The sequence below is a fragment of the Mytilus galloprovincialis genome, chromosome 10, assembly GCF_965363235.1.
Source record: "Mytilus galloprovincialis chromosome 10, xbMytGall1.hap1.1, whole genome shotgun sequence".
Taxonomy (NCBI): Eukaryota; Metazoa; Mollusca; class Bivalvia; order Mytilida; family Mytilidae; genus Mytilus; species Mytilus galloprovincialis.
The window spans coordinates 24,676,799-24,735,342 of NC_134847.1; the positions used below are offsets into that span (position 1 = coordinate 24,676,799).

At 31.5% G+C, this 58,544-nt stretch overlaps 4 protein-coding genes across 6 annotated transcripts; 2 read left to right on the forward strand and 2 right to left on the reverse strand.

The window, feature by feature from the left end:
- Nucleotides 1-12,325: 12,325 nt before the first annotated feature.
- LOC143048899 (uncharacterized) lies at nt 12,326-20,978 on the reverse strand. The gene is made up of 3 exons (XM_076222765.1): nt 20,711-20,978; nt 19,169-19,232; nt 12,326-12,468 (listed from the first exon to the last, which is right to left on the reverse strand). The coding sequence occupies exons 1-3, from the start codon at nt 20,942-20,944 to the stop codon at nt 12,326-12,328; spliced, it is 441 nt and encodes a 146-aa protein (XP_076078880.1). The 5' UTR covers nt 20,945-20,978.
- Nucleotides 20,979-25,838: 4,860 nt separating this feature from the next.
- LOC143047233 (uncharacterized) lies at nt 25,839-33,398 on the reverse strand. 3 transcript variants are annotated; one of them, XM_076220241.1, is made up of 4 exons: nt 33,285-33,398; nt 30,723-30,994; nt 29,127-29,870; nt 25,839-28,076 (listed from the first exon to the last, which is right to left on the reverse strand). In XM_076220241.1, the coding sequence occupies exons 2-4, from the start codon at nt 30,862-30,864 to the stop codon at nt 26,662-26,664; spliced, it is 2,301 nt and encodes a 766-aa protein (XP_076076356.1). In that variant the 5' UTR covers nt 30,865-30,994; nt 33,285-33,398; the 3' UTR covers nt 25,839-26,661. The 3 variants fall into 3 exon arrangements, with proteins under 3 accessions (XP_076076356.1, XP_076076358.1, XP_076076359.1); XM_076220243.1 differs by having other exon boundaries at nt 33,219-33,362; XM_076220244.1 differs by lacking the exon at nt 25,839-28,076 and having other exon boundaries at nt 29,422-29,530.
- A 4,144-nt stretch (nt 33,399-37,542) lies between these two features.
- Nucleotides 37,543-42,260, forward strand: LOC143049050 (uncharacterized). Its single transcript, XM_076222847.1, has 7 exons — nt 37,543-38,086; nt 38,362-38,425; nt 39,662-39,761; nt 40,149-40,220; nt 41,124-41,372; nt 41,541-41,636; nt 42,192-42,260. Exons 1-7 carry the CDS (start codon nt 38,013-38,015, stop codon nt 42,197-42,199), a joined length of 663 nt encoding a protein of 220 aa, XP_076078962.1. The 5' UTR covers nt 37,543-38,012; the 3' UTR covers nt 42,200-42,260.
- Nucleotides 42,261-44,635: 2,375 nt separating this feature from the next.
- LOC143048900 (uncharacterized) lies at nt 44,636-57,483 on the forward strand. The gene is made up of 5 exons (XM_076222766.1): nt 44,636-45,079; nt 48,468-48,576; nt 51,057-51,171; nt 53,801-53,940; nt 57,135-57,483. Exons 1-5 carry the CDS (start codon nt 44,812-44,814, stop codon nt 57,481-57,483), a joined length of 981 nt encoding a protein of 326 aa, XP_076078881.1. The 5' UTR covers nt 44,636-44,811.
- Nucleotides 57,484-58,544: the final 1,061 nt, after the last annotated feature.

The window sequence follows — 58,544 nt, forward strand, 5'->3', positions numbered from 1 at the left end:
AAGAAGATGAAAGTCAAGTAAGTTCAACCTTATAGAATATTTATTTCAAATTTTATAAAACTTTTAAATTAATAGTTCTGGTAAACATCGCTGTACTTATTTGTTTTAATAGGTTTTTGCTATAAACCTGATAAAATCTTATATGACGAATGTTATTGAGAAGACATATAAAATGTGGACTTTTATCAATATGATTATTATGTTTATATATGTAAATTGTATCTTAAAAATCTGAGAATAAATACGTAGATGATTTATTTCAACACAATTTTATTTTTAGGCCATATCCAGATGCAGTTAAAAGACCGGATTCCGTGCAGAAACCCGTGTTAAGGCATGAGTTTGTTGACCCGGTTCCTAAAGGCAAACACTAATAATCTATTTAATCAAACCCTAACTTTACTATCATTTTTTAGAATAGCATATAAATAATCAGAGTTTGAAGGTTTATATTTAGTTCCTGACTGCATCTTGCTTTTCAAAACTATTTTGATGAATAAACAATGTATGTGAAGGAACATGATAACCGTTCAATGGAATACTGTTAAAGAGATTTATCTTGAAGGTTTTTATTTCATTTTCTTTTATCCTTTATGCATGTCATACTTTTCTTTGATAACATCTATTTGTTCTGTCGGTTAAAAAAGTTTGAGAAGCATGTGAAAGAATGAATCATTATATTTTATTTACATTACACCATATGTAGTATGTAAAATGTGTATGAATGTAAAAATAAATATCAATACATGTTCTTTGTAATTTCTGCAATTGGGAAGTTTGTAAATGAAAGCAATAAAAAAAAACGAAAACTTTCTGATTTGTTTTATTAGAACAATGTATATGTATGGATCTAATAAAAGTTTTAAGAAGCGGTAGTGTCTTGAAGACAAACTTCTTACCATGTTACACATCTAAAAATCTATCTAAAAATATATATAAAAAGACATCCTTAACAAAAATAAAAGAAACGTACAGAAGAATAATATTTCAGTAAGAGTACGCAATTTATTTTGATTTTTTGACGAGTTTTCAATAGTGTTTTTTTTTATAGATAAAACATTCAGACGTCGGTGATCCTTTTGTGCTTTAGTATGGCTTGTGTTGCTCAGTCTCAAGTTTTTTATGCAGTATGTGGACTTATTTGTCTTTTCGTCTTTTTGTCGTTTTCCGTTTGTTTTTTTGATAATTTTGTTTTAAGATTTTCTGCGACTTATGCATATGAATGTTCCCTTGGTATCTTTTTTGTGGGTCTATAAATAGGGAACATGTCCAGATGTACAAAATCACGCTGAAAGAATCTCAGGGTAATCAAATAGAATAAGCTGTGATACTGTGATATACAGTATATATTAAATAACTTTTTTGAAAATGTTCAATTCAAAATTAACCCAGAATGAAATAAAAGCAGGAACAATTGTTCTTATTTGAAAGAATTGCTTTAAACTACAATATAAATAGTTGCGTATAACAAAGTGATGTGGTTATTTGAATTTAATGTTTTTATAATAATTCTCATTTGTTAGATTATATATTATAAATATACAAATATATATATATATATATAGAAAAAATATCATTTCATCCAAAGAATTATGCAGGGTTGTATAACACATGTCTTAAATCTTTTAAGCAGAAAGTTCTCTCTTATATGCTCATTGATGTAATGGTTTCTTTTTATATTCCGTCCACTGTTTTAATACATGTTTTTACTTGAAGTATAGTTTTAGTTTGTAATGTTTAAATAAAATTTCAATTTGCTTTTACTTGCGTTTATATTTACTTTGAAGATGACTTTCAAAGAATAATGTGTGACATGTTTTTAACCGAGACAACTTGGAATCGTACATTTCTGCAAAACTATAGCTGTATTTTAAGATGACCTATAGAAATAAGAAGATGCGGTATGAGTGCCAATGAGACAACTCACCATCCAAGTCTCAATGTGTAAAAAGTAAACCATTATAGGTCAAAGTACGGCCTTCAACACGGAGCATTTGCTCACACCGAACAGCAAGCAATAAAGGGCCCAAAAATTACTAGTGAAAAACCATTCAAACAGGAAAACCTACAACTTAATCTATAAAAAAAAAGAAAAACGAGAAACACTTATGAACATAATCAACAAACGACAACCACTGAACAACAGGTTCTTGACTTAGAATCCTTATGCATGCATTACTTCTTTGTTATGGAGATCTATAATTGCATTTTTTATGCTAGAAAAAATTCTTTTATAGTGAAATTAACCATCCGTGTTGTGGTATTCACACGTATAAAGGATTTTAAGCTTACTCTTAAGTGATACATGCACGCATTTATTTTGTTCTAAAAGAAAGAAATGCATTATATATTTGGAATTTTAATGGATTAAACTTCATCAGAAAAGATCCAACTTAAAAGATAGAAGATAGAAACAGAAGGAGCTTATTGATCCCAAAAAATGATCTCAAATGAATAGCCAGTTTCATATATGATCAACTTTGCCCGAGGAAGGTATCAATGTAGAAATTCAAGATATTACACAACGATTCATCTGTATAGAAACACATTTTCATCAATATGTTATGTGTGTCCGTATGTTTCAAAAATAAGTTGGACTTTTTCTTAAATTTGACAATAAGACTTTTTTGTTGAATAAACCAAACGTGACTTTTTTCCTTTGTAATACTGGGAATTCCAAGCATTACTGTCAAGTTTTGTCATAATCAGTTCAATAGTTTGATAAAAAAAAAATCGTATTATATAAGACGACATCTACAGCGAGTAGAGCAAAATTTCTTTATAAAATCTAGTCAAGCCACAGCATGATAGAATATAGTGTGTACCAATAAATGATCAAATAATTATCTCAACTGCCTAAAAACAGTTGAATATGATACTAAAGACGACTTGAAGCTTTGGTTGTTTTTTGCTCTGTGGTCGGGTTGTCTCATTTGCACATCTCCTTATTTTATATCAAATGTATCTATGGTATCCTTTATGGAAATATATTTGGGTATACGTTAATGGCAGTAACCAAATTACGCATTATGCCAAACACATATACATTTTGTAAGTATGACAGCAGTGGCGTAGCTAACAGTGTTAATTACTCAGTTAATTAACTGTTAATTTTGAACTTGGCATATTGAATAATGGCAGCACACTGCAGATGAAAATAATTCCTTATACAGCAATGTTTAAAATTTCCAGATAAACTAATGAAGTTGAGAGTATATTATTTTTGACACAATATCTCGTGTTGCCTCTCAATGTTCGGTTGAAGGAGGATAAGTGCCAATAAGGATTGAAAGTGTGTTCTTTTCTTTCTTTTCAGCTGTGTATCGTCCATATCATGATTTAGGTGACCGTGACAGATCATTGTTGTTACAGATGTCAAGATCCTCATCTACTTTGTGTGTTCTTGTTCAAACCTTATTGTGAAGGAAAACGAAACAGATCTCTGTTCTTTTTTCCATAAAATTCTGACACAAAGTCAATTTTGATATGCGCTATTGGCACATGCAAAGAAAAATATACCATGATAACCTTCATTTCAAGATTTTCCAGTTTAAAATTTGCATCTTTCATATTCAGGGGCCGCTCCTTCAGTTTTTGTTTGATACATTGATGTGTATTCTAAATCGATTTATGAGATTTTATCATCGGTAAACTAGGGCAACAGTAGCCTTGTTATCCTGATTTTGATTTTTGCAGTTCATTTATGAAATTTGAACATCGCGGTAAACTATTGTTGGCTTAATGTGCTTTTTTTTTTAAAATTATAATGCGAAGTAATTACTTCTATCAAGTTTGAGCATTTGTAATGTCAATCAGTAACTCAAATTTAATATTTATACAGTTGAATGTTTATGCTGCAATAAAGAAAATATTATAGTGAGGAGTTATTTTATGACAAAAACCAAAAGTTCATCAAATTAGAGAAAAAATACAGTACGAAAGATTATAAAATAATAGTAAATATACAAAAATGAACATAATCAAACTAAAATGTTTTCAAAAAATATAAAAAGAATTAAAAAAAACCAACTAAGCACTGAGCTTAAATTAGAATGATAAGACCACAAGTAGAATCGATACATATCAAACATGTAGTGATATTTATGCTCTTATAGCTTGGGAAATGTCAATTATAACAACATTGTATTGCTATTACAGTTTTCATTAAGAAAGTTTAGCATAATATCGTGTAAAGGAGAAGAGAAAATAATCTTTGAAAGTACATTTCAACCCCCTTTCAATTGATATAATTTGGAAACTCCTTCAAATCTGAGTGATTAATAAAAGCAATAATTTTAATGCGGAATTAAGAAAAAAACATTGAACATATTTAAAGTAAATGAACGGTCAAAATTAGAATGGATAAAATTTTAAATAATTTGCCAAAACGTTGTTCATATTATGCTTTTTTTAAATGGCTCACATGCCTTTCTAAAGCTACGGATTGTTCAAAATTGTCAGATTGAAAAAATCTGATAATTTCACTAATCTGACGTCATACAATAATAAGTGTTTTCAAAACGGTGTCGTTGCATCAAAACAGTTGAGAATGGGTAGAAAAGTTACAGTTCCTTTTATTTTTTGCTTTATATTCATTCTTAAATAGTTCATGGTAAATCTAATAAAAAACATATCTATAGTTTAAGGATAAAAATATTCAACTCGTAATCGAACAACACTAATAATTAACTCATGAGCTATTGTATTTAAATTCTTTGCTTAGCTATTCTATTATTATTTTTTTAAATTGTACTGTATTGACGTTTCATTAAGAAATGTCGAATGTTAAAAGTAATATTCCATGGGTTAACAAAACCACCGCAATAAATAAAATACTCAAAAATGAAAACAATATAAAAAAAAGTTATCCATTATACTTATTGGATAATTTGAAAAAAGATGATACATTGTGATAGTCAATGAGCCAACTCAATAAACTGTGGATATGTATTGACAAGATTTGATTAAATAAAGCGTTTTAAGACTAGAAATTATACGAAATCATATATCAGTAATCGTAGTCGAGTTGTAATATGCAAAGGCACAGGACTATTGTGTTTATTGAATTATATAGGACGTGTTGTTTCCTATGAAGACATTTTTGTTTTATGTTTTCCTAGGAAAATTATTCATGGATAACTGTAGTTTTTACAAGGAACTGTTTTATTGTCCGTTATTGTATCATTATCAAAAAATAATATTAGTGTTTGTAATTTTTAACTGTTACACATATATGGCGTAGGAAAGTGAAGAGATTATATGCATAAATAATGCACGGAAAACCCATTTAGTGCGATAAAAAGATGACTACACTATAGAATATTAAGATACAAAATGAGAAGATAGCTCTAATAATATACTTCAAGATAAGAAAAAGAAAAAAAATGGGATCACCGGACTCGAGTTCTTGCTACATTATAAAATAGGTAAATTCACAACACATTCTATTATAAAAGTTGCTTTAAACTGAGTTCACTTCCCCTAATGTGGCAAAGCTGAAAAACTTAATCATACAAAAATATTCTATTTGTGGTAAAATACAGCCGTAAAATATGATAAAGCACATAATTTTCTATATCAACATGAAAAGTCTTACACAAAAATTACATACTACTCTAGAAATTTGCGAATTTCTTTAAAGAACTAGACCGATTGATATCTGCTATCTAAAAATCAAAGATGGAGGAAGACACACCTGCTACCTTTATTTTCCTTTGGAAACAATGGAAATGCCACTTTCCTCCATTTACGTACAATGTATGGATAATGCATATATTCCTAAAAATTAATTTAAACCTGTTACTATTATCACTCATCTTAATTCTATAAGTTCAATTTCAGAGGATTTCACAAATAATTAATAATATTTGGAAGTGATACAGAAAGAAAGAAATATTTCTAATGGCGTTAGCGTTATTTATATAAGATAAACAAAATAACAAATAAACGTATTTCTTGTTTCACCTATAAAATGACTTATTTCCATAAGGAACAGACCACAAAACGTGTCTTCATTTGAAATAATACATATTCAATTGTTATGCGTGAATAATTTCACGGGAAGCAAACAACAATGCATATGTTCCCCAGGGAAATATTCTTTCGGTTGTTTTTCTTTTCTTCGGGAAATATACTCGTGGAATGAAAATTTAGCGGGAGCACGTGCTTATATATGACCAAAGTCCACGAGGCGCTTCAAAGCATATTCTTTCGTAGGTTTAAATATATGGTTGTAATTATGTAAATGGCAAAACGTAAATAATGGACTGACGTACGTTTGAAACACAATAAACAACTAAGTGTAATTTTAATGCAATAAATCAATTCAATTATTAGATCATTAAATTTTAATATTATTTAAACAATAGATGATGGTGCCAAAAGAACGTACGTTGCCATCTAAAAATGAATAAGAAATGAAAAATCATCAACTATTTGTTTGTAAATATCCTCTTACAAACTGTTTTTTCTCTGACTGTTTATGGCGTCTTTACATCAAATCCCTTGGATGTTGGATGTGTACTGATTGATGTTTAGTCTTAGATACATGATTTTTATTATGACTTGTTATTTGCTTTGAACTAGCTGCCAGTAACTGTGAGTACTCTAAGATCTGTACTTTATGTAATTTTTCTTGTAAGGGATTAGAGATTGATACATGCCCTGACACGTCCTGTCTGTGTTTTTGTTTGATTATGTTTTTATCGATCTGATCCATATATTAGGAGCCGGGGTAGATACGAAGATGTACCAATATTACTTATCATCTTAACTTTACAAGTTTAATTTCAGAGGATGATTACACGAACAACCAATAAGATATGGAAGTGATACAAAAAGGAATATATCGATAGCATTATTTGTTATGAAAAAGGAACAGCCAAAAAGAATATTTCCACGGGAAACTTTACATATTCAATTGGTAGTCATGAAAAGTTTCCAAAGAAAATAGAAAGTAAAATGGTACATTTTTTCCCGGAAGTGTTTTCGATATGTTGCACCAGAAATCTCCAAGGAAAATTTATATGGTGTCCCTGGGAAATAAATTGACGACAACTTTAGTCAGCTGTTTGCCATTCAACAAAAAAGATTAAAGGAAACCTCCAGGATGATGGATACGAGAGAAATGTGATGCAGAAAAGTACAATTATTATAACAAATCACATTTACGACAAAAACGCAATACGAAATATAATGTTTTGTTTGATTTTTTTTATCTATCTGAATATATCACAAATGACGATCTGTTTCCTCTGTACCATTTGTCTATCTTATTTTACACCAAGATGTCGTTAAATGAAATTGGACTCCCTGCATTTATCATGCTCTTCACGTATGATCAAATCGCTGAAATACCCCCTCCTAGATTATTAAAATATATCATTCTGCGTTGACCATCATGTCTTGTTGTAACTTAGATACACCCTGTCTAAGCCCTTTATGTGAATCTAATACAAACAAACCGTTAGATTCACCCTGTCGGGCCAAAACCCTTAAGGTGAATCTAATACGAACAATCTGTAAACGATAAACCCGTAAATATTTTATTAAAAACTCACAACATTCGTTAACAAAAAACTATAACAACAATCAACATTATTAATGAAGCAATAATTTTGAAAAGTTTTAAAAACAACCTCACAAAGAATCTGTATTGATATTAGATCAAAAGAATTCCAAATATATTTTTCGGTGGACTTGATGCATAAGATATGTTTGCCACTTTGACATATATTTCATCTCCTGCTTCCAAATAAGTATCACCACTGATGTATGTATCATATCTCGAGAAAACAAGTTTCTCTGAACGTTCATACGGATGCTGTGTGCACATGATCTCGTCCTCTTTCTTTGAATTTTTAATGTTTGATTTGTATATTGCATGTTTCATGTTCGGGCTCTTAGAATGCACTTCAATTATGTTGTTCTCAGTGTCCCGTATTAAATGATAGTTAAACTCAATAGCGCTGTACACATGGTAAAATCCACTGACTGGGACACGAACTCGTCCTCTGTGTAGTTTGATACCGTTTAACAAAAGGCAGTTGTTTCCTCTGTACCATTTCTTTACCGGTAATATTTCCTTTTTTGCGTCATCTAAAAATAATTCTATATATGGTTAATTGATATCGTGCCTAACTAAATTTTTGTCTAAATTTGAACTTCATTTATTTATATTTTTTCAACAATGAAAACATAATGCGTATTATATAATGACAGCGCATCATAAGCCTAAAGTATTTGGCTGGCTGATAATCACTTGGCAATGCCTATTTGAATAAAATTGTTTGTTATAACTCATTTTGCACTTTTATATGTAGATAGTCATTCATTCATATAAATGAACAAATATTCGGAATGTATAGCGTTAAAAAATCCCTGTGCGATATATATTTGTTACACATTCCTATGTATAATTAACCATTGTACTGATCAAATTTAAATTGCCATATTTGACAGTAGTTTTACCACATAAATACACTCAGTTATTTCTTATACATGATTAGTTTCGACTTTAAAAAAAAAAACCACAAGCACTATCTATGCATGTACGAATTGGTCGACGAATTTGATTCTAAGTCCTTGAAAATTAAACTTTTATAATTAAGGAATAACTGCCATATTGTTTCTGTCTATGAAAAAAATAACCTCAAGAATGTGATGCACACTGAATAATCTGCGAAGTGGTTTATAGAAAAATGTGCAGAACATTTTTGAGGTTATTTCAAATAGACAGAAAAAATATTACAGTCATTCCATATAATTTAATAATAAATTCCATTTTAAGGGGTAGATCATGAGAAAACGTTGATTATACCACGGTCACATGACAAAATTATGTTTATGAACTGATAGACAAAAAACTTTAAGCCAATCAGAAGACAATCACGAAACGAGTTACATCCAAAATTAAATTGTAGATCTAATTGTATGTAAATTGTGCAACACAAAGCATAAAATTTCAAAATTATTTCACTGAAGATTTGGAAGTAAATGCTATTTGTTATTCATTTTTTCTGTGCAATTATTGAAGAAGTAAAGAATATATTTTATCATACTTCACGTTAAAATGCCATATTTGGTTGGCTAATACGAGGCTGTTAATTAACTCTCACATGGCTGAGCGGGTGACAATTTTTTTGAATGTCACCCTCTCGTCCAGACCAATCAAAAATCGATAATTTAAAGGACAATGAATTGAATTTACATCAAGTTATTAAAGACAATGCTTTTAAAAAGATCTACGTTTTGGCTCAGATTCTATTATTTGACTGTCAAAATAAAAAAAAATAAAACATCTTGCTTCACTTCTGTTGATTTTTCTCAGTAATACGTCATAGAAAATACTTTAGATAGAATTCATCTGTAAAAGACAATAATGATAGGACATTCAGTATAATAAATTAAATAACACATAGCTGAGAGGGTGATAGAGCCGATTGTAACTATCACCCTCTCAGCTATGTGTTATTTATATATCTATCACCTTGTCAGCTATGTGTTATTTATATATTATTATTATATAAATAACACATAGCTGAGAGGGTGATAGAGCAGATTGTTACTATCACCCTCTCAGCTATGTGTTATTTATATATTATTATTACCCCGAGAAATCATTGTCAACCGCGGCGAAGCCAAGGTTGACAATGCTTTTTCGAGGGGTACCAATCTGCTCTATTACCCTCTCAGCTATGTGTTATTTGATTTATTATACTGAATGTCCTATCATTATTGTCTTTTACAGATGAATTTTATTTAAAAGTATTTCTATGACGTCACGTAAATAACAACGTTACGGGTATTAGAAAAAAATCAACAGATTTTATTTTTTTTATTTTTAAAGTTAAATAATAGAATCTGAGCCAAAACGTAGATCTAAATATCAATTCTCTGTAAATATAAAAATGAGCTGGCCATCATCTGATACAGAATTTCACCAAATTTGACATTTTATGTCTTAATTTTCAAAAAAAAAAAAATTTGTCACTCCATAATCATAATATGTCACCCTGTTGTTGTCATAAAAACATGACTTTTCAGATAAAAATAAAAGTAATTTTAAAAAATCTTGTTTAATATTTGTTTGTAGACTGCAAAAATTTTCTTCAAACTTATTTTAATTTTTTCAAAAGATTTAATCGGCCAATATGCAGATTTATCAAGGTTTTCTACTTTTTAAAGAATTTAGTGGTTCCATATATCCTTTTAAAATGCATTGTCTTTAATAACTTGATGTGAATTCAATTCATTGTCCTTTAAATTATCGATTTTTGGTCTGGACGATCGAGAGGGTGACATTCAAAAAAATTGTCACCCACTCAGCCATGTGATAAAGTAAATTAACACCCTCGTATCAGCATCAAAATATGGCGTTTTAACGTGAAGTATAATAAAGTAATCTATTGCATAAGTAGATGTTACCTCCCACATCTATAAGAGTACAAAAATAAAGAAGACAAAATGTGGGAAAGTAATTTATTTACTAATTGATAACTATCAAAATATTACTAATAAATCACATTAGTCCATTAATATAAACTATGCATCTATGAATTTGAAATAAGCATAGAGAAAGGTGACAGTGACAGAAAATATTTTTCAAAACCATTAATTTTTTGTAGTTGCATTTAATCCCATATCAAGGGAGATAATTCATACCAAACTAAAACATTTCAGTTTTGAAATAATTCAATTTTACAAATAGAAAATGGAGTAAATATTAGCATATGTAAAATTCAGGTAAAGGAGTAGGTCCGGTAAGGACTCATTTTGGCCTCAAATTTCAGTTTCATCTGACGAAAGGTTTTGACTACTTTTTTAACACTTAAGTGTCTATTTCACTTGATTCAATTAGTTAATGTGAAAGATTTTAACTGATTTAGTCATTAAAAACGATCCGATTCAAGCTCAAATATGAAAAATCTACCAAATATGCTGAAAATTGTCACTTTACAGATGGTTTTTGTCAAAATTGAAAGTGGCCGCATCCGTGTTCATCCACAACCTTTATATATGTTATGCATTATCATAAAATATTAAGGATGAACACGAATGCGGCCACTTTCGTTTTACTCGGAAACCGTCTAAAATTTACCTAAAATGCTAGAATTTTGAAGATTTCAGTAATTTAGCATGACTTAATGGTGCTACAACCCGATATATGTGCATTGTATGGTCAAAACAGCCCATATTTATGTAGCAGAAGCATTCAACTGTCCAATAAATAACTAAAAGTTTACATTTTAACAATTTTGTAAAACGGTTATATTTTGGGGCCAAAAAGGGGTCTTACCGGACCTTCTCCTTTGTATTTCATGTTACAAAAATTTATCTTGAGAATGTTAAATTTCCACCATGAATTTATCATTAATTCAGAGTAATATAAATTTTTCAAATGAACTTTTATTCATGTTTAATTCAAAGTGAAAATGTTCACGAATTTAATGTGAAATTTTTCACGTGAATTTCACGTGAAAATATAATTTTTAAATTAGATTAAGATTTTCAATGGAATATATGATACTTGTAATACAAAGTATCAGTGGTTAACAAAAGTTTTAAGTTTGGGCTATTTTTTTTCAACTTGGACACCATTAATATTTCACGTAAAATTTAACGTGAATTCACATGAAGTTCATGTGAAATGAGATTCACGTGAATTTTACGTGAGCAAAATTTGGCTGTATATATATAATATTTAATATTTCTGATAATCATATAAATTATCCTCATTTATCCCATATGAGTTTTTTTCACAAAATATCTTTTAAATTTTTTTTATTGAAATGTTCATGACTTGCGAGTATATTTTTCGTACTAGATATTTTGTGAAATAGGTCGACGTTATACATGAACGTAAATCTACAATGTACAAGTCGTTTAACCCTTCTGTTTGTACTGGTCAAGCTATATTTTTCATGCGCTGTTGTTTGTGTATGTTTGTATGTACGAATAAAAGGAGACGTGACTTGTAAGTCATTGAGACAGAAGACAAACGACAAAAATAATCAAGACATCTAAATAAAGGTGACATAAAGTTTACATCAATGGAATTTTTCGGAGGCGCCGGGTTTTGGTTGTTGGCTGCACTGTACAAAATTGAGGGATTTATTGCTGTTATCCCTTTAACATTTTGAACTTTTCAATGGTGTATTCCTTTTTTTTACCGGAACTATTGACTTAAGTGAAGGTAGGTTGCTACAATATTTGTTCCTTTAACTTGAATGATCACATCTTTTTGAAATTAGCAAACATAAGATGAAGAAAACCAATATTAAAATTTTGTAGAATGGCATTTACAATTCATAGGGGTTGACCAATTCTATGGGTATTTGTTTTGTTGTATCTGTATCAAATGCTTTTGTTTGTCTATGGGCCGGTTACCTTTTGTTGGCACGTCTCTGTCTTCACCAATCAAATGGGCGACAGGTTTTACATCTCCTATGTAACCTCCATGCACTTTAACTGAAAATATACACACTTTTGAATTCAGTTAAAAGAGATAGTATCAATTTTCGGCTGCGTTTTATTGACGCTACATTTGCGAGAAGAAAAATACGAGTACATAAACAAAAGTAAGAAAATTGCTAAAATAAATTTCCGCGAAGTCGCATGAAAATAACCAAACACAAGTAAAGTACTTATCCGTGAAAATAAGTTAGCGTACAGTACTTCTAAGTAATCGCGTGAAATTATGGAAAAAAACATTGAAATTATTTGTCAAAGTAAAAAATTAAAAGTCTAATTTTTAATTTTAGCTTATGGTTTTCTTCTAACCTTAACTTCGTCGTTTTTTTCACATTGTGCGTTACAATTATGAATAATATGAACGTTTAAAATAAACTAAGGCTACTTAAATATGCCGGGAAAGTGGTTACTAAGTATTTGGTTCGTCCGTTAATCAGTACGTCCGGTCAATGTACCAACTTGTCCTCCATCAACGACTGGGTCGGCAATGACACTTCCAGAGACTCTTGCAGTATATGGGTCATTTAAAAAAAATGTCGAATTTCCAGTACACCTATGTTAAAAAAATGTATTTCTGAAGCAAACTGCAGTTGTACGTGTTTAAATGCAAGTTTATAGAATTTATGAGTCAGAACATTAATATTTTCTGATTGCCGTTATATCCGCAAAACGGACTTTTTTATAATGTTAATAATAACTCTAACGAAAAATCGCAGCTTTTTTATTATTCTATGTAACATTTTTCTACAAGCTAAATTCAATCAGCGTACATGAAGTTCGTGTCCATCATGTTACCACTCCTATGAATATTGAAACAGTAATCAATGTTGATGTCAAAAGCGCAAAGCAACCTAAAAAAACCCGTTTCTTGCATAACAGTGTAGAGAACAAAAAATTTCAAGACATTTAATGACAAAAATTAGTGGGTAAACTTTTGTCATGTCTATGCTGTTACCAAAATATTTATTAATTACACCAATATTTTTCTTGTAAAAAGTGCTGGATACAAACATCACACAAGTTTTAGCTTTCTAAAAAGCTATGGACTACTTCGCTCTACCCTCATTTAAGGTAATGTGTGTGCTTGTATTTCATATACCGACTCCAAATAAAGCTTTAGGTCTTATATGTCTTATTATGCATGTGGTTGTTAATTAGTATTGGAAATGTGGTATTTTTATATATTGATTGATAAAAAATGGATGTACTTTAAAAGTGTCTGTTTGCGTTATATACCCATGCTTTAAAAAAAAACCGAAATTTCTTGTTGAAAATTAAAACAAAATAAATAGACACGACTCTGGAGGTGTGCCTAGATTGCCAGAAGTTATAAACTACAGATAATGCATTTTTGTAAACATTGTATATGAACATTGTTTAGCAAAGCAAATCGTGAAAATTGCGGAGTAACAAAGCAAATAAACACGTATTAATAATAATTATTGATATTACAATATTGAATTTATATTTGAAATGTGTGCATAATAAAACGGACTGTGACATGAATTAGTAACAGTTGATCGGAACTGAAATACACATAGTCTAATTTGGTGTCTTATCCTGGACGAGAAAAGTCTGTAATTCTTTATCTCATTTAAGCCAATAGCTGTTGCTGTATCTCAGCTGCATCCAATCAGAATCTATACGTGATAAGTAATTTATTCAAAATGGCGTGTATTTCGATTGAAACTTATAGCTCCGCACCGTGATGAGAAGCAAAAAGAAAAAAATATTATCACTTCATCAAAGGGAGTAGTTATTTCACAACAGCATTCATAAATGAAGAAATTTGTCTATCCTGTTATGACTATCCTAGTGACAGGGTAGGCAATATTTGACAGAAACGTCTTTGAAAATATTAAATTTACATATAGTTGTACACATAATGAAAATTAATGTTTCGTTGTTTGAACTCATCTAAAGTTTATAACGTCTTAATCTTCACAATTTAGAATTTGCAGATGCAATACTGTTATCGGTAACAGGATAAATAATCAAAGTGCTGGATAGCACCTCTGGAAAGTTTGCAACTGTAGCTGTGTATTATTCCAAAAAGGTTATAGACGTGCATTATTTCAAAAATGTATTTCATCACAGCTTGGATGTTTTACACTAAACCATTGTCTTGTCAGTAATTATCAAAAATCACTTTTTTCATGTTTGTCATAAAAAGTTTTGATATTTTCTATTGCAACCTAAAACTGTAGATCTAAAATATTGAAATATACAGAAAGCTCTGATAATTTCTTTTTAAGTACCCATGCCATGTCAACATCAAGGGCCTGTGAATTAGTATTTTTCTATTGGTTTAGATCCTTCATATTTGTTTTTAGTAAATTAACACGTAAGTTTTTTTGTTTGAATTGCTCCACATGTTTCCTATCGGGGCCTTTTATAGCTTTCTGCATGTATATGGTACAGATATTTCTCATTATTGACGACCATATGGTGTCCTATAGTTATTAATACATTTTCCTCCTTTGAACTCTTTTGGATAGCATTGGTTCTTTGCAAAAAATACCACATCCTTTTTTATAAATAAGACAGTTACAGTAACTTAAATCAATACAAATGTAATGAAAGTGAATTTATATTAAAGGCTTTTATCTAAAATAGGGAACGTGTCCATGGGACACAAATGATGCCCCCGCTAGCATTAATGTTATAAAGGGTCACAACTCAAGAACTGTAAATGTGCATGACGCTACCAAAATGTGTACTTGATCTGAGTTATGGGGTAATAAGCATTGTGTATACATTCTAATTACACAGTATTGCACAATAGATTTGTTAGATCATGACATTTGTTTTGTGTCAGAAACCTATATATTATGTCAAATATTTGATCGCAATCCAAATTCAGAGCTATATCAAGCTTGAATGTTGTGTCCTTTCTTGCCCCAACTGTTCAGGGTTTCGACCTCTGTGGTCGTATAAAGATGTGCCCAGCGGAGCATCTGGTTTCATTTGTAACGAGGCACAACCCTAGAACAGTAAAAATTTCTCCACCAAAATTCAAGATTGATCTTTGTTTTATTGTTAAAAGTATTAACACTGTATTAATTTCATAACATTTGGTTAAGCGAACTGAAGTTAGATAACTGAAACGAAAATAGTCAGCAATTTTTTACATATGTAAAGGGGCATAACTCTAAAATGGTATAACTATCGCCACCAAAATTCAAACTTGATCAGTGTTTGTGGTAATGAGCATTGTGTATAAGATTCATAGCATTTGGTTAAGACAAACTAAAGTTAGAGAACAGAAACTAAAATTTCAAGCAACTTTCCTTTTTGTAAAGTAGCATAAAATGCTAGAATGGTAAAAGTGACGCAACTAAAATTCAAACTTGACTTGTGAATTGTGGTTATAAGCATTGCGTATAAGTTTCATACAATTTGGTTCGGGCAAACTAAAGTAAGAGAACAGAAACGAATTTTGGGATGTACGGAGGTACATGTACGTACAAGTAAGGGAAGGACATACATACTTACAGCAGAACAAGGATAAAACTCAATACGGTGGGAGCATAACAACAGCAGTATGACCACAGGAATAAAAAGTTTATATACACTAGATTCATAGAGGTGCTTATAACCTGTAACACATAAATTTAGTTGCTGTTGTGAAATTAAGCATTGTCTTATGAGTTAAGAACATTTGAGAATTTTTGTTTTAAGCCATTCATTTGATATATTACGGTAATCATTGCCTCTGTGTTTGGGTGACAAAGCAATTGAAATCTATTAATATAGGGCATGGTACGCCTTAAAACTTTTCCAGATGCACAGGCCGCTGTTTGTCTGTAATCTATCTAAATTTTGAGGTGAAAATGCAGCCATTTTAGCCAAAGGGTACACATCATGAACCTTATAATCATTTTTATCTTTACTCGTCCTTGGCGTGAGACGTTAGACATATAATATAATTATCGAGTATTTTATATTCTTTCACCTGTGTTTTGTTTAAACAAACCGCTATCACTTTTCAATTATCCGACGGCTTGGTCAAAATGTCAACTTGTTCTCGCATTTTAATCAGTCATTCCCGATTCTTTCGATACACTCGAGATTTTACCACGTTTACGTACGTACATATAGTAAACAGGTAAAAGTAGAGCGGGGAAATGTTCATTCATGAAATATTCATGAATGAATGAAAACGCAATCTCGCGTAGATTTCTTGTGATTTTCTCTACAGCGCATGGCAGATCCGCGAGGTAGTGTTTGTAATACTCATTTTTAAAATGAAGTTAAATTCATCTGAATCGTCGGTGAATATTCATTTCTTTTTATTCAAGCTGTAATCTTTTCAGTCAAAACAGTAGTTACTCAAAATTTTAAAAGAATCTTCCAAGAATCAGAACTTTTACACTAGTACTACACTATCTCGGAGCAGAATATATTGCGATAATCTGTCAACCGGAAGTTTGAGGCCAACGCCTAAGGAAAGTAGAATAGCAAGCTATAGCAAACTTTCCAAAAACGGTAACAGGATAGAACTTAATATGGTGATATATCCTTAACGTACGTTCCTGTTACCAATAAAATAAAGACAAAAGTAAACCAACATGTGAGGGAATTACTTGATGTTAGGTTTATTAGAAACAGAACAAAATGATGAACATTATGAATTGCTATCTTAGACTTGCATAACTGGTGGGTTTTTTTTATAACCTTTGAAAAACATGTTTTAAAGGCATTTGTTTAGTACAACATGGAAAATTGACAACTAATATATCATGTCACAGAATAAAAATATATAGAAGTTTTTATTTTATCGAAACCTTTTCTACATAACCCAAAATTTCTTTTGAACAAGGTAACAGGAGAGATAAAATATTGCACCACATTTAAAATAAAATGCTCCGCAGGGCGCAGCTTGATTCGACAGCAGAAGTGAACCCTGAACAGTTGGGGCAAGTATGGACACAACATTCAAGTTTGATATAGCTCTGAATTTGGATTGTGATTAAATATTTGACACAGCATAGGTTTCTGACACAGAATTAATGTGGTTTAAGAACTTAAAAATATTTAATCGGAGATTTACCTATTATGGTCCAATATCCAAAATCTAAATACATGGTTAGATTTAGCATATAGGTTTCTGACACAGAATTAATGTGGTTTAAGAACTTAAAAATATTTAATCGGAGATTTACCTATTATGGTCCAATATCCAAAATCTAAATACATGGTTAGATTTAGCATAGCAAAGAACCCCATATATTCATTTTTTGTTGAAATCAAACAAAGTTTATATTTGGACCCCGATTTGGACAAACTTGAAAACTGGGCCCATAATCAAAATACATGTTTAGATTCAGCATATCTAAGAACCCCAATAATTAAATATTTGTTAAAATCAAACTAAGTTTAATTTTGGACCCTTTGGACCTTAATGCAGACCAATTTGAAAACGGGACCAAAAATTAAAAATCTAAATACACGGTTAGATTCGGCATATCAAAGAACCAACTGAGTTTTATATGAAATCAAACAAAGTTTAATTTTGGACCCTTAGAACCTCAATGTGAACCAATTTAAAAACGGGGCCCAAAATACAAAAACTTAATACACGGTTAGATTCAGCAAATTAAAGAACCCCAAAAATTAAATTCTTGTTAAAATCGAACTAAGTTTAGTTTTGGACCCTTTGGACCTTAATGTAGACCAATTTGAAAACGGGACCAAAAATTTAAAATCTAAATACATAGTTAGACTCGGCATATCAAAGAACCCCAATAATTCAATTTTTGATGAAATCAAACAAAGTTTAATTTTGGACCCTTTGGACCTCAATATGCACCAATTTAAAAACGGGGCCCAAAATCCAAAAACTTAATACACGGTAGACTCTGCATTTTAAAGAACCCAGAGAATTTAAGAAAAAAAAATCATTGAAATTGGTCAAGAAATAAGCAATGTATACAAAGTATTAGAAAAGTATTGTTTTTGGCCCCTAATTCCTAAACAGTTAGGGCCATATCCCACAAAATCAATCCCAACCTACCTTTTTTGGTATAAAACCTTATGGTATAATTTCAAAAAGATCCATACACTTACACACAAGTTATTGTCTGGAAACTAGAAAAATGATTATTGGGACCCCTTTTTAGGCCAATAACTCCTTAACTGTTGGGAACTTAACCCCCAAAATCAATCCCTACCTTCCATTTGTGGTTTCAAACCTTGTGTTTAAATTTCATAGAGATCCATAAAACTTTGTTGCGGTCTTATAAAAATGTTTCAATATATTCTTGTATGACATTTAGATTAACAAGATTGCATCTGTTTATGTGTTGTTCCATAATTGTACTGTCTGTTTTGATTTGCTTATGACAAGGATTGTTTGAATTAGTAACTTTAAATCAATTTTGCAACTTCAAAATTCGACATTTTTTTTTAAATGACCCATATAATGGTATTGGTATTGCACATTTTTTGTCAAAATGTTTTTTTCTTGTCATCGGATTTTGTTGCATTTATACATTTCTTTAACTTCAGGGGATGATTTCTATATTCAACCACATACGAACTACTCAGTGCGCCCCCCCCCCCCCCCCTTCTAGTTGTACTGAAACTTACAAAATGAATGTTTTAGTGAGGGGAATCAACACATTATCCCTTTCATGCATTTGTGACAAGAACGTACTTAACAATTCTATATATGTTGCTATTATACGGTTATTACCTGAAGAACTCTTGAACATATCTCTGTATTCTTTTGATATAGTCATCAATTTCTCATCGAAAGTATGTATGAAATAAAATTAACTAGTACATAAATTTAGAAAAAAAATGTTACAAACATAAACAACGAGATCACGGAGCCTTGTTTGTCACATACAGATAAAGACTTGTTTATGTTATGAAAGTCCAGCGCTATAAATATTTAAAAAGTTTGCGCTGAAATTGAAGTCATGAGCTGTAGATTTGAAGTAAACTGCTGGAGAATTAAAAGTTAGCGCTGTAGATGCAAAGTCTAGCGCTGCCAATGTATTGTCAAGCATTGTAAATATAAAGTCCAGCACTAAAGATGTACACTCCAGCGCTGCCAATGTGAAGTATAGCAAGTGCTGGAGCCGTTTTACCTTAAATGCTGGAATTTAAATCTCAAGCGCTGAAATTAGCATACCCAGCCCTTTAATTTATATGTACAGTGCCATACTATAGATCTCAAGCGCTGGACTTTGCATCTCTAGCGCTGGACTTTGCATTTACAGCAAAGGAATTTAAATATCCCTCCCTTGACTTTAAATGTAAAGCGCTTTGCTTTATATTTACAGCGTTTGACTGTATATCTACAGCCGCTCGACTTTACCATGTTTACATCTCTAGCGAAATACTTTTACATAAATTTGCAGCGCTGAAGTTCATACCTACAGTGCTGGACTTAACATCTCCAGTGCCTGACTTTAGATCTACCGCCTTGGCTTTACAAAATATTGAAACTTTAAAAAACCACAAATATTTGTCTGTTAAAGATCAACATGGATCCGTAATTTTACACAGTGACTCTATATCGTATAATTAATCTAAAGATTTTCATAGTTGTTCAATTGTTCTTGCGAATTTAAAGTATGAACGGTATCCTTATGACATACTTGATAAAAAGATCTGAACTGTTCTTCAGAAATTTAATATGCTTAAATTATTTAGAATCATATTCAAAACAGTGTAGCTGTGGCCATTGATTGACAACCTTAAATTATCCCATTGACTGGGGCAGATTATGTGAACGTTCGCTGTAACAACCGCTGCTCACTATGTACTTGTTAAAGGCACTTAAACTGTGGGGTCACAAAAGGTTATCAACACCTAAATAAAGAAATTATAAAAACTAATCAGGAATAACACGATGTTTTGATTTATATCAATAATATAAATCAAAACATAAAGTTATTCCTGATTATGACCCCACAGTTTAAATTCTATAATAAGTAAGTAGTGAGCAGTTGTCGTTACAGACACACGTTCACCTAATCTGCCCCAATCAATGGGATAATTTAAGGTTGTCAATCAATGGCCACAGCTACACTGTTTTGAATATGATTCTAAATTATTTAAAAAAAATATTTCCACTCCTTTTGGTTTATATGTTAATATGATATATATGTCAAATAAATTATCTGCCGGGTATGTACATGTATATAATTTAAAAATAGGTCAAACACTATAAAGTTTAACACTTCCCGGTTAACAAACCAAAGATAAATATAAAAAAAATATTTACCTTTTCTGTGTATTCTTGTAATATTTCAGCTCTACAACCACATTTCACATAATCTGAATCCGTTTCCATTTCAAGGCGCATGTATCCACAGTTCTCTACAGGGGTAGATGATTCTGACATTCCCCATAAAATCCCCAAAACAATTATCAGAGTAAATACGTTAATAAGAAATACAGCAAGGGTGATAATTTTTACATGACTTTTAAAATACTTTCGAATATCTTGATACGGCATTTTTCATATTTCACAATCAAATTCTTCTACTTTCGCTTTCACAGCAATGCTAACAAGTTGTGTAATTTAAAAGATAAACGCCTAAATCCAATTATACACTATATATAGTGATTGGTGTAAATTAAATCCGTTTAAATGATTTATTTTAACACGATGCAGTCAAAATTCATTTTTAGAAACTGGATTTTCTATTTCATGTATATATAACTTTAAGATTTAAAAAAAAAACATGTAAAATTGACAAAGGGGGTCGGTTGAGAACAAAACTATTCGACGAAAGAGATGTTTTCAGCTTCCCAATTGTGAACTGTAATTTAGTGGTTGTCGTTTCTTTAATATGTGTTACAAATTTGTTTTTCGATCATTTTTTTTTTTACATAAATAAGGCCCTTAGTTTTCTCGTTTGAATTGTTTTACATTGTCTTATCGGGGCCTTTTATAGCTGACTATGCGGTATGGGCTTTGCTAATTGTTGAAGGCCGTACGGTGACCCATAGTTGTTAATGTCGGTGTCATTTTGGTCTTTTGTGGATAGTTGTCTCATTGGCAATCATACCACATCTTCTTTTTTATATTTCCATTTCTATGTAGCAACATTCCAGCAGCGCCTGCATATGGAGTATTTATCTCCCAGTTGATACACTAGTCTAGAGCTCGCATTTCCTATCATGATTTCTATGATAGAGAGTTGCTGCTCACAAAGAAGCTTTTAAACCAGGAGTCCAAAGCGATGAAGTTGAAATAATTCCTTCGAAAATAAAAGTTTACATCATCTTATTCCTGTATATTGTAATTTCATAGCAAGGTATCACAAGCAGGGCCGTAACTACATTGAGGCAAATGAGGCAAATGCCTCATGTTAGAAACTTAAAAAAAAAAAAACTTAAACAAAAAATTGTCTTAATATCAAATTGTTTTCACGGAAAGTCTATAGCAAGAAGCAAGTTCTCTTCACTCTCTGGTGTCGCCCCTGCATATTTTCCTTGATCCATGTTTCTATTTCACTTTTATAGTTTTCAGAGTTGATGGTCTATTGTTTGTACTTCTATGTGACTGTCCCGGTTTTGTGATGATTTTCATTTGTAAACGTGTGGTTTTGCAATGTTGCATGCCAACCGATGTCCAGATATTGTGCGAGAAAATATTTTAAGAATATACGATGCTACAAAACACAGAAAAAAATGGTCTTTTCTGCATGGAGAATTGAACTTGATATCAAAGAATACAAAACTGGCTTTTTTTTTTTGGGGGGGGGGGGGGGGGGTAGATAAGACTAGAAAGCTGACATGGTTTAAATTAAAGTATTGTCACCTATTTCCCGGATTCAAATAATTTGGAAAAAAAACAATAATGTATTGCCATATGACCTTTTCCATTGATGGGTTTAACTTGCATTAAGTCATTGAGTCAATGCATAGAAAAAATTCTAAAAGACAATGGTCAAAGTTGCTGGAGGGTCAACAACAATAAAAGAATCAATAATACCGTAAAACAGGGTCAAGATGGTCCCTATTGTCGACTGAAGCAGTACTAGTACTTAAAGTACAATCTGTCACTATATTTAAATCTAGTCATAAAAAAATAACCATAGTCTAAGCACAATACAATTAAGACAAAAACAGACAGACAGATCCTGTATTAATGATTATGAGAATTACGATTTTTGCTTTATCCTACATATCGGTCTTTTAATGTTTTCCATAAAACCTAAAAGTCTTAAATCACAATGAATCTATGTTCTTGCTTTGAGACCAGATTATTGTCGGAAAATAGCAAACAATTAATTGCGTTTAAATGTCAGAAAGAGTCCGGAAAACTCTCAGAATGCACGAGTATTCGTAATTGTTCTCAGAGCTTCTCGGGGCCTTGCACGGCCCCAAAATTCGCCTCGCTCCGCTCGGCGAATATATTTTGCCTCACTATTAGAAGAGGCTAGTTACGGCCCTGACAAGTGAGCAATTTGTTCTTCATCGATAGTGTGTAATGAAGTTTTCAGAGTATACCGGTATATTTCTTTTTAATTTTCAATTTCACTTTAAATCTTAATCAGTTCAACCAGCAATTATGAAGTTTGGTGGCCATATTTATCGGAACCAAATAGAAAATATTAATCGAAGACTTTTCATACACCATCCTTGCCAAGTGTTGTAAAAGTTTGACATGTAGTTAGCAAAAATAATTTGTTATAAAGTGTCAATGGGAACTATAGGCCACCAATGCCATAGTGTCTGTCCACTTTCAACATTAAATGAGGTTCGTTTGTAGAAGGTTTAAGTGCAAAAAAGTTTATTTCCATTGAAAGTTAGTTAGAAATACAAAATAAATCGTAGAGATATTTCATAGTTAATCAACTATTGAACCATTACTGTGAAAAATCTCAACCAAGAGTAGTTTTACCTGAATCCCTTCATATTGTACTAAAACCAGGTGCTCCGCAGGGCGCAGCTTTATACGACCGCAGAGGTCGATCCCTGAACAGTTGGGGCAGGTATGGACAAAACATTTAAGCGTGATACAGCTCCGAATTTGGATTGTGATCAAATTTTTGACATTATATGGGTTTTTTACACAAAACAAATGTCAAGTCACTCCATCATCATCATCATCATCATCTCAATTCAAATTTTAAATGGACTTTGCAACCATATACATTATCTAAAAACATTTTAAAAAAGATAAGGAAAAAAAGCTTCATCAGCAACATTTTATATTGACAAATTTCCAATGAAGTTATTTACATAAAGTTATTGGCAAATAAAAATAGAAAATGACATCATAGTCATGTCTGGCAAATTTCCAACATATATTATCTAAAAATATTTTAGATAAGATAAGGAAAAAAAAACTTCATCAGCAACATTTTATATTGGCAAATTTCCAATGAAGTTATTTACATAAAGTTATTGGCAAATAAAAATAGAAAATGACATCATAGTCATGTCTGGCAAATGTCCAACATACATTATCTAAAAATATTTTAGATAAGATAAGGAAAAAAAGCTTCATCAGCAACATTTTATATTGTAAAATTTCCAATGAAGTTATTTACATAAAGTTATTGGCAAATAAAAATAGAAAATGACATCATAGTCATGTCTGGCAAATTTCCAACATATATTATCTAAAAATATTTTAGATAAGATAAGGAAAAAAAAACTTCATCAGCAACATTTTATATTGGCAAATTTCCAATGAAGTTATTTACATAAAGTTATTGGCAAATAAAAATAGAAAATGACATCATAGTCATGTCTGGCAAATGTCCAACATACATTATCTAAAAATATTTTAGATAAGATAAGGAAAAAAAGCTTCATCAGCAACATTTTATATTGTCAAATTTCCAATGAAGTTATTTACATAAAGTTATTGGCAAATAAAAATAGAAAATGACATCATAGTCATGTCTGGCAAATTTCCAACATATATTATCAACTACTATTCTATACAAAGAAAGATAACTCGAATTGATAATTAATTGCTATTGCACAATATTGTGCAATTAGATATTTCTTGCTATTGTGCAATACTGTGCAATTGAAAATTTCTTGCTATTGCACAATACTTGATATGGAATCCTGATTTGGACCAACTTGAAAACTGGACCCATAATCAAAAATCAAAGTACAGGTTTAGATAAAGCATATCAAATAATCCCAAGAATTTAATTTTTGTTAAAATCAAACTTAGTTTCATTTTGGACCCTTTGGACCTTAATGTAGACCAATTTGAAAACTTGACCAAAAATTTAAGAATCTACATACACAGTTAGATTTGGCATATCAAAGAACCCATTTATTCAATTTTTGATGAAATCAAACAAAGTTTAATTTTGGACCCCCATTTGGACCAACTTGAAAACTAGGCCAATAATTAAAAATCTAAGTAATTTTTTTAATTCAGCATATCAAAGAACCCCAAGGATTCAATTTTTGTTAAAATCAAACTAAGTTTAATTTTGGACCCTTTGGACCTTAATGTAGACCAATTTGAAAACGGGACCAAAAATTAAGAATCTACATACATAGTTAGATTCGGCATATCAAAGAACCCCAATTATTCAATTTTTGATGAAATCACACACAGTTCAATTTTGGACCCTCTGGGCCCCTTATTCCTAAACTGTTGGGACCAAAACTCCTAAAATCAAACCCAACCTTCCTTTTATGGTCATAAACCTTGTGTTTAAATTTCATAGATTTCTATTTACTTATACTAAAGTTATGGTGCGAAAACCAAAAATACTGCTTATTTGGGCCCCTTTTTGGCCCCTAATTCATAAACTGTTGTGACCTCAACTCCAAAAATCTATCATAACCTTCCTTTTCTGGTCATAAACCTTGTGTTTAAATCTCATAGATTTCTATTTACTTGTACTAAAGTTATTGTGCAAAAACCAAGAATAATGCTTATTTGGGCCCTTTTTTGGCCCTTAATTCCTAAACTGTTGGAACCAAAACTCCCAAAGACAATCCCAACCGTCCCTTTGTGGTCATAAACCTTGTGTCAAATTTTCATAAATTTCTATTCACTTAAACTAAAGTTATAGTTCGAAAACCAAGAAAATGCTTATTTGGGCCCTTTTTGGCCCCTAATTCCTAAAATGTTGGGACCAAAACTCCCAAAATCAATCCCAACCTTCCTTTTGTGGTCATAAACCGTGTGTTAAAATTTCATTGATTTCTATTCACTTTTACTAAAGTTAGAGTGCGAAAACTAAAAGTATTCGGACGACAACGACGACGCAAGACGACGCCAACGTGATAGCAATATAAGACCAAAAAATTAAAATTTTTGCGGTCGTATAATAATGTTCGAGTTTGATTTGGTGTTTCATTAAAGTCATGTTGCATGGATGAAGCCATACACATAATACACAAGCCCTGAGACCAGATAAGTTTGAACAATTTTTTTATTTTCTCTAAATGTTAAACATTGGGTCAATATAAGAAATGTATACAAGTAATAAATAAAATAATTAACAAATTAACAAACAATGTTATTAAAAAATTGGAATAAAACAATAACAAAAATATGAAAAACAAAGTCAAATGTCTAATGTCTTTGGCTACATAATTATTTTAAAATTCCAAGCTGTATGCCTTTATAGGAATGATATCTGAACAACTGAATATTATATTAATATCAATATATCATAAATATATATAGCTTATGCAAAGATAAAATATGTTACAACACATCAATAAATAAAGAAGTCTTCCTATTAGCATACTCATATTAAAATACCAAATGTGAAAATGATGATTTTGACAGATAATTTAAAACACAGATATTATTTTTTCAATAACATCATATCTGATCACAATATATATGATATTTACATATCATTGCATGTATACAATTTTACTCCTCATCACAACATGCACAAAAAAATTTAGAACAGAAAACTGTCATTCTTAATTACTTCATCTTTATTTTCATCTGTTCTTATTTATCCTTTATGCTTAACATGCTTAACTTTAGTCAACTTTGTAAATAAATTTCTAATTAAATATATTTGAAATTTAAAATTTCTTAACTTTGGGTTTGCTGAACACATAATGACTGGTACCTATTGTGTGTAGGAAGATCAGTTTACAATTAATGTACTTCTTGAATGGACTTAAAGTCACCCAATTTTAAAGTCAGTATCATTGCCATGTGATTTTTCCTGGAAAGATTTTTTTTTACGCTATTGGACTTTCTCCTCAGAAATTTTATTTACGTGTGGAGTTAAAATAATCTTTATTATGGGTGTGCATGTGACATTGTAAAGCTTGTTTATTTCTGAACATTATACCACACGTTTCACATTCTTCTCCAGGGTCTTTGACCCTTGTGTGGGTCAGGGAATGTTTTCTTAAACCATGTTTAGTCCTAAATAATTTATCACATATTTCACAAGAAAACTTTTTCTCTCCTGTGTGTATTTTCAAATGGAGGTTCAAGCTACTTGTCTGTGTGAAGTGCTTGTTGCATATTTCACATTTATAAGGCTTTATACCTAAATGGGATCTCATATGTTGTTCCAACTGTTTCTCTTGTCTATAAACTTCAAGGCATTGAGTACAGTCAAATTTATATTCATCTGCATGGTCTTTTCTAAAGTGGATTAGTTTGTCATCTTTAGTACTGAAAATACCTCCACAAATTGTACACTTGTATGCACTTGAAGTTAAATGTTTCATTTCATGAGAGTCTAACTTACTTTTTGACACAAATCCTTGATCACATTTACTACATCTATAAGGGTAATCATTGGTATGAGTTCGTTCATGTTCCGTCAAGTGACCTTTCTGACTGTACCTACCACCGCAAATGTGACAAATGAATGGCTTTTGACCAGTATGTGTTAACATATGTCGTGTAACTTTTGACGAGGTGGAAAATGACTTGCCACATTCCTGGCACCTATGACGTTTTTCTTTGGTATGAACAGTAAGATGTTCATTAAGGTGGCAACTATTGGCAAATCTTTTAAAGCAGACGACACAACTGTAAGGTTTTTCGCCGCTATGAATTCTTTCATGTACTTTCAAATTAAAACTAGTTATGAAACCTTTTCCACATATTCTACACTTATATTGTCGATCATCATTGTGTATTCTGAGATGTTTTGTTAGTGTACTTTTAATCCCAAAACTTTTCCCGCAGAAGTTACAACAGAACTTTTTGACCCCAGTGTGTGTAATCATGTGCTCCGTCATGTGGTGTCGCTGTGTAAAACCCTGGTCACACACGCTACATTTAAATGGCTTCTCACCAGAATGTATTATTAGATGTCTTTTTAATCTACTTTTTAATGTGAAGCATTTTCCACACACATCACATTTATGTGGTGAGTAACCCGAATGTTGAATCATGTGTGTCTTGAGAAGGTCCGACCGTCTGTACGTTTTACCACATTGATCACATTTGTGAGGATTATCACCAGTGTGTATTTTTACATGACAGTTTAAACTGCCCTTTATCTTAAACCCCTTTCCGCAATAGGTACATATATACGTGTCATCTTTGTGTATTTTCCGATGAATGTAGATATATTTTGCACTGAATAATTTGTGGCAAACTCCACATTCCACGTTCTTCTTGCCATTTATCTGTGAACATTTTTTCTTCAAGGGACTATTATCTGAAGAAAAAAGAGAACTGGTAAACTTTTAAAATGTATACAAGCTGAAAAGTCTATTCACTGAATTGAGATTTATATGACCATGATGACAGAATAAAATAAAAGTGTTGATAGCTATAGTCAAGCTTACTTAAACATTTTAAGTTGGTAAACAAAATAAGAAAATATTGTCCAGTACACTATCATGACTATGGTCATGAAAACCTTTAAAAACTATAGATCACACTAGACATGCTAGATGGAAAAAAACAAAACACGATTAAAACATATTTTTAAACAGCATATAATAAGCATTATTATATGATTGGTACTGATTTTTGTAAGTTTTGAATTTTGAAGTTTCCTATTCCCCAGGTAACAGTCACACCCTACATGTACCTAGCCACATTAAACTGACTCAGTTTTGCTCTTACTCCCAGATGACTCATCCATGTATAATGGGTAGTTTAGAAGTAGACATGGTAGAGGGGAAAATAGACAAGAACTTTACCCACTGGAGTTAAAAGAAAAGTTGAAATTAATAATTGACCAATTAAACACATCAACAGAAATATCTCTATTGAAAAAGTTATGAATATCACATTCATCATTAAATTTGTTTATAAATCATGTAAATATCTAATAATTCACAATAAACACATGCATATCTAATGTACTGAGAGTTGTACAACCTGACCATGTACATTAAAGAGCAAAGTAACATAAATGCATCTACATTTATATCAAGGAAAGAAAACTTTAAAACAAAAACATGGAGACAGAAATGAGAAAACCCTGAAATGCATGAAGGCTCCTAGTATGCAGTATGGCTTTTGCTCATTGTTAAGGTTGTACAGTGACCTATAGGTATTAACTTATATATCATTTGATCTCTGGTGGAGAGTTGTCTCATTCTCTACCACATCTTCTTACTTTTATAGACATGGTGAAATGCAACTAAAAAGAAGGTGAAAATAAAATGTATGTTTGTTTAAATTATAGTTATTTGCATCCCAATATCCCTACAAAAGCATGAATATTTTTAAACATGATAATTTATCATGTTTATACCTTGAATGTACATATGGATTTGTCCTTCATCCCCATCATCAGCTACAGCATCATCTCCTGTCTGCCCATCCTTAAAGAAGGGTGTCTGCTCATTAAAACTCCTTATCACATCATGAACCTCCTGCTTGATTTCATGTATACTTATTGTCTTTTCTACTGTATGCCTGTCTACTTGTTTCCCTTCTGAAGTTGTTCCATCATCATTGACTTCCTGTTTAACTTTGTTTAAATTGATGGCAATGGCCTTTTCAAATGGATTTTGTAGGATAACATTATTTGTGATGTTCTCTACACTGTCTGTTTTATTATTGCTATCATCATGGGCATTTAAGGTCCAATCATTACACTCTATTTTTATCGCGAGTTCAGCTCTTGCACTGTAATTGTCAGAGTTGTTTTCAGAACTGCAATCAGATAATTTAGATTGATGTTCTTCATCTTTCTCAACTTTCACGTTTATGTCATATAGATGATCTAATTTACTTCCTGTTTCCATTGAGTTCCTTATTTTAACATTGTCTTTAGTGTTTTTGAATTTATCATTTAAATTGTTTTGATGAAAGGTAACCATGGTAACATTTGTTTCAATATTTGTGTCACAAAATTGTCTTTCATTTATCTTTGCAATCAGATTTTCAGCAACAGAACTACAGTCTGATGTCTGTTTTTTATTACTAGTGTCATTGGCTGAAAGTTTATTTAATCCATTTTTCTTCTCGCAAGTTAAAATCGGAATCAATTTGCCTGCAAAAAGATAACTCATCAAAAATGACAATGTTAAACAACATCAGAATGTAAAAATATTTTATCAAAACAAAATGGTTTGACAAAATTAAAAAACATGTGTGTTTAGGTGTGAATAAACATGCTAAATCATAAATGTGCTTTTTTCGTATATGTGTGAAAAAAAAAACTGTTCATCATAGGATTTATCAATTAAAATGTATAGAAAGACATTTTTAAGAACTGCAATAAAACATATTCCTGTTCTAGGTATTTCCATCACTAGTTGCCATTACATTTGTACTTTGAGAATCTGGGGTTAATAGCAAACCTTTTAATTATTTCTATTAATAAACATGATAAAGTGGAAAAACTGCAAAAAGAAAAACAGAGATGTTCATGAATTAACAAGTTCTGTTCACCTTTATTATAATACACATATTTGGATGTTTCTTCATCTGATATATAAAAAAGAAGATGTAGTATGATTGCCAATGAGACAACTCTCCACAAAAGATCAAATGAAACAGAAATTAACAACTATAGGTCACTTTATGCTCTTCAACAATGAGCAAAGCCCATAATGCATAGTCAGCTATAAAAAGGTCCAAAAAAGACAACTGTTAAACTATTCAAATGAGAAAACTAACAGCCTAATTTACATGATTTATGTACAAAAAATGAACGAAAAACAAATATGTAACAAATCAATAAACGACAACCACTAAATTAAAGGCTCCTGACTTGGGACAGGCACATGCATGTTCATGTATACAGAATGTGGCTGTTTTTAATACAATTTTTTCTTAAACATCAATAAACATCGTTAAATTCCTTTGACCCACACATGCTTAACATTTGCTAAATTCTTACCTGGATTATCTTTATCACATGATGAATCCAGTTCATACTTGGTTGTTTTTGTGGGTTTACTGCTATTCAAATCACAGCCTTCCTGGATACATAATGAATCAAGTTCATACTGGACTGATAATGGAGTTCCCCTTCTGTCCATGTTACAGAATCTGGATGATGATTTTCAAACATACATGTAAGCTGATTTTCAAATATTTTCTCTGTTACAATGTTTATGTACCAGTATATAAAGAATTTCATCCATTCTATTTATGGTTGTTATAAATGATCTGAAAATACAAATACTTCATGTACTTTCATGACTTTATATACAATGTAATAATTAAATATAAATTAGAGTCATATGAAACAAGTGATTGGTGAAAAATAAATTTAATCCAATTCTTGAACCAATATAAAAATGAAGATGTGGTATGATTGCCAATGAGACAACTGTCCTCAAAAGACCAAAATGATGCATATACCATAAACTTATATAATTAGTCTTCTGTGCACATGGTGCATAATTGATTTCATCATTTTTTACTCATCCATATCCTATAATCGTCAAAAAAATATTTCACTCGCTCAGTGTTGATGTGATAATATGGCAGCTAATTAATGGTCGTGTTTTGAAGCCCGAGATTACTTTTATGAGAAAGGTCACGTTAAGATAATAAAATTAACGGTACCAATTTTCTTGCACCAGATGCGCATTTCGACAATACATGTCTCTTCAGTGATGCTCGTGGCCAAAATATTTGAAATCCAAAGCTTATATAAAAGATGAAGAGCTATAATCCAAAAGGTCCAAAAAGTATAGCCAAATCCGTGAAAGGAATCAGAGATACTGTATACAGAAAACATGTCGGCGAATTGTTGTCTGGAAGCCAGTAATTAAAAACAAAATTCTTCTAAATCTCGACACAGTAAAGAATTTTCTGCAGAAAATCATGAAAATAGTATATATGTACATAAGTTTTATAATAAATCCATATCAAAAGCCATTCAATTAATAATATTTAATGGTCTTTTAAAAAGTTTATAACTTTGAAAGAGAGGAGTATACCCTTAATTTGTTGTTTGTCTACAACATGTATAATGAATAAACAACCAGAGTTCATGTGCGTTTGTAGCTCATAAAGCAATTGAGCTGTGCAAACTACCACCCTTTCATACATTTTTAAATGAAATTTCAATTTCTGATTACCAACTTGTAACATTGTTTAAGGACAATATCGAATAAACCTTCATAATTCTGAGGTATGACCATGATGACCATGGTTAAGTTGACTCATTTTGATTTTTCACCATGTTCAAATGTATCACATGTATTAAATTTACATGTACAAACATGACAAATGTAGGTTTTGTCACAAGTTCTTTTGTTGAGCTTTTTTTAATACATTGTATAATTTTAAAGTAGTTATATAAATTTAACTTATTCTATTTGGCAAAAGACAGCATGGACAGATACAGAAATTAATGTGCTTGACATAAATAAATATGTAGTAGGTTATAAATGTAAAACATTAGTCTTAAACATGTTAAAAGAATTCTATTAAATGGGTAACTAAACAAAAAAAATCAAATCAAATATTTCATCGATAGATAACATACATGTACACGACATATATACATGCATATGATATACATCACAGTCGCCTGAAGATTTCATATAGCGAAAAAATGGGGGAAATAAAATATTTTTAGTAGTATTATATAGAATAAAAGAGCAACTGTGTATACATGTACCTACATGTAACAAATCATTGACATGAGTCCTTAATGCGAAAGTGCAAGAGCATGAAGAGACCAAACATTACCAAAGGCAAAGGAACATTCAAACTCATAAGTGGAGAATAAACTGACAATGCCATGGCTAAAATAGAAACAAACACAACAGCATAGAAGTATAACATAGAAAACTAGAGACTGAGCATCACAAAGTGAAACCCCACAAAAATCACGTGATTTTAGTCCAAATAATTATTAAATGAATTATGACGTCTTGATAAACTATTCAAATTTTATTCTGTAGTTTTATGCAGAACTTTAAATCTTTGAGACCCAATTTTAGAATGAAATCTTTATTGACAGTGTTTTTTATTTGACGCCACCCCCTTTACTCCATAAATTATGACGCCTTTTGACGCCTGTGTAGTACCTCAGTTGTAATGCTTCGACTACAAAGTGTCTGCAGTAGACTTAATAAAATTTGTATCCAATGTGAAAAGGAATATCATAGGATATCCGACTTAAATTTATTTTTGTTTTTTGCAAAATTATGCATTAATACTTGAAACTGAAAGCATATTTTCAGAATATTTTTCCTATGTGAATCAAGTATCATGCAGAAAAAAAACAATGGAGGAAAGGGTTAAGTGAGCTTAATACTGCAAAATATATCCAAAAGAAATGATTCCAGGACCCATTTCTCTTGGTGTTTTTTAAATTGGGTAGTTTTCAGGCTCAAAGACAACATTTTCTAAAAAAAGATTAAAAAAAAAACACTTATAATCAAGAGAGATCAGGGAAATGCCAAGGTTTTATTTCAGGTGGGCAGGGCCAATACTTCACCATTAAAGGTTTTGTAAACATCGGACTGTTTGAGCTTTCTCCAAGGTACAAAGGTAGTAGTCGCATCAAAGGTCTTTGGATAGACCGGAACTGTGGATTCGAGACAGAGGACAGCAGCATACAAGTTCTGGCCAGAATAAGCCCATATTGTAAGTAAAAAAAGTACAGCTAATACCAATCAACGAATTCAACCATAAAGAAACAACGATGTACATAAAATACATTCGAATTATGCTTGTCCAAATAATGACGACGGACGTCTTGCAAGGCTATTTTAATTTTTCATGGGACGCCTTCCAGAAAAAAACATTAAAATAGCCTTGCAAGACGCAGTGGCGGATCCAGAAGGGGGGTGTTCCGGGGGTTGGAAGCCTCCTTTTTTTTGGCCGATCAATGCATTTGAATGGGGACATATAGTTGCAACCCCCCCCCCCCCTTTATCCTGGGTTGGGACCCCCCCTTTTAGAATGGCTGGATCCGTCCCTGCAAGACGTCATAATTATTTGGACTAGGATTATGCCAATCATGCCGCAAAGCACAACTAATTGACATATTAGACCGAAACAGAAAATTTAGTCAGGTATGACTTAATCTCAAAAGATCAGTTAAAAAAACCCGATTGTAAGCCCCCCTTGAGGAAGGGGGAGACAATTGACAAACTGGTTTCAAAAGTGTGCAAAATTATATAAAAAAAGACTTTTTTAAATAAACTTATCATAGCTAGATAACAGGATTGAAATTTTGTATAAATTTGCGCCAGAATAGCGTGCGTTTCGTCTACAAAAGACTCATCAGTGACGATCGAATCAAAAAAGGTAAAATGGCCAAATAAAGACTTTTTTGTCAGTTGCTCCTATAACTTAAGTTGACAAATATACAAAAACTACTAGGCTACTGCAGTCAATGTAACAAGTATTTAAGGGATGAGAAAGATCACCGTGGATTTCTAGTATTTTAATTTGGTCCTCAATACCATGAATACTTATAGCCCTTATATTCAACTTGATTTTATCAAATTGTGAGAATTCTTAAAATGTGTTCGAAATTCAGTGAAAACTAACTAACTACTATAACATAAAGCCTTTAATTGGTCTTTCAATGTCATCGACTTACCAGTTTATTTTCGATTTTTGAGTTTGAATGTCCATTTGCCGGGTATCTTCCGCCACTCTTTTATCAGAACAATTCCGAAAAAAAGATAGTAATATGAAATATTATCTGAAGTTCAGCGTTATATTGAAGCATTTTCTGTAAAGGAGCTTTTACCTTATTTTTTAAGTAATTGCAAGCATTATTTGATAAGGCAATGTTAAGAACCGTCATGTTAAGAACCGTCATGTTAAAAACCGGCATATTAAGGGACGACATCAAAAGTTCAATGTAGGATAAAAAACTTAATTCACATAGTTTTTTCGCTGACCCCCCTACCCCCCTTCTTAACTTAATTTGGGAAAAATTGATTTACCTATATGGATATGTGTAAAATCGATTTTAGATTAACAAAACTTATAGCAATGTTGACCCCCCCACCCCCAAACTATTCGATTTAAGTTTTTTATCCTACATCGATCTTTTGATGTCGTCCCTAAGAGCGAGACTATCATGTATCATAATTTATTGCATTATATTTGTTTACCAATTATAGTATGACTAATAATTGTTTGATTTTATATACATTTCTTGTAAAAATACATGGATGATATCAGCAGGATTTAAACACTCAATATGCGAACCTAAAGACAGCGATCTATATAAGATAAATATTTTAGGTCTTCTCTAACTCAACCAGTTAGACTATCTTTATATCTGCATTTAAACTACACTTTCGCTGAGACATGTATACTAAATGTATTTATATGTCTCTGACTTTCGTTATTGCATCGAGTAGAAAGTTGAGTGCATGCTACAAGATAGTTTAACCCTGACACATGTTCACTGTTCACGTGCTTGTCCAAAGTATTCGATATCGTCAGTGGTTGTCAATGGCTACAATATCTTTATGTCTATTTAGTTATTATTGATATTAGCTATATTGACAGCTTTTTTGGTATTTTCTTAAATTTATTATTAACTTGCCTATTAAACATATGTGGCTTTAGACCAAAAAGAGTTTGTTTATTGTTCAGAAACGTTACTGTTATACATTTTAATGTACTGCTTGAAATTGAAACTATAATAAAGATGAATCGAGGACAAAAGAGCTGTACACTCCTTTTTATTTTGTGGATGGTTGTGCTTGTCTCAAATCAAGAACCTCGTCAATGTTTGTATATTGGCATTCTTAAAGTTTTCTGTCATTTTTTGGACATTTGATGACGATGGCTGATTTGTAATGGTTTCTGATCAATTTACTTTCTATATTTATATTTAAGGCGATTTGGTCTTTAACATATATATGGTGTATTTTACTAATCTACATGCTATAGATACATGTTTATTAAGTGTAACATTTAAAAACCATAATTATGTTAACCTCTAGATCTCTTAAATATGACTTTTTGTCGTTTTGTTGCAATCGAATTGACGTAAATGGAAATCATATTGTGTGTAAGAGATGCACACCGAGAACATATAGATAACATTGCTGTAGGATAGTACAACAAAATAAATGGGAACTCCTATAGTTAAAGATAAAAATTTAAAATAATTAATTAATTGGTCAGGATGGGTCAGGATATTCATTTTCATTCGGCGTTTTGCAAGATCATTTTTTCCCAGATGCAAAATCAAGTTATTTTGTTGTATTCGATCGTCTATATATACATACCACTGATACGTGTGAATGATGAAGTATTGGAATATAATTACTTAAAAATTTTGTTAGGCAATCAGCCTAATAGACAAACTATAAGAAACCATAGCAGAAACTCGTATAAAGATTTTTTGCACATTTCCTCAACACTGATTGATGAATCATTGTCTGTACGCCCAGTGGGAAATATTACATGCATATGTAGGACAAAGAAAGATGAGAGACAAGGTCTTTTTGTTGACATTACACGTCCATTTTGAGCGCTAACCATCAATATCAGGGGCGGATTCAGCCATTAAAAAAAAGGGTGGTCCCAACCAAGGATAAAAAGGGGGTCCAACCATATGTCCCCATTCAAATGCATTGATCGTCCAAACAAAGAGGGGTCCAAAGCACGGACCCCCTTCTGTAACCGCCAATGAATATTAGGTATAAGGTTTACATCATAGTAATAAAGTCAGTCAATTGTAAATTCTCTATTTGTCAACCTACTTAAAAATATTCAAAACTCGAAACTACTTATTTTTCTTACCTTACTGAAATAAATATATCACGAAACCCGAACAAAATATATCACTATAACTAGAATTTCTTTCAGTATGTCGATCATAATGATCGTGAAAGAATTATACCTAACGGTGGTCAAGTATTTGGATGGGATCCTGAAAACTCTGGTATAGGATCGTGAAGGAAATCTTTTCGAGAAGACATATGCAAGGTCAATTACTGATCAGTATGTGAGAAAAACCAAGGTTTTTACAAAACTACAAAAGTCAGATTGCTTCACGACATTTCAATGACATAAACTATGTTTAATTAAACAAATAAGATAGTTTTCACAATTCGAATGACTAAACATCTTTTCTGTGTAAAACACCATTCCAGTTTAATGATTCATATGGTTCTTAAAGTTACATTGTGTATGCATAATCATAAACTTGGCAAAAAATGAAATATTTACAAAAAAATAATTTTTTTTCGATCGTGAAAGATCGCGTACCGCTTTTTGAAGATCGTGAAAAGGATCGTGAAAGATCTAGGTCTGATACTACGAAAACGTTTAAATCATTTATTTGATTATCAGTATAGGGTCATTTATAAATTTGATTGGTATAGCAAATACTGGATTTGTATTACTAATTCCGGTTCTCTTTTGTTCGTGAATAGGGCTTTACTCGTTCATTGTCATTGGATCTGATTATGTATATATCTTATAATACCACACCGACTAGGTGCCTTATAGATCTATCAGAATATTATGGCCGCTCTTCACAAGTTTTAATTTCTTATACAAATCTAAGATTGAGAATAGAACTTTAAAAAGGATAAACGATAGTTTTTATCCCACGGTGAATTTTTGACGAACGTTTGCATTCAAGCTTTTTACTACCTAGTTAATTCAAATAAGTAATAAAAACTATTATACATGTACCTTTTAAAGATAATTGGGGACGATTATATTTTAGACGTTTACTGGAAATTTCGGTTTCTTTGACATTTCTATCCTTTGAAAAGACATACCTAACTTTTTTGTTTCAAGACATAAACGCAAACCGATGTCTGTGAAAGCATTCGGAATATCGTCTCTACACGAGTGTGCTTTTAATTTGTGTAATATTTTTTTAAAGAATCAATTTTTTCACATTGTCATGAATTTGGTAAACGAAAGGCATTCGTTTTTTTTTTCATAAATTCAGCACAAATAATCTTCATACGTAACCAAGCCAAATATAATTTTCAAAGAGAGGACCCATGAACTCGTTTACAAGTTAAATCATTCTGAATGTTAAAAATTAGTCGAAATCATCTTCTCTCAATTTGTCACAGTTAGACGTCGCGAAAAACGTTACATTTTCATTGGATAACGTTGTATTATCAGATGGCGTCCCGATCATTTCTGATTGTGACGTTAACGTTCCTAGCAGCAGCCTGCAGTCTAATTCTGTGTTTGTCAGAGCGATACCCACGATTTAAAGATGATGAAAAGCTTCCTAATTCTGTTGTGTCTTCTTACACAACTGACTGTCATCAATAAAAATACTACCTCAAGGTAAGTCAATATTTCCTTTTAAAGGACCTATTTATAATTTGTTTGATAACCTCTAGCATATTTTGTCGATGAAAGTAAGATACTCTTTCAGTTGTTTCTCGGTTGTCTTGTGGAAATGCAAGATGAGTTTTAAAATTGTAAACTAAACAGTCCGAAACTTTGAAGATGATTTTTTTGAACTGATATTTTATCGTTTATAAGTGAATTTTTGCAATTAAATATAAACCAACATAAAACATCGAAGTAAGACCTAATTGACAGTCTCTTGGTTTCAGACTAAATGTCCAACCATACAACGTTGTCACAGCAAATGATCTTCAAAAGGATGGTACAACTAAGGTAAGAATTACTATCATAATGATAAGTAAAATAAAATTGGGAATCGAAATGGGGAATGTGTCAAAGAGACAACATCCCGAACAAAGACCAGACACCAGCCGAAGGCCACCAATGGGTCTTCAATGCAGCGAGAAACTCCCGCACTCGGAGGCGTGCTTGAGCTGGCCCCTAAACAAAAATGTATACTAGTTCAGTGATAATGGACGTCATACTAAACTCCGAAATACACACAAGAAACTGAGGTAAGATGACTTTTTTTGACGGATTTGGCTATACTTTTTGGACCTTTTGGATTATAGCTCTTCATCTTTTATATAAGCTTTGGATTTCAAATATTTTGGCCACGAGCATCACTGAAGAGACATGTATTGTCGAAATGCGCATCTGGTACAAGAAAATTGGTACCGTTAATTTTATGACTTACTATGATTAGTACATGTATTGTCTATTAAATATATATAGTTTCCGATAAAACTTGAGTTTCATACGGCAGTCACTATAAGTTTGGAATAGTTTTCTCAGTGAATTTATAGTACGCTCAAACTGATTTTTTTTTTTTATTATTTCAAGCTCGACCTTCTTTTTTTTTTTTTGAGTTGCTTAATCAACTTATTGTGGTATTTTATCATTCATTTATGTCAGAAAAAGGTTAAAGATTAAGCCATAGTGACTTTGGCATGTCAGGTTTTAAAAGGTTAAGCCATAGTGACTTTGGCATATCATGTTTTAAACGGTTAAGTCATAGTGACTTTGGCATATCATGTTTTAAAAGGTTAAGCCAAAGTGACTTTGGCATATCATGTTTTAATAGGTTAAGCCCTAGTTTCTTTGGCATATCATGGTTTAAAATATTAAGCCATATAGTGACTTTGGCATATCATGTTTTAAACGGTTAAGTCATAGTGACTTTGGAATATCATGTTTTAAAAGGTTAAGCCACAGTGACTTTGGCATATCATGTTTTAAAAGGTTAAGCCCTAGTTTCTTTGGCATATCATGGTTTAAAATATTAAGCCATAGTGACTTTGGCATATCAGAAAAAGGTTAAGTCAAAGTGACTTTGGCATATCAGAAAAAGGTTAAGCCATAGTGACTTTGGCATATCAGAAAAAAAGGTTAAGCCATTGTGACTTTGGCATATCATGTTTTTATTTTGTACTATGTTTAATTCCTTCTTTCATTCATGATATCTGAAGCCTTATAGTTTGCCGCTATAACTTTATCAATTCTTTTTAGATTGGTCTAAACTTGCTGGAAGTAATCCTGCTGTTTTTGTGCTTTGTTGTTTCTTTCGTTGTATTCGAAAGATACAGATTCAACAACAATCTGACTAAGCGTAGGTTTACATATATATAATCAAAATCTTAAATCTTTCATTCAAACTTAAAATGATATTATAATTTATTTATCAGATTCAATAATACCAAGTAATGATAAATCTTGTAAAATAAGTCATACAAAAAGCTAGACTCAAGCTGGCAGCCACTTTTAGCAGCCAATCAAGATAGCAGCCACTTTTTCCCAGCCAATTTTGCACTTATATTTTTTATTTTTATTGTTTACCTTATTTACATCGTCTGTTTCTTAAAAGCAATATGTTCTTATAACCAATTTATTTGTTTGAGTTATAGTAATACTGGAGACATAGTAGGTACCAGACTTAGAACTGCTTTCATATCAAAAGTCAATTTAAAATTAACTGTTATATGAATTTCTTTTGCAGAAGTTCAACTGTTGAGGAGAAATTCAGTGAACCACGATTTATTGATCAGTAGATTATCCCCGTTTCTCGAAGGTATGAATTTGAACTTGTTCTTTAAAGAGGGCCCTCATGGGGTTTTTGATTATGTGATTACTTGGCCGTTTTTTTAATGATTATTTGATTATTAAGCCAAATATTTCATGATTATTTGATTACCTAGGACTGTATTTTTAGTTTATGATTATTTGATTACTAAAGATAAGCAAATATTTAATGATTATGTGATTATATTGGCAAAAAAATGGTGATTATGTGATTACTAGGATCCCCCCATGAGGGGCCTCATGAATTTGAACTTGTTCTTTAAAAATACCTTTGCTTGTTAAGACATGTTCTTTTTATTGTGTTGTTCGGTTTAGTTGACGTCTCGTTAAATTTTATTATTTTTAATTCATTAATAAGAAAATGCGAATTAATAGCCAATGAGATAACTCTCCACCCTGCAGAGACCAAATGACATAGAAGTTAACAGTTAATGGTCACCCTTACTGTCTTCAACGATTAACAATACCCATACCGCGGCATGGTCAGCTATAAAAAGCACCGAAATTACAAATGTGAAATATTTCAAACGAGAAAACTAACGACCTTGTTTATGTACAAAATAATGAACGAAAAACAAATATGACATTAAGTATATTTTCATATTAAGCATATTTTCATGTAAAGCATAATTATTTTCATATAAAGCATATTTTTATATTCAGTATATTTTCATATTAAGCATATTTCATGTTAAATATATTTTCATAATATAAAGCATATTTTCATATTAAGCATAATTATTTTCATATTTAGCATATTTTCAGCTTAAAAGTACTATGTACTCTCTCTGTCGTTTGATATGACTATTCGTGTAGATAGACGCTTCCATTTTAAATTTCTTTAATCTATTAAATTTTTAATCAATTTTTGACAGTCCTTGTGTTTTTTCAGACTTTCGAAGCAGAAATTCAGGGATTGAAATGCCTTTAAGAAAACTGAATAGAAATATAGACTATTTAGTCTCAGATATTGAAAACCACAACAGTGAATTGGAAAAAATTCACACAAAGTTTACATCTTTTAAAGTAGAATGGCTGGAGCAGTCGAAAAAATACACCAACATATCTGAAAGTGTTCTAGTATCCAGCATTGAAGCTCCACAGATATCAAGCGAACTGGATAGTCTTCGCGAATATATAGGTAAGAGTTCCACATAAATGTTAATTTGTATATGAGACATGATTTTAGATTACTTAAGTTCATGCTCTGTAACTTTTGAATTTAATAATAATAAAAAAAAAAAATGCCCAAGAATGGTCAATGGAATCTAGCTGACTCATGCTTATTATTCTTTTTTTTCTTCTTCAGAAAATGCACTGGACAAATTTAGAATAGCGATGGAAAGCAATCGCTTATCATTAGACACAGCCAAAGCAGCTGTTGAACAGTTGTTAATATCAGAAGGTAATTTATTATTCTATCATATACCATATTATCATGTTATTTTCATACTTTTGTAAGTCTTCAATATTATGAAATTATGAAATATATCAGTTGCATCTAAATTTTCAGTGAATAAGGCAAACAAAATTTATTATAGATTCTGACACCCCTTTTTTATTTTTGCCTTTTTAATTTTTTTTATGCTAGGCGATTTCACACAAATAATGATCCTATAAATCATTATAAAAAGATGTGGTATGAGTGTCAATGAGACAGCTTTTCATCCAAGTCACAATGTATAAATTTATAAGTTATATAAGTTAACAGTTATAGGTCAAAGTACGGCCGTCAACACGAAGCCTTGACTCACATCGAAACATGAATTTCACTCGCATCAATTTTTAGAAGAATCTAGATTTTTTTTTATTACACACAAAACTATATTTCCTTTAAAGGAATTTACATGTATAGAGTAGTTATTTAAAGAAATCTAAGGTAGACATGTTTGGCGTGTCCTTACATTCAATATTTGGAATGATAATATCATTGTTTTAATTGTGTACATTTTATTTGTAGGTATTTAAAGGATTGTACCGAAAGAATACTGTCTGTTAATTCTTCAATAAATTATTACATTGCATAAAATAGTTACACTATATTCTTCAAAAATATGTAAAACTAGACACATGAAATTTTAGTCAATTCAGAACCTTAAAATGCAATGCAATAGACCACTTTCGAGTTCATCCGTCACCGGAAAAAAACTCGTCAATTACACGCGCCTTTATGACGTCATTTACCAGATAGAGGGGGTCGCCTGTATCCCCAAGCGTCTTAGTGCATGATCGTCATTGTGCAGGATAAACTAGAAATAACGGTTGTTCTGTAGGTACTTAATGACAATTCCCTAATGACAGCAATGCTGATTGTCACTTTTGAGAATTCAATTTGCCGAATAATTCGTACAATATAGAATTATAGTTTTCAAACCACTCGCTCGACATTGGAACGGAAGTGACGACGCCCCTAAACGCACAAATGACGTTCACTAAAATCAGAGTTTTTGACGGAAATGCATCGAACTCGAAAGTTGTCTATTCATTAACAGTTTTTGTTTCCAATGTGAAATGTAGATAATACTTCGAGACCAAGCATTTTTCATTCTTAGGCCATATATATTAAAAAAAAAAAAAATTAAATTCGGATTCATACTGCTTATATATGCTACCGTAGTTTCCAATGAAACAGTCATGAAGAAGACACGCCATCATACCTGAACATATCATTCAAAGCCGTAATGTCTTTGTCGAACTTTTTTTTTAATACCATGTACATGTGCTACGCAGATAAGCAGTAAAAATCAATGTGGTAGCAAAGTTGTTTGTGATGCTTTCTGTGGTACTGTATTTTAAAATACTGGTATTTTTGACATGTTTTTCATGTCGGAAACTTTTATATAGCCAATGATATTGTATGGGTTTTCTCAATGTTGAAGGTCGTACGGCTGCCAATAATTGCTTACATCCGCTTCATTTTTACATCAGTGGATATTTGTTTCATTGGCAATCAAACCACATCTATGTTTATATGTAAGTTCTATTTTCGATACTGTTTGTTTAAGTGCACGTTTTATTGTTGTGTGCTTCATACATGTAGCATCGATAAACATAAAACATATCTTGTGTAACTATAGTGTGTAACCCTTTTGTGAACCACGAAATTAATCCATGAAAATATCGGTGTACATTTCAGCTGTATGCCCTACGTGTAACACGACTTTTTTTTTACAGTATACAATACGAACAATTCACTGTGACGTCAGTCATACCGATTATATTTACCGTTAAAACTACGATTATATTTCAGAATTATCGCATATTGTTATGGTTTTAGGTCATTATTATGATACATGTAGAAACCCTCTGAAGGTTAAATAATAGCTTGAACCATTGAAAAAAAAGTAGATCTGAAATAACAAAAAGCAGTATCTTACAATAAGTCTTGATAAGTCTGTATTCACTCTACATTCCGTATAAAACTATTTCCATTCATATGATGGTGGTATATATATCTTCAAAATTAAATGCATATCTCGCAACTTTAAGAAAAAAATCAAGCACTGAAGCAGATATAATAATTCTTTAAAGTGTAAAGATTCACGAAATTTATCTGTAATTAGAATTAATATAGTAAATCAAAAGTGAAATGGTTTCTTCATATATAGTAAATCAAATAAATCTAACTGAAGAAACAAAGAAAAGATTTTAAGGAAAACAAAAACTCATGGTTTGGTAACTAGGGTGATTGGTAAAGGGAAACATTTGGTTCTTAAGTGTTGAATGTTTCTGTGAAATGTGTGTCGTCATTCATATATTTGGGTTATATTTGTTTAGGAATAGTGTTAAGGGAAACATCTGTACGTGTGTTTTTTTTGTTGTTTTGTTTTTTGTTGTTGTTGCAATTGTTGTTGTGGTTTATATGGGTTCAATAAGAGTTAATACCATAATGACATGTTATAAGTTACAGTCCGATATCGTAGGGAGATTTTGCAACCACTTGACAGATGCAAATACTGATGGATGTTAATCCGGGGTCATTATTGAAAAAAAACTGCAAATTGTGTGAATTCAATATTACCGGTTTGGGGGGGGGGGGGGGTCATTATATTTATTATTTTATTTTATATCCAACAAATCTAGCTTTTAAACAGCGCTATTGTCATAGTTATTATGTTATTGTTTAATGTTAGGTTTACAATATTCAATTTTATTCATACATGACGGGAGTTTGCAACATTTCGTACCGACTTAAACCAGACACAACACGACTTGATTTGTATCCCTAAAAAACATTTTGCGTTTCTTATGGATTCACAATTTGGGTACATGTTCAGAAATGCACCATAATGTTATAATAACATAAAGTCCTGTATAATGTTTAGGGTAACTACCCTATATCTTCATTTGTAATAAATCTTTAAGTTTTCAAAATTCAACCGGAACGAATATATATTAATTTTTATATTTATGTATCTTAATTTAAAGTACATATAACCATAATAACCGCAAGTCAATTAATTCGCTGCTTGCATATCAAGGTATATGTACATCCTGCCTTATACTGTTTCTACAGAAGTTATTTGGATCTGATACAGAAACTTATTTTTATTTTATGAATTATATTCAAAGTCATAAAAATGATATTGACTATATGGGAATACATACTCACTAAATTTATTCATTTGGAGAAAACATCAGGTTATGGTTTGATTAACTTTTGCCCAGTGATAATATGTGTTCTACTTGTACAACATGGTTACTGTTCACAGTGTTCATCTCCAGACTGTCATTCTGGATATTCTCCGTCGGAAATGCCAAATCCATCGACTGAGAGTGGATTGTGTGGAAGATTCTGTAGTTCAACTTTTATTTGTGATCCTTGTCAAATCTTGAACAATTCATCAGGTAAATAAGATAATCATCGTATCGAATCTGGACCTCCGAGTTAATTATGTATCTTGTATCTATACATTTGTAAATGGCAGCCTACGGGTTCAAGCTAATTCTTGTCGATTTCAAGTGCTTTATAACACATCGTAAAAAAGGGTCTCTAGGACAATATTTGCTAACAAAATCAAGGTTGAGGTTATCATCAAGTTAACAAAAGTTCAAGATATAGATACAGATACTTTTACTAAAAAAAGATATGCTACAACCTCCGGTCTTTTTTATTTTGCGATATCCCTATTTAGATTATCATCATTTTACGTGATGAAAAGGAAATTATTAACAACCCAACTTTTAGAATATGTATTGGAAATGCCTCTGCAGCCAGATTGTTTAACAAGACTGCTCGTAGATATCATCAAATTTCTCCCCGTGCAATAGCAAAAAGTGACTAACCTGTTTTAAATTAACTTCACAAAATACTGTAAGGTCAACAGTGAACTGGAGAGCTTTTTTTTGCTCTCCTGTTCCTGTGACATTACTTGAAAAACTCTACACTTTATATATGTGGTGACTTGAACTCAGTCTAAATGTGGTATAGTATTCAATATGTGGGACGGACGGGACGAGAATGTTACAGATGAAATCACGAATACCTTTACCGTATTTTAGACATAAAAAATCAAAATCTTGACTTCAAACCGCGTATCCTCTTGGTCTCAATGACACAATATTAGGACAGGGGAACATAACTAAAAATTTTATCGATGTCATAGATATTGTCGATAAACGACTTAGAAATAATAGTTCTCATGGTAAACGCAAAAACCGTAATCAACGTATTAAACATCGTATAAATTATACACTTTCTGATCTGTTATCTATAATAAAATATAATGGTATTTTTATAATATAATCAAGTAGTATTCAAACTCTGTCATATACCGAAAGGTAAATTGTATGCTTTTTTTTTCTGGAGTGTGATAAAATTAACTTTTTTGGCCCATTATTTGGATACACCCGTTTTTTACAGCCTTGTTCATCACAGGTTTTCTTCAGTTAAAATATATGAATATCGAGTTGGAACTATTTATCCATAAAAGGATCAAAATAATGAGTGAGGTGAATATTTCAACAACATCTTGAGTAAAATAGTAATATTGCTATGCATGTTGATCTCAGTGTAATGAAACATTCCCTTAAAATACATTATGTCTTTAAACCACATTCACATGCATTATTCTGATTTGGAAAAATACATTTTCCTTCTGCCCCTGAAACCTAAATGTATCTCAAACTGGAAGTGATTGCACCAATAATACATGCGTTATCATTATTTGCAGGCAACCACCCCAAAATATTGCTTTAAAATAGGTTTAACTTGTACAAAATTTATAAAATAAATTAAAATAAAGCAAAATCAACATTTGGAATTTATTGAATACTAGTAATAAAGAACAATAACCAAAAGCCCAGAATTTATTTTCTTTAAAGGACAGTGATCACAAAGTTTCAGATTTTATTGGTTCATGACTTATTTTGGCATAATGCGTTTTGATACAATTGTATGTATTATGCAGTACAGCAGTGTGACGCTGTTAAATAATAGCAAAGATTTCCCCAATGAAAATAAAGTAGATAACTGGTTCAACTGATAGTTTTAAGAACAAAATTTTGGGTCATACCCCTACCCCTTTATTTTAGCAAGCACAACATAAAGCAATGTCTCCTCGGCATCTATACTATTAAATGAGAAGACAGCATTATGTGTGTCGCTTCTCTTCCTTCCACAATAAATTAATCATCATGCGTATGTGTCTTATAGGTACCATGCATAGTCGTATTTGTCATCCTCGCTCATGATTATTCCGTTTTGATTATTTTGGAAGGAAAACAAAAATAAAAGGCGGTCGGATATTTTGTTTAAAACGCGAAAATTTTTGAAATTAAAAAACAAAAAAAATACAGATTTAAAAAAAAGGGGGGAAGTGCTAACAAATTGTCCTGTCCCCAGGTACCTTTTGATACCTTTCCTGAAATTCTCCAGTCATAAAATATTTTACAAACATTCTTCCTACTACAGTTTACATACTTTCATCCACGCTCTAAATGCCCGCGATCTCGCGGATGTGTTCTAGTACTCTATAAAAGCCAGAGAGAGGAAATTGTTTTCATGGGACAACACTAGGTTATAAATATCTTCGCAGTTATTGAATCTGCTCATTCAACATTTTTTGGCTTCTGAATAATCTCCAAATTATTCTTTTTTTTAAACTAAAAAGATCATTGCACGAGACGAATAATTTTATGAATTAAAAAAATGATGAAAATTTTATTGAGGTTGATAACGACTGTTGTAATAATAGAATAAAATTGAGAATGGAAATGTGGAATGTGCCAAAGAGACAACAACCCGACCATAGAGCAGACAACAGCAGAAGGTCACCAACAGGTCTTCAATGCAACGAGAAATTCTCGCACCCGGAGGCGTCCTTCAGCTGGCCCCTAAACAAATATATACTGGTTCAGTGATAATGAACACCATACTAAACTCCAAATTGTACACAAGAAACTAAAAGTTAAAATAATACAAGACTAACAAAGGCCAGAGGCTCCTGACTTGTGACAGGCGCAAAAATGCGGCGGAGTTAAACATGTTTGTGAGATCTCAACCTTCCCCCTATACCTCTAGCCAATGCAGAAAAGTAAACGCATAACAATACGCACATTAAAATTCAGTTCAAGAGAAGTCCGAGTCTAATGACTGAAGGTGTAACCAAAGAAAATAAACAAAATGACAATAATACATAAATAACATCAGACTACTAGCAGTTAACTGACATGCCAGCTCCGGACTTCAATTAAACTGATTGAAAAATTATGTTTTCATCATATGAATATCAGGTACAATCCTCCACATGAGGGGTTTAGTATCATACCCCATCATAACATACATGAGAAGAACATAACCCGTGTCATGCCAACAATTGGTTTATTAATAATAAATGTGTTTAGTTCCGATGCAAAGACCCTATAAGTGAATCAATATTAACGCCAAAATATGCAATCTTTAATAAACATATCTTTATTTTCAAAATTTCTTCAAGTTAAAACCATTGTCAAGCAATACATGCAATATGTTATAACATGTACGAAATACTTTTGTACATGTTATAACTTATATTTTTGCATTATACAAGTTATAATATGTACAAAAACGCAACATGTACATAATAATGCTATAAAAAATTAATTCAAAGATTTTCATCAAATTTTAAAATACATAAAGTAATATATGATTATTCTAATATATTTAAAAGTTTAAAACAAAAAACTTGTGATATATACAGATATATATTTTGAAAATACAATATGCTCAATGTCAATTCTGTGTTGTCTTTTTCAGCCAATGAAATTGATAGATTGCTTGTTGATGTTCCAGCAGATTCTGATTTCTGTGGTACCATCAATACATACAGAATTTGGTTAGCTGTAGTTAACCAAATGGATTCTGGGTAATATTCTACTTTTAGTCATACTTAATAATTTATTTGATAAATCGTATTGTATTGATCTTATATTCGTATGAATTAATTATTTGATCAGAAATCCAATAATGAATGTATAGGGAAAGTAATTTCCCTCAGCGATTCGTATTGTATTTGGAATGAACGCCATCTTCGACATACACAATGCTCAGAATCTAAAAAGACCATAGTTTGTGCTCGACCAGTAAGGTCTAGCACAGATTGTACTTGATAAGACTCGATATAATCTCGACAGTACTAAGCTGTAATTAACTGTACTTTACTAGTACTTAATAAGTCTTATTAAGTACTTGATAATTTTGGTATAGTCTGAATATGGTCTCGCCGAGTCTTGATCAGTCTCGCATGTCTCGACTCAGTCTTGACATTTCAATTTAGTCTAGACTGGTCTGAATCAGCGTATCTATCTCAAATATATATTGATCTTACAAAATTCCAGGTTATTTGGTAGTTTGGTTCATTGCTGTCAAATTAAAAGATTTATTTAAAAAGTCCAAAAAGCTAAAATTTTCCGTTCGGACTAAAATCAGATAGTCAACTTTAAATTGTTTTATAACTTTTCCAAATCAACTTGGATTTCCATACAACTTTACAGGTATCATACCTTTATAGTTTATGAAAATCCAAGTTGATTTTAAAAAGTTATAGAACGTTTATAAGGTGACTATCTGAATTTAGTCGGAACTGAAAATTCGACCTTTTTACATACCTATGTATTCAGTTCCTAAACTTGACGGCATTACATCAAATTACCAACCATCCTGGCATTCTGTAAGATCAATATATAAGTAGTCTGTATATAGCTAGACTAAATTTAGAAGTCGGTAATTGTCAAGCCTATATAGTTTTATAATAATCCAAGTTGATTTGGAAAAGAAATTCAAACATTTATAGGTGACTATCTGAATTAAGTACGAATGGAAAATTCTGGCTTTTTTAAACCTTTTTATTTAATCCCAATTTTTTGACAGCAATACTACAAACTACCAATAACATGGCATTCTTGATTTAATCAGAACTGAAAATTGTAGCTTTTTTACCTATAAATTAAATTATTTAATTTGAAGCAATGAACCAAAATTCAAATTAGCATGAAATTTTGTAAGATTAATATATAACAAGTCTAGACTAAGTCGAGCCTGGTCAAGACTGAGTCAATACAGGTCGAGACCATATTTAGAGTATATCAAAATTATCAAGTACTCAATCAGACTTATTAAGTAAATTCGCGACCAAAGTCGAATACCGTTAAGTACAGTGAGGTAATGTCGTTATTATGTCGAGTCTTGTCAAGTTAAATGGTTGACCACAAAGTATAGTCTTTTCAGACTCTGGGAGTAGTTTGAAGTGATATATAATCTTATAAATTAGAATAAATAAGATGGAACATCGTATTCAGTGGAATATATATACTATTTAGATAAAAAAAAATACTCAAAATATAATGCTATTGGAATGTTGCTACACAGAGACTGAATGTTCCAGATATGGTAATTGAAATCTGTCATCCTTTATACCGTCAATATACAATATCAAGCCATTATCACACTTTAAATAACCGACTAAACGGAAGGGGTTTTTCTCATTGGTTAAAGCCGTTCGGTTTCCAATACTTGCTTACATCCACTTCATTTACATTTTAGTAGATAGTTGTGTTATTGGCAATTATACCGCATCTCCTTATTCTTATATTCATTGTCGATTTCTAGATTTCAATTCCGAGAAGCCTCTACTGGTGAAATGTTTGTCCCCGATAATATCATCAATGCAGTTATAATTTCTTCGGTACTTGGATGAAAATTCGGGTTATTTTTTAACTTGCTGTTACAAAATTTTGGAAATTACTTTAAATCAAGGAATATATCTCTCTAATGCAAAGATTAGTTACATGCCCACCTTTGATAAAACTTGTTTTTACTCTTCAGACTAAAGGTTTTCATCTTTTGGAAAAGCTAAGAATTTTCAAATATGTTTGCCTCGAGCGGGCATGACTTAAGAGATCCAAATGCGCATCTGATGCAAACACTAGGTACCGTTAATTTCAATATACTATGTTCAGTCAAACAGTTCTTTGGAGTTCACAACGGACATTGTGCACGCTGTTTTATAAATACTCTGAAACTGGTGTTGATGGCTCATACAAATTTCTGTCATAAACAGTTCTTCTTTAAGCAAGAGGCAAATACATGTAGGGAATATGCGTTACTTACGTAATTAGTGTTAATTATTTACCTGACCGATCAGAATAATTTTGCTCAACTTTTTCCAGTAACATGAGTAAGTTAATTAATTTGGTGGCCTTCTATAGTAAACGGAAAGTGAAAAAAAATATCAAACAATGTCAACGGATATACAATTAAAATATAGTTAAAGTAAAAACATCTAATATGTGTTTACATGCACATAATTTAATCGTCTTAAGAAACATGATTTCTGAATTAATTCAGGGACCAAACAATCGATGCAAAGAATTTTGCGGATTATTTAAGGAAAACTGGATGGAATTTGGAGACTGCATGTGGAAATAATGTTGTGATATTCCTTTCACGTTTTGATAGGCAGGTAAGTAGTGTAAAACTTCTTATTTCATTCTATTCTTGTTCTTGTTACCTACTGAAATTCGGTCTAAAAACATTATGCCGTAATCATTTTAACGGACGTGGAATGAAGTAAGAAAAGCAGATGAAAAATTCCCCCCGGATTTCGAAGCATGCATTGCCTTATTGTCACTTATTTGTAGATATTCCTTTGCTGAACATTATTTATGTTTACAGTTTATCTCTATCTTTCATAATTTTCAAGATAACAACCAAAAAATGCTCAATTTCCTTAAATTAACCAATTCCGGGGGAGCAACCTACCAATAGGTTGTCTGATACGTCTGACAATTTCAGGGCAGATAGATCTTGACCTGATGAACAATCTTACCGGGTCGGGTCATCGAACACAAATTCTAAACTAGATACCCTAATGATGATTGTGGCTGGTTTGGTTGAATTTGACCAAGTAGTTTCGGAGAAGATTTTTTTTTAAAGTTAACAGACGACGACGGACGATGAACGCCAAGTGATGAGAAAAGGTGAGCTAAAAAAATCAACGAACCAGGGGCCGGTGTCACGAAGCTATTATAAGATATATCTTAGGACATGTCTTATGATCCTCTTATGACTATCTGGAGCCATATATGAGACCTCGCACCGAAGCTGTCTTAGGATAATCATATCAAACATATCCTAAACCTGTCGCATGTTCATTTAATTTTCAAATATTAACATGGTTTATTGAAATGTTCATGTTGTTTTAGTATGTCTTCTCATATATTACCTAACGTATTGGATAATATAATTAGATAATATGTAAAATGAATATGAAAAATAAGTGTAATTTATATTATTATCTATAGATGATACACCAATATACATTTGAAACTTTAAATATAAGTTTGTGGGGGGGGGGGGGGGGAATAACATGATGACATTCATTTTGTACACGTGAGTTGATATCAATTTGTCACTGTATCAGTTATAATCAGGTTAAAATAGAATAAAATCGTGCATTTTTGACATCAATACATCGAATGTTCGTTGTCGAGAGTTCGTGATAATAATCAATCTATAAATATTTAGTTTGAAGCAAAAAAAGGGAAATAGATAATTAGATGATAATTAGATAATTTGTAAAATTAATATAAAACATGAGTGCAATTTAAATAATTAAACTTATGACTATCCTAAGATCATAATTAACTTCTCGCATAGTCCTATTTTTATGATCAACTATAAGAAATGTCTTGATTTAGGACACTTTGTGAAAAACACTAAGGAATGATATATATCGTAAGACCATACTAAGACATGTCTTGGTCCCAAGACAGCTTCGTGAAACTGGCCCCTATTTACTATATCATGCTATTCAGACTTTGTAAAACATCTCCAAGTCCCATTAAAAAACTTGCAGCTCCTACTCAGACTTTGTAAAACGTCACCAGTGTCTGAGAAGAAAGTTGATTTACCAGGGGTATGTCAAAGAAATTCTCGTCCTTTTTCTAAAAAAAAGTTCATCGAAAGGTACCAAGACCTTCTTGATAAATATTCAATATCAACTTAACAGATGGTCTTTTTTTTTGGTGATATTCGTCTGACGCTACTAGGTAATTATGTATCCCGTCATACTTTGAACGACAACATTATTTTATATCTACCTATTTAACGTCTAACGCGCGAGGCTACGCCAGTACTTAAAATATTCATTTCTTTATGGGTGGATTTTACATAGATAAATAAAATCGTATAATAAATCGCAAAATGAACATGTTAAATTTGATGTATACCTTTTTGTGCTTCATTGTTACATTTGTTTGTTTTTATAGTGATTAAGATGATAACACAATGTTGACTGCTGTACCCCTATTTGTGACATTTTTACCTATATTGTCTGTTTGTTTTGTTCACGCATCGTTGTCAATATAATGGAATTTGATGCGATTGTCATACAAGTGAAAGGTTTTACTGGCTATAAATCCAGGTTCAATCCACTATGTTCTACATAAGAAAATGCCTGTAGCAAGTCCGGAATATAACAGTTGTAACCCATTCGTTTGGTGTGTTTGAGCTTTTGATTTGGCCATTTGATTAGGAACTTTTCTTTTTGTGATTTTACTTTATGCTACAATTAACGCCAAAAATAAAACTGTACGGAAACACATTGTAATATATATATAAACAAGAATAAGGCGATATAAGGTCAGAGACTGGACCTTTGGTATTCATAAATGGCCAAAGCAGTTTGACAGATAAATGTCATAGTTTCATAATTGAAAATAGTCTGGGCAGTTTCAAATCTTTGAATTCCTTTTCTTTTTGTTTGTTAAAATCCGTTCAAACCTCGCCTTAGATTAAAATATAAACATTTTTACCTTTATTTCTTTTCCTAAAATTTGAGTGCAGTGTACATGATCACAGAAAAGTCAATGCTGATAATTCACTCACTTCTTTCGAGATTTTGGGTCCTGGTTGTTGTTCAATTCTCACTTTATGAGCTATTTTAACTTTATTTATTCGAGTGTTTCTGATAGGTCTTTCTATAAATTATAAACCGGGTATATATGATGAGTTTATTCAAGTAGTTATTCATTCGAATTCTTGGATTTGAGTATTTACCAACAATGTATCTGTTGTTATTCTTAATTAAGGTATATACATCAGCAGGCAAAGCTGCTTTTAAAGTTTTGAATGAAGAGTGTATAGAAGGCATATTCAAAGAAGCCAAAAAAGATTATTTTTCAGCTGACGATTTTGAAGGAGGATTAAAATTCATGGTGCAGGAATACAAGTAAGTACTTTGAATCTAATTCTTTTGAAAATTATACGATTAATTTTGTTTCTTGGTGGGGATCCAAGATTTTGAAAAGGGTGTTAAAAGAAAAGGTTAAGATTTGTACTAGTAAAATTCAAACAAAATTAAGTTTGAGATTAAATTTTTTTTTTATTTTAGATTTGTACAGAGAGCAAGCGCTCCTTCCAAGAAAAAAAAGTAAAAAAGTAGTAATTATTATTCAAAATACTAGTAAGGATTATCAATAGGTAAAATTATGCTAAAATATTCAACTTAACAATTTAATTGTTTAGCATGGTATATAGATGTTATATCTTCCATATATCTTATACAATCAACTCATGATTTATTAGAAACGAAAGATATATATATTACACACAAATATAAGATAAGTACAAAATTTGTAGTTGTAGTAGTAGTATACTGTGTGGTGATTTTATAATTGAATAAATTAACGATTGTCCTTTGTTTGACACTGACAGATAGACAAACAGACAAATAAAGGTTAACAAGTATGTGTTACGTCTATGATGGGCGTAAGAAGATTTTTGTTCTCTACACCAAATGAGACATATTCGAAAAACCCCATTGTTTTTTACGTCGACAAAAGACATTTGCACAATAAACACAGTTTGTGTTTACAGATTTTCAAAATAGTGCCATGATATTTTCCGTATTTTCAAATGCCTTGTAATATTTTCTATGAATTTATTACTTGTAACAATTAAGGCAACGCACGAAAAGGCCGCTGTCGACACGTTACAATCAGCGTTTTTTAAAACTGCTCTGCATACTAGTTAGATCTGTTCAAAGTTGTGACACAAGATTTCAATGATCCGTTTGCATCACTTCGTCTATCTTTTTATGCAAATGAAAATTGACCTAAACAATAAGATAGCTTATCGAATTGATTCCATATAATTGTATGAACTATTAAAGCAAAACTTTCAAATTAATCTCATTAAAAAAATTACAAAAGCAGATATGAAATATTTTAGCACTATTTTCGACGAAGCTATGAAATATTTTAGCACTATTTAGTGAATTTCCAAAACCGCATGATACCATGAATTATTTATAAATTTGACTTCCAATAAATTTGTTTGAAGGGCATATGATACAGTTTTGATCCCATAATGAAATTTTGATGAAAATTTACGAAGAGGCTATTTTTTACCTGATTAAATTAAATATGTGATAAAAAATATACCTTCATGTGCTACTTTTTGAGTAAAATGAGGTCGAAATTTCAGATATTTGCTCAAAATTTGGATTTGTGGACGTATTTGTCCTTCCGACAGAAATACAGAAACCTTTTTGTTTTAAAAGATGAACACAAGCTGATTTTTGTTAAATTATTTGTTATTTCTGTTTTATATAAGAATCTATAAATTTTTGATTTATAAAATTGAGAATGGAAATGGGGAATGTGTCAAAGAGACAACAACCCGCCCAAATAAAAAAACAACAGCAGAGGGTCACCAACAGGTCTTCAATGTAGCGAGAAATTCCCGCACCCGGAGGCGTCCTTCAGCTGGCCCCTAAACAAATATATACTAGTCCAGTGATAATGAACGCCATACTAATTTCCAAATTGTACACAAGAAACTAAAATTAAAATAATACAAGACTAACAAAGGCCAGAGGCTCCTGACTTGGGACAGGCGCAAAAATGCGGCGGGGTTAAACATGTTTGTGAGATCTCAACCCTCCCCCTATACCTCTAACCAATGTAGTAAAGTAAACGCATAACAATACGCACATTAAAATTCAGTTCAAGAGAAATCCGAGTCTGATGTCAGAAGATGTAACCAAAGAAAATAAACAAAATGACAATTATACATAAATAACAACAGACTACTAGCAGTTAACTGACATGCCAGCTCCAGACTTCAACTCAACTGACTGAAAGATTATGATTTCATCATATGAACATCAGGCACAATCTTTCCCGTTAGGGGTTTAGTATCATACCATCATAACATATATGAGAAGAACATAACCCGTGTCATGCCAACAACTGTTTTTAGAATAAATGTGTTTAGTTCCGTTTTGTTTAGAAATAACTAAAATTTATCAAATGTTCATGAATGTAGAAAAAAAAATCATTTTTTGCTGTATATTTATCAAATTTAAAAAAAAAATTGCCTTAATAACCCTTTCATGAAAATTGGTACAAATAATCTTCATACGTAATCAAACCGAATGTCATTTTAAAAAATAGGGCTCAATGAACTCATTTTCAAGTTAAATCAGTTTGAATGGTAAAAATCAGTCGAAAATGCATCTTTTCCCGATATGTCACAGTTTGACGTCGCGAAAATAACATTTTGAGTTACCAACGTCATTACCTCCCCTCTTACTGTATCGTATATACCCTTAACTGGAATTGAGACTCGAATTTTGAAAAGATGTTATATATAACAATAGGTTATGTTCAACACAGCCTAGAAAACATTAACAAGGTTATTTTCTATCAATGTATTTAGAGAGAGTAATACATATACGAATCTGGAAATGAAGAATCTGGAAATGAAGTCAATCAGAAATCCAGTTTTCCATTTAATACTGTTTCCTACAGAAGTTACTGTAAAGAATAACATAATTTATTTTTTTCAAACTTAAGGTGGAACCTAACATTACAGGGAAATAACTCTGTAAAATCAGCTAAACGTTTAAATCACGTTCTATTGTTAAGGAAATGTTAATAGTTATCAAAAGTAACAGGATTATAATTTTATACGCCAGACGCGCGTTTCGTCTACATAAGACTCATCAGTGACGCTCAGATCAAAATAGTTAAAAAGCAAATAAATACAAAGTTGAAGAGCATTGAGGATAAAAAATTCCTAAAAGTTGTGCCAAATATGGCTAAGGTAATCTACTCCTGGGGTAAGAAAATCCTTAGTTTTTCGAAAAATTCTCAATGATCAAAATTAGTGTTTGTCCAACTGCTATATATCCATTGAAATTTTTCCGTGAAAGTAATTGGTTTCAAAAGGTAAATATTTTGTGAAAATCTTATGAAAATTAAACGAGCCAAATTAATTTTAGTCAAAGTGTTGGGTGCAAACTTTAATACTATTGAAACTCCTACACAATTACATTCAATTTGTAACAAATGTGTTTGTTCTAAATATATATAAACTTTGATATTATAATTTTAGATATTGATATAACTTTATTTTCAGGAAAGCTTTGAAAGAAGGAGAATGTTCGGATGAACTTAACCATTGGATCTGGGCTGCGCCATTGATAGCAGTGGCATTTATTTCTGTGATAATACTATTTTATTATAAAAGTTCTTCAGGGAAAGTAGGCAGTGGAGGAATGGGTGGAGGAAGAGGTGGACGGAGACGTGAGAGAGGAGGATGGGTTGACAGAGGAGAAGACTCAGGAGGAGGAGGATGGGGTGGAGGGGGAGGAGACGGAGGAGGAGGAGGAGGAGGAGGGGGTGGTGGAGGAGGAGGAGACGGAGGAGGAGGAGGAGGGGGTGGTGGAGGAGGAGGAGACGGAGGCGGAGGAGGAGGGGGTTGTTAATTGGATGAGATGTAAATGTGTTTTTGAATAGACAAATAGCAACAAAAGCAGAAAAGACATTAAAAATGCAAAGTATTAACTATAATTATTGACTTAATATCCTTTGTACTTTATAAAAAAATTTAATCGACTAAATTCGTGATAAAATTAAAATTAAATCTTGGCAGAGTTTTTCAGCATTTTGCCGGAAAAAGAATTGACATTTGCAGCAATTAATGAATAAATCAAAGATTAAAAGGAATTTGTATCATCGTATTGAAACATATGGTCATTAAGTAAATATTGAGTTTACATTATTACGAATTATATGTTCTTTCATCCCACCGCATACAAATGTAATTATAACAAACTGCAAATTTGTTTCTTTGTCATCTAAAGTCTATTGTCCGCTAATTTCATTTTCTTATGTCCATTGTGGTCAACTTATTTTAACAAAAATGATGTCAATATTTTCCTGAAGTTATGCAGTTTGATTGTTGCATTCGATTGATCAAGGTGAGAAGACTTATCAATCGTATAGTTCACTATATACATAAAAGCACAGCTTTGCTGAAAAATGCATGTCTTATCTTATTTTACAGTCATTGATTATCCGTTTTACAGATGGTCCGAGGACATAGTTATCGTCCTTTGATTTTCGTTGTCTACGAATATAGTCCCTCGTGTGGACAGTGTGTTACTTGCCAATTTTTTTTTATACCTCTTCCAAATGTATTTCTTCGTGTTTTATGCCTCAAATAGCAAGTAGGGGGATGAAATTACACTGTAAAAAGATTTGGGTCATTGATTTAATTTGGTCCAGCTGAACGGAGTTAAAAATTAGCACTTCGGAAGCTGTCAAAAGATTTCAACATAAAAGTGTCCATATTTTGAGTTACAGCCGAATGAAGTTTTCTATAATTTTGATATAATTTGTCCCAAAAGTAGTATTACACACTGTAAAAATATTATTGATAACGCGCAGGTGAGATTTTTATTTTATTTTCAATTATTGTCTAAAAGAAATGCACTACGAAATAACTGTGTACTCGGACCAGATGACAACATAAATGTTTTAATCT

What these genes read in the sequence shown, in the direction of transcription:
- LOC143048900 (XM_076222766.1), top strand. Translation starts at nt 44,812, where the DNA reads ATGATATTGACTATATGGGAATACATACTCACTAAATTTATTCATTTG. An exon ending in TTTCACGTTTTGATAGGCAG is followed by an intron (nt 51,172 to 53,800) that starts GTAAGTAGTGTA and finishes TTCTTAATTAAG; the next exon opens with GTATATACATCAGCAGGCAA. An exon ending in TTCATGGTGCAGGAATACAA is followed by an intron (nt 53,941 to 57,134) that starts GTAAGTACTTTG and finishes CTTTATTTTCAG; the next exon opens with GAAAGCTTTGAAAGAAGGAG.
- LOC143047233 (XM_076220241.1), bottom strand. Translation starts at nt 30,864, where the DNA reads ATGGACAGAAGGGGAACTCCATTATCAGTCCAGTATGAACTTGATTCA. An exon ending in ATGTGATAAAGATAATCCAG is followed by an intron (nt 29,871 to 30,722) that starts GTAAGAATTTAG and finishes ATCTTTTTGCAG; the next exon opens with GCAAATTGATTCCGATTTTA. An exon ending in AATCCATATGTACATTCAAG is followed by an intron (nt 28,077 to 29,126) that starts GTATAAACATGA and finishes TTTTTTCTTCAG; the next exon opens with ATAATAGTCCCTTGAAGAAA.
- LOC143048899 (XM_076222765.1), bottom strand. Translation starts at nt 20,944, where the DNA reads ATGCCGTATCAAGATATTCGAAAGTATTTTAAAAGTCATGTAAAAATT. An exon ending in TACAAGAATACACAGAAAAG is followed by an intron (nt 19,233 to 20,710) that starts GTAAATATTTTT and finishes TATTTCATACAT; the next exon opens with ACTTTCGATGAGAAATTGAT. An exon ending in TATGTTCAAGAGTTCTTCAG is followed by an intron (nt 12,469 to 19,168) that starts GTAATAACCGTA and finishes GTATATTTTCAG; the next exon opens with TTAAAGTGCATGGAGGTTAC.
- LOC143049050 (XM_076222847.1), top strand. Translation starts at nt 38,013, where the DNA reads ATGATGAAAAGCTTCCTAATTCTGTTGTGTCTTCTTACACAACTGACT. An exon ending in AATAAAAATACTACCTCAAG is followed by an intron (nt 38,087 to 38,361) that starts GTAAGTCAATAT and finishes TCTTGGTTTCAG; the next exon opens with ACTAAATGTCCAACCATACA. An exon ending in AAAAGGATGGTACAACTAAG is followed by an intron (nt 38,426 to 39,661) that starts GTAAGAATTACT and finishes AATTCTTTTTAG; the next exon opens with ATTGGTCTAAACTTGCTGGA.